Source organism: Triticum urartu, chromosome 3, assembly GCF_003073215.2.
Source record: "Triticum urartu cultivar G1812 chromosome 3, Tu2.1, whole genome shotgun sequence".
Lineage (NCBI taxonomy): Eukaryota > Viridiplantae > Streptophyta > Magnoliopsida > Poales > Poaceae > Triticum > Triticum urartu.
The window spans coordinates 524968140-525040013 of record NC_053024.1 but is presented as its reverse complement, the minus strand read 5'-3'; the positions used below and the strand labels follow the sequence as shown (position 1 = coordinate 525040013).

Sequence of the window (71874 nt, the reverse complement as noted above, 5' to 3'; positions counted from 1 at the left end):
CGAGTTGTTCCACTCGGTCACACCGACAGGGTCAGGATATATACAGTCACGGGCAAAAATTTGGAAATTTCTCCGAACCCCTTCGCCCGCGTGATAGCCTGCTCTGCCAACTTGGTCTCTGGATCATCTCCTCGCCGCCAGCCGCCTCCAGTCGCTGGTCTCCGTCGCCGTCAACGGAAATTCAACCCCGCCGTTGCCGCCGTAGCGAGTCTCCGCCAAACTATGGTATGGACTCGATCTTTGTGCTATTCCCCAATCCGATTCTTAGCACATTGTGATCATCATGATTCTTGCCACGTTTGTTAAATTTCTATCCAGATGGCAGGATTGTATGGATGTCAGAGGGTACGAGATACCAGTCTACAGTTGCTGAATGGGCTCAGCTGATTAATGCCCCAGAAGAGCATGACGATGACTTGGACATTTATGCCAAGAAGAAGATGGACCACAACTCAATGTCAAACATGTACAAGGATATTCCAAATGAAGCACTTGATACGTTCAAGTTTGGCTCAGTACACTATCTTCTGTCAGGGCTGCCAACCATCAACTGGATTCTTAGGCACACCCTATTGCCCAAGTCTGGAGATCACAAGATGATCAGGGGCCACGCGATCAACTTGCTTCATATCTTTGACGTGCCACAGAAATTCAAAGTCATGAGACTTATGATTGAAACAATCAAGAGGACAGCAGCAGACCAGAAGAGGAGCTGTGGATATGCCCCACAGATTCAGGAGCTCATCAACTCTAAGATGGGCACGGGGATATACTTATTGGACAAGGAACACCTGCCCATGCGTCCAGACTTTGAAGATAATCAAGTGGTCATGACTGAGAATGAGCCATCATCTGCCCAAGCACAAGCCAAGAAGGAGAAGGCGAGGAAGGAGAAAGCTGCCAAGATGCCTACTCAAGAGGAGGCATCTGAATATTTCCTGAAAACCAAACAAGAGCAGCTTGGTTACTTGATTGCATCCACCCTGCGGATTGAGCAAGGACTAGCCACCCTAACTCAGAACCAGGCAAGCTTAGAGAGGATCATGGAACAAAAGTTCTATGACTTGGATGTCAAAGTGACAGAGATTCAGACTGAAGTGGAGCAGCTCCAGGATGACATGCAGGAGAGGAGAGGCAAGACTACAACTGATGCCTTTGCCAGAGTGCCACGAGGTCCGAGGTCGTCTGCAGTGCCAGTTGCTGACCCCAGAGCCACCACGTCTGCACCAGCTACAGCCTCAGTTCCACCAGCTCCAGCGTCCACTTCAGCCTCGACTCCGACCACGTCTACAGAAGGCTTCGTCCTTGGAGTGCTCCGGACTCCACCACCACCTGAAGATCAAGCCTGAGTGTCGACTTAGCACTATGCATTTTCTAGGAACTTTTTGGTAACTTGTTGCCAAAGGGGGAGAAAATGTATAGATCATAGGCTTCGAGAGAGAGTGTTGCTTTTAGTGTTGCCTTTATTCTCTCTTGTTTTATTTGGTGGTTTTTCGAACCTTGTTAGCTTTTGTGTGAGATACTATGTCATTGCTCGTGAGACATTGATGATCATGTGTTTGATCATAAGCTACACTTAATGTTTGCTTAATATTATCATCTTATCTATCTTATGTGATCATTCACTATTCTTGGTGATGAGTGCATGTATTTCATTCTTATCATTTTAAGCGCTCCACCAAGATGTATGTGACATGGAAGAGTAACCCATGACTCTAACTCTTTGTGCATTTGCAGTCCAAAGCAAATTTTAAATATGCACAAAATTAGGGGGAGCTCTTACTTGTCACATACTTCTCAAAGCGACGATATATTTCATGCTTATTATCATTTGTCGAAGCTTTGATCTATATGTTGTCATCAATTTTCAAAAAGGGGGAGATTGAAAGTGCAACTATCCCTAGGTGGTTTTGGTAATTCATAACAACATATAGCTCATTGAACTAATGCTATTCCAAGATGACTATTTCAGGAAAGCTCAATGATTGGCATGGCATGGGTGTGAAAGTGGAACCCTCAAAATGCTAAGGACAAAGGATTGGCTCAAGCTCAAAAGCTCAAGACTCTTCATTTTATATTTTAGTGATCCAAGATCACATTGAGTCTTTAGGAAAAGCCAATACTATCAAGGAGGGATGAGGTGTTGCTTAATGAGCCTTTTGCTTCATGTGCTTAGTGATATGCTCCAAAATCCTCAGCTACTTTCCCACTTCCACAAATGACCTAAACCCTAAGCCAAACTCGGTCATACCGATTCTTTCTATCCGGCGCCACCGAGTTTCACTTGTCATAAGCCACTGCCAAACCCTAGCAATTCGGTTCTACCGATAGGGATCTCGGTCTCACCGAGATGGGATTGCAAACTCTCTGTTTCCCTTTTGTAACTTTTCGGTCTCACCGAAAGAGCGAATCGGTCCCACCGAGATTGCAATGTAAACTCTTTGTTTCCCTTTTGTAACTTTTCGGTCTCACCGAAAGAGCAAATCGGTCCTACCGAGTTTTCCTGACCAACTCTCTGGTTAGCTTATTACCAAACTCGGTCTCACCGAGTTTGTGTAATTGGTCTCACCGAGATTACGTTATGCCCAAACCCTAACCATATCGGTCCTACCGAGTTGCATGTCAGTCCCACCGAAAATCTCTAACGGTCACTAGGTTTACCTTTTCGGTCCGACCGAGTTTGTTGATTCGGTCCCATCGAGATTGGAAAACTGTGTGTAACGGTTGGATTTTGTGTGGAGGCTATATATACCCCTCCACCTCCTCTTCATTCGTGGAGAGAGCCATCAGAACACATACACAATTCCAACTCATATGTTCTGAGAGAGAGAACCACCTACTCATGTGTTGAGACCAAGATATTCCATTCCTACCATATGAATCTTGATCTCTAGCCTTCCCCAAGTTGCTTTCCACTCAAATCTTCTTTCCACAAAATCCAAATCCTATGAGAGAGAGTTGAGTGTTGGGGAGACTATCATTTGAAGCACAAGAGCAAGGAGTTCATCATCAACACACCATTTGTTACTTCTTGAAGAGTGGTGTCTCCTAGATTGGCTAGGTGTCACTTGGGAGCCTCCGACAAGATTGTGGAGTTGAACCAAGGAGTTTGTAAGGGTAAGGAGATCGCCTACTTCGTGAAGATCTACCGCTAGTGAGGCAAGTCCTTCGTGGGCGATGGCCATGGTGGGATAGACAAGGTTGCTACTTCGTGGACCCTTCGTGGGTGGAGCCCTCCGTGGACTCGCGCGACCGTTACCCTTCGTGGGTTGAAGTCTCCATCAACGTGGATGTAGGATAGCACCACCTATCCGAACCACGGGAAAAACATCCGTGTCTCCAATTGCGTTTGAATTCTCCAAACCCTTCCCTTTACATTCTTGCAAGTTGCATGCTTTACTTTCCGCTGCCAATATACTCTTTGCATGCTTGCTTGAATTGTGTGATGATTGCTTGACTTGTCCTACAATAGCTAAAATCTGCCAAGAACTAAAATTGGGAAAAGGTTAAGTTTTTATTTGGTCAAGTAGTCTAATCACCCCCCCTCTAGACATACTTTCGATCCTACAGCTTGCCCCCTTTGCACCAAAGGGGAAAGGAGGACACTGCGCGGGCAGGCGCCCGCCTGGCGCCCTTGGTCGTCATGGCTTGCGTCACGGGCACCTCGTGAGGTACCCCGCCTTGATATCTCTGCCTCCTCGTGAGCCAGCCTGGTGAGGCCGTGCCTGAGGAAGCTCCGTGTCATCCACCCCGCGAGGCTTGGCCCCTCGCGAGGGTCTTGGGTCCGTGTTGATGAAGATGGGTCGTGCTGGGCCCCCCTTTGAGCCACGCCGCAGGCCGCAGGCAGGCAAGTCTGGGGACCCCCGTTCCCAGAACGCTGACAGTATCCCCCGGGCCCAAGGCGCGCCCGGACTTGGCCGTGCAGGGAGGCGGAAGGGTAAGAGCGAAGCGCCGCGGGCCCTAACAGCCTGCGGTCTTGGGCGCTGTGTGGCGATTGATTGGACGTGGGCGTCTCCACTTCCCCATGGCGCCTCGGCAACTGCACGGATTGGACAAGCCCCTGCATGCAAAGCGGGTCATGATTACCTGCGATCATGGAGGTCGGCAGTTGGCCTTCGCCGGCCATAAGTACAGAACGGCGCGCGCCCTTCCAGTCCATCCCTTCTTGCTTCTCCTTCTTCCCGGTCCTTGCTCCATCTTGCTGCGATGGCTCCGATCCGCCGGTTCTCGACGGCAGAGAAGGGAAAGGCTCCCCGAGAGGAACCAGACCCGCTCCCGCCGAAGAAACGGCTCGCCCTCCGCGGCCCGGACGAGGGGGCCCATCAGGTGGTGTCGAGGCCCTGGTGCAAGCGGGCACCGCCGGGGTTCCCGCTTCCCTTGTACGCCCACATCGAGGGCCCTGAAGGAGTTGATGCTGATCGCCATGGGCGGCGCCGCCGTCGGTGCCGACGGGTCACGAAGGTGTGGGTCGTCCCCCCTGGGGTCCACACCGAGGGCTCCTCCCGAGAGTTCGTGCTCCACGCCGCCATGCTTCCTCGGTCTTGGATTCGCCTTCCTCCCTTCTTCGCCTCCATCATCCCGCGGGGAGAACTCCTGGAGCTTTGGCTGCAGCATGCCGGTTGCAGCACCCTCGCGACCGAGGCTGAGGTCGCGGTCGTCGCCCCGAGCGAGGTCTTCATGACTCGAGGCTGGAGCGAAGTCGCTCGGGTTTGCAGGACAAGCGGCGCCTTCACAATCCACTTGGAGTACGACGGTGCTTCGGTGATGTTCTTCAAGGCCTTCGATGCGAACGGGCGTCGGCTGGAGTGCTGCCCCGGGAGAGGTGGTCGGGACCCTGCTGCGGGGAGGACTGGGCCCGCCGACCACTCCCTTGGCGGCTCCTCAGGCGGCGGAGGCGGCGGAGGTTCCAGCGACTTCGGCGAGCTCTTCGCGACTCCGGAGACGAGCGACGACAACTACGAGCCCCCGAGCCGGTGCCGCTCCTGGAGCAGGGCGGGCTCGTCAGGCCGTCGCCGCCTCTGATCTGGATGGGGTTGGCGCCGGTGCTTGACGGCCCACTGTTGATGATGGCGTCTCTTGTAGGGGCGCGCGTAGTTAGCGTCCTTTTAGGATCTGTTCCCTGTGAGGAATCAAAGACACGTCCTATGGGGGCTTGTAAGGTGCATGTGATCCTGTTTTGTTAATATAACCCTTGTCGTAGAATTGTGCGAGTTGCTCATTCCGTCTTAGCTCAGTTCTCCCTTTTGAACCTCACGAGGGCTTGGTGCTCTGCACCGACTGGTCCCAGTCCCAAGGCAGCTTCAGTCGTCGCTGGTATGCCAGGTCGCGATGCCGTGGTCAAGGCCAGGAGGTGAGCGACCCGGAGTCCGGTAAGAGCCCCTGAGTCGCGATGCTCAGGAGGTCCCCTTTGGCGCTCAAGCAGCCGTCGTTCGGTGAGAAAGGAGAGCGGCGTCGCTAACACGGGATTGCATTAGGTGCGGGGATGGTGCCACAGTAGTTGGCGCTTCCGGGTGGTGACTTATCTCGAGAATCAGGGGTCGCTCTCTGGTGTGTCGCCGGGTCCGTGCATCGGCAGGCGTGAAGCTGCTCGGCGAGGTCCTCGCGTGTCCCTCCCCTCTCGCCTTTTCTCCCCTTTCTGCTCTACGTCCTCAGGTCCCGGCCCTCGAGCGAGTCTCAGCCGTCGCTGGTATGCCAGGTCGCATGCCGTGGACAAGGCCAGAGGGTGAGGGCTGGAGAGCCAGTAGGAGCCCTAAGTCGCGATGCTTAGGCACCCCCCCCCCTTTAACGTACAAGCGGTTCGCGCGGATGAGAGTGAAGGAGACACCGCAAGGGCCTCGCCTGACGCGGCTCCTTTAGGAGATCCTGTAAACCCATCATAGAAAGAACGAGGGGTTGCCATGACAATTGACAGTCAGCTGTTGGTTGCTTCCGAGGGGCGATGAGGCACTGAAGGCTTGACGAGGTGGCGCCATGCGGGGCTGCCGCGGCCAGAGCTCAGCCATTCAGGTTTGTCGGCGTTGCAGGGACGGACCCATGCGCAGGCGTCGTGCCGTTTGGGAGCAGTTCCGTCAGTTGGCGTCAGTTGAGCGGGCAACTAGGTCAAACACATTAGCCGCGAAGGAGTGGATTCGTTCAAATAGATGCTGGGAAGGCGGACATCACTGGGTCAGGCCCGAGCGACTTGGGGATGATGCAACCTGAGGGGCGCCCCCAACAAGGTAAGCTAACAACATGAAATAAAAGGGATACATGCCACAGGGACGGACCCACGCGGCCTGGGAATAATGCAGCCCTGGGGGGGCGCTCCCAGCTGGAAATGAAACTTGAAAGATGTCACCTAATGATGTTGAGGACGAAGGACTGTTGGTGTAGCAGACTCGGTGGGCTGCGGAAGCCGATCCTCACGAGCCCCCGGGCCTAGGGGCCTCGGGAGGCTCCGGAGGCGCTGGTGGCTCCTCGCGGACCATCTCCATCTCCGCCAGCGCTGTGGAACGCCTGGCCTCTTGTGCCTCCATGATGCCCCTCATGAGGCGCTGGTACGTGGCAGCCGCGTTCGGTAAGCCATAAGGCATGCGAACGTAGTTGTGGGGTGGACCTCCGCAGCGCCCCACTCGCGAGGGCCAGAGGCGTTCCAGAGAGGCGACTCGATTGAGCCCTGGTATGTCGATGCAGACGCGCAGCCCACCATCCTCGCCTGGATGGGGAGCCACTGCTGGTAGGCGGTGGCCGCCTTTCATGACTCTTGACTCCTGTAGCTCCTGAATGGCCTTGCTGACGAACTCCTGAGGGTCTGGCTCTCCTTGCCTTACTCCTTCTTGAGGGAAACGTGCTTCGAAACACGCCTCCATGTGGTGCCCAAGCACCTCCCTTGTGACCCTAGCCAGGTCGGTGGCCCTCCAGGGGAGAGCCCCCGAGCCCTGCCTGAGGAGGGCGCCGGGCACGCTTTCCTATGCGATGGAAGGAGGTTCCCCCTGGGCAGGCGCGGGCCCAGAGGGGCCTGCCTCCTGAGGGGCCGGGCCGGACGATGTCTTCTTCTTCTTGGGGGCGGTCTCGGGAAGCCTCCTGCTTCCGCGATCCGGGTCTTCCAGCGATGCGGCCTGAAAGGCTCGTTCCAGGGAACACACTGCGTCCTTCTCTTTACAGGGCACCGTGATGAATCCGCCACTTCCTGGCATCTTGAGGACGTTGTAGCCGTGGTGAGTTACGGCCATGAACTTGGCCAGTGTATGGCAGGCAAATGTGAGCGACGTCGAAGTCGATGAGCTCGGTGCGGTAGTTGTCGCGTGCCCCGAAGGTGACAGGGAGGTGGACCTGCCCAATCGGGACCGTGGAGCCGTCGGTGACTCCGGAGAAAGGCTTGGTTGGCTGAAGCTGGCTGTAGGGCACTTGGAGATTGTTGAATGTTTCCACGGACAGGATGTTGAGCCCTGCCCCGCCATCGATGAGGGTCCTGGTGACCACCACGTTGCTGATGATTGGGGAACAAAGCATCGGGAGGACTCCGGCTGTGGCCGCACACTTGAGCTGATCTGCTGAGCTAAACGTGATGGCGCATGCCGACCACCTGAGAGGGCGCGTGGCTTCGAGCTTGGGGAGGACTGCATTCACTTCACGGGCGAACTGCTTGAAGATGCGTTGAGAGGCTGGGGCTTGAGCCCTGCCCAGGATGCAGGCGATCGCGTGCGGCTCCTGGAAGCCCCCAGCCCCCTCGTCCTGGTGGCGGTCCTCATTCCTCCTTGGCTGTGGCGGCAGTGGAGGGAGGCCTGCGTTGCCTTGCGGGCGATCCTCGCGAGGCTGATCCCTCCAGTCTCCCTCGCGAGGCGGATCTTGCCAGCGATCCTCGCGAGGTTGATCGCGTCATCCTTGGCGCGGGCCACGGTCTTCCCAGCGTCATGCGTTCCTTCCTCCTCCTCGACCGTAGCCCCGGTCACCGCGGTCGGGGTGACAGCCGATCCTTCCTTCTCGCACGGCTCGGAGCTCTTGACATTCGTTGGTGTTGTGGGTGTGGAGGTCGTGGTACACGCAGTATCGACTGCCCTTGGGAGGTTCGGGCAGATCTCTGCCCCGCTTGGTGTCTGGTTCTGCCGCGAGCACGGCAGCCCCCTTGCGCTTCACATCCTTGGCCTTGGGCTTCTTCTCTTCTGGGTCTGCGGCAGGCAGCTCGAGGAGGGAGAGACGCCCTTCCTCGGCCCTGGCGCACTTGGTTGCCAAGTTGAACAGCTCCAAGGAAGTGCACAGGTCTTCATGCATCGCCAGCTCCTCCTTCATCTTGACATCGCGCACGCCATCGGAGAAGGCTGAGATGATGGCCTCCTCAGTCACCTTGGGAATCTTGAGGCGTGCGTTGTTGAAGCACTGGATGTACTTCTGCAGGGTCTCCCCGGGTTGTTGCTTGATGCGGCGCATGTCGCTCATGGCGGGTGGCCGGTCGCGAGTACCTTGGAAGTTGGCGATGAAGCGAGTGCGCATCTCGTCCCAGGAGGAGATCGTGCCTGGGGCCAGGTTCAGGAGCCAGGTGCGGGGCCCGTCCTTGAGCGCCATGGGAAACCAGTTCGCCATGACCTTCTCGTCTCCGTTGGCAGCTTCGATGCCCAGCTCATAGAGCTGGAGGAACTCCTCATGGTCGGCCGTGCCATCGTAACGAGGAGGCAGGTCTGGCTTGAACTTGCCGGGCCACGTGACGCTGCGTAGCTCGGTGGTGAAGGCACGGCAGCCTGCTGTGGCCATGGGAGGCCTTGGGTGACGGAGAGCTTGGTCTTGCATGTCCCCACGCGCTGCAGCTGGGAGCAGCGCGGGGTCTTGGCGTGCGGGAGCAGGAGCATGGTCGCGACGTGCTGGAGCAGGGAGCGCCCGGGTAGCTTCTTGCGGGCGAGGGACTTCTTGGCAGCTCTGCTCTTGCCGCGCTGGCACCTGACGGAGCGGGTTCCGCCCAGGGGCCACGCGCCTTGGAGCCATGGCGCCTTCTTGAGGAGGAGGCGGCCGGGGCGCCGCCGGAGCCTCGTCGCTCGCGTGGGGCGGGGTGCGGTGCAGCGGAACGGACGGCGCAGGAGAGCCCCCTGCGGCGCGGACAAGCTCGGCGACGCGATCAAGCCATTCTTCGTAGACGTCATCGACGGGACGGTACCGCAGGAGCTCGTTTGCCGCGATGAGCGCAGCTCGAGCCTCCATGGGTGCGCGGAGCGCGCGGGACGAAGAACCAGCTGGGGTGAGCGAGGGAGTAGCGGTGCGGCCGTCTTGCCGCACTGACGGATGCTGAGACGATGCTTGCTGCTCGTCCCCCGCCGGGCCGGTGGCGGCATTGACGGCAGGTGACGGGGAACGGCGAGGACGCCCGCCAACAGGAGCCGTCTGGGCGACGCGGGAAGCGAGAGCGGCCCGGCGCTCGGTGCGGGCCCGACGAGCGTCAGACATGGGCGTGATGGTCGGAGGAGAACGGGGTGGTGGAAGACGAATTCCGGCGCACCCCTACCTGGCGCGCCAAATGTCGGATTTCGGGTTCCGGCAGACCCTTGAGGTTCGAACACTGGGGTGTGCGCGGAGATTTCGCCTCCTACCTACCTGCACCCCTCCGCCTCGCTAAGATCTAAGCTATGGAAAGAACGACACAAGAGACGCAGGGTTTATACTGGTTCAGGCCACCGTTGTGGTGTAATACCCTACTCCAGTGTGTGGTGTGGTGGATTGCCTCTTGGGCTGATGATGATGAACAATACAAGGAAGAACAGCCTCGCGAGGGTCTGTTCTTTGCTGGGGGGGATGAACTGCTAGGAGGAGTTCAGTCACCCTTCTCTCTCTCTGATTTCGATCCGATCCTTGATCCTCGATCTCTGTCTCTAACCTTCCTTTTACCTCGAACCGAACCCTGATCCTTGTGGGTGGCTGGTCCTATTTATAGGCAATGGCCCTGGGCCTCTTCCCAAATATTGAGCGGGAAGGGCGCCAACAATTGGCCATTTTGAAGGGGAACATCTAGTACACTTATCCTGACTAAAGTTGGTCCTCGCCTGCACAAAGCTCTGGTGGTGACGCCGTCTTGGGCTCCACGATGACCTCCGTCTTGCGGTCCTCCTGGTCTTGGTCTTGTTGCACCGAAATGGCAACCTTTGCCTGATGCCTCGGTACTCCGCGGCTGCGCTTGCCCCCTTTGCACCAAAGGGGAAAGGAGGACACTGCACGGGCTGGCGCCCGCCTGGCGCCCTTGGTCGTCATGGCTTGCATCACGGGCACCTCGTGAGGTACCCCGCCTTGATCTCTCCGCCTCCTCGCGAGCCAGCCTGGTGAGGCCGTGCCTGAGGAAGCTCCGTGTCGTCCGCCCCGCGAGGCTTGGCCCCTCGCGAGGGTCTTGGGTCCGTGTTGATGAAGATGGGTCGTGCTGGGGCCCCCTTTGAGCCACGCCGCAGGCCGCAGGCAGGCAAGTCTGGGGACCCCCGTTCCCAGAATGCCGACAGGTTTTAGTCCATTAACTTTTAAAGGATCGGCTAGACTTATGCCTTGTTTATTTCAGTTCTTAATTCACAACGTGATGCTCTATATGTGTAACTATTTACCATGCAGTTCAGTTTCATCAGTAACATTTTCAACAATACCACTATGAATTACGATATTTGGTTGTTGTTAAGGATGTTGCAGTTAACTTGCCTTTATGTTTTTTAACAATAACTAGTGTACTTTAGACTTGCACAATACCAGATTGAATGACTATTTGCTTGTTTTTAAGTGTTATGCCTGATGCGGTTAACACACCTTTCCACTCCTTGTTTTGCATCACTAGCATGCTTAAACCTGCACACTGAAGCTATCATTTTAGATTATGTTGTCTACTATGGATATATTTGGTTTATGTTTAGCATGTTGTGCTTAACACGCCTTTATATGTACTCATAGAGGACAATACTGAGAACAGTGTTGTTTTCCATCGAGGTTAGTTTCATCGCATTGCTTATATGTACTCATTGTTCAGGATATCGTAGCTGGTACCATATAGCCTGGGGGCTGATAAGGGATTAATCGTGTAATCGGACATTTCACTGAATATATCTATAACCCATTTATCAGTAGGTTAACTAGGGCCATATTTAATATATCTAAGGCTACATAGCAACATGCATTGTACTGAATGACTAAATATGCAATCCCGGGCTACATAGCAACAAGGAAGATTGTTACCTTAATGTTCTGATGATGTCTAGATATACATGTAATAATCTTATATAATGGGATGGAGGGAGTGTTGTACTACATCATTTTGCAATTGTTGTTTAGCTTCTAATATTAGCTTGGTGCTTTTAGGCACATATGTCATTGCCAAAGATCCACACTTTGACCCTTTCTGCGTATGGGGCAATGAGATATTCATGAACCAACATCAAGTGAGGAAACTGATAAAGATTGTTATTAAAATGGGTCAAAAGATGTCAATCAAACCATTTGTTTACACTTTATGCAAGACAACAGTGAACTGCAGGGTGGTAAGTAAGAACTCTATAGCCTTCTTTTTACTGCCCGTAATGAGTTGTGTTAGATGACAATGTCTGAACCTTTTTTCCTTTGTAGTGGATCCTGAAGCGGTTTACTCAAAATTACCCCTGAAACTACATGATTGGCGGCCGACCATCACAAGGGGTTGGACTAGAGTCGTGCGTGCCTTCTGCATCCAGGAGAGCACAATAGGACCATTCCGCTTCACCTTGTTCAGCAACCAGAATGTTTGTCGCCTCTAACTTTACCATCTGTGATAGTACAAGTATAGAACCATGGTTCATCATTCTTTATTTGATGCTTATGTAATTCTTGAACATATGTACCTGTGAATCGAATAATGCATTGGTTGTTTGAACCTGATGGATATGAATAAAGCTTTAGCCTACTTTCAAATTCAAATTAGGTACAATTTTAAATAGCAGCAATTAAATTAGGGTGAAATTACGGTCTGGAGGTCATTATGGCGCACACGGTCTATAAAGCACAACGTGTGTGATATACATCATAATGTGACACGGTTCATGGAGAGGAAACATGTGTAACCATGCACACAGTTGCCGTTTTCAAAGCGTGTGTGATGTCAGACAATATCACAAACGGTGCAGGGAAACTAAATGTGTGTGATTGTCGACCTATCATACACGGTTCACAATCATGAACTGTTTGTGATGTGCGAGACATCGAACACGTAGAGCCAGTTTGGTACGTGCCTGGAAAACTACCATGCCTAGAATGTGTCTGGATTGCGCCTGGTTTTAGGTAACACCATAGAACTCTGACTGTGATGGCAATCCGAGTACAAACGAGTAGCAAGGATGAAGCGTTTGTGATATTCGAGATATCAGAAACAGTTTTATATGGACAATTGTATGCATCAAGGCTCCCTATCCCCGACGGTTTCTGGGTCATGTGGGAAGGACCCCCCCCTACCGCAGTCACTCACTTGGCGACGGTTCCAAATGCCGTCGCTGAAAGGGGTTAAAACCATTTGTATATATTAGCACCTCGCTGTACCAGTGACATGGTTAATACATGAACTCCTCGAATTACATTCATCCTCGGAGAGTATCCCAATTATTATCACCTTGGGGTCTACAGATCAAAACAATAACAAGTGCATAAAACTAGCAAATAGGATCAAGAACTCAAATATATTGATGATAACATAGAGGGTTCAGATCTGAAATCATGGCACTCGGGCCCTGGTGACAAGCTTTAAGCACAGCAACATCAATCTAAGAACATAGTGGATACTAAGGATCAAGCCCTAACAAATTGACTCGATTACAAGATAAATCTCATCCAACTCCCTCACCGTCTAGCAAGCCTACGAAGGAATTACTCACTCTGGTGGTGAGAATCATAGAACTGTTGATGAAGATGGGTTGATGATGACGATGCCGACGAATCCCCCCTCTCATGAGCCCCCAGCAGACTCCAGAACAGCCCTCCTAATGAAGAACATGAGGTGGCGGCGGTTTCGTATTGTAAAACGTGATGAAACTTCCTCTCTTATTTTTTTAGGGAAGATGGAATTTATAGGCTTGGAATTAGGTCAGACGGAGCCTCGTGGGCTCCACAAGGCATCTGGGTGTTCCCTGGGGGGTAGGCGCGCCCTGTTGCCTTGTGAGCAATTGGTGGCCCCTCTCTAGTGGATCTTCGTTCTAGTATTTTTTTTATTTATTAAATAAAAAATCTCCGCAAATTTTTGTTTGATTCCTAGAACTTTTATTTGTGTACAAAAACAACACCACGGTAGTTCTACTGAAAACAGCGTCCGCCCGGGTTAGTTTCATTCAAATCATGCAAATTAGAGTCCAAAACAAGAGCAAAAGTGTTTGAAAAAGTAGATACGATGGAGATGTATCACCCATCCTGAAAAAGCCAAGTAAAAACCACCCCATAAAATTGAGAAAACCTTCTAGAAAGTTTCCAAAACCGGTTGGGGGAACTAAAGTCAGTCGGTCCAATTACATGATGAAGGAAGAAGCATGCGGGCGCCAACTACCGATAACGTTGTAGCTGGCGCCTTGAGCGCTGCCAGCTACATAATGAAGGAAGAAGCGTGTGGACGCCAGCTACCGAGAACGTTGTAGCTGCCGCCTTGAGCGTAGAATAGGAATCTGGAAATCCCGAATAGACGCTCCCTAAATAGTTTGCCCCAACGTGGATTGAGTTTTCTTTCTATTTTTCTTTGAAATGACTAATTAAGGGCCCCCTTGCGAATGTTACTCCTACATTATTTTATGCTGACAAATAACGTACTGCATGTCATGACAATCTTTTCTCGAGATCTAACTTTCATACCACTTGTTGCAACCTTTGAGTTTTTCCTTTTTTCCCCTAGATTCATTTTATCAAAAATCTCTTGAATCATGCTCAAATCATGAACTATTTTCATCATTGGATTTATCGCGCCGAGATCTTCGAAACTAGATCTCATTTTAATAGGTTTCAATAAGCTTACATTTTTTTGAAAAGCCAAAAAACCAGGATAAAAACAAAAACAGAAAAAATGAAACCAGGAAAAAGAAGTCTGGAGACAAAAAACCAAAATGGAACCAGGAAGCATGCTTGTGTTTTTTGGAAGCACAACTATGATTTGCCATTTTCGGGGAGCACAATTGTGCTTCCGTGCTTTTTCCTTTTTGGGAAGCACAAGCTCTACTTTTCCCCATTTTGGGAAGCAACACTATAATTGTCCTTTATGCTTCTTGTGGAAGCACATACTATTTTTTTCTTTTTAAAACGCACATGTTGTGTTTCTTCTTCTTAGAAAGTATAGTTGTGCTTCTCATGGAAGCACAAACTGTATTTTTTTTCCCTTTTGAAAACACGGATATGCTTCTTGTGGAAAGCACTGCTTTCAAAAAATCGCAACAACACTTTGGCCAATTGGTGCACCAGTGCGTGACATGTGGAGTGGAAATCCATGTCGCTCTCGTGGAACCTAGGAAAAAACAAGAAAAACAACCCAAAAATAGGTGTGAAAAAAATGAGATCCCGCTAGTGTACCAATGTGCGACACATGGCAGCCGTTGGGCACACCATGCGACGCCTGGAGATGCTCCCAAGAGCGCCCGCTCAGGTTACCCTAAAGGGGTACCTGTCAGATTATTTTTTTGGGCGCTACTTAAAAGATCCGTCGGCTGGTGAGCCACCTGATGTGGCGACATCATGCGACAGAGCGGTGTCTTTCACCATTGCAAGAGAGCCGTTGTTGTAGAAGCTTTGCAACAGAGGTCTTGTTACAGAAAATCTTTGCAATAAAGGTATTGTTGTAGAAAACTTTTGCAATGAAGGTATTGTTGCAGAAAAACTCTACAGGCAGTGGTAATGTTGCAGAATTTTTTTGTCTTCACCTTCGTATGATATTACGGAAGAAAGTTTTGCAACATGACTGGTGTTACATAAAAATCTCTCTTACAACAGAGAGGAAGTGGCAAAAAAAAGCATCACTGTCGTTCACCGTGAGTTATCACTATGCAGGATGCTGCTAACGCGACACTACGATCAGAGACCCTTCGACGAAACTGTGTGCGATGCCATAATCGCAAACGGTGGTATAAAATAATCGTCAAAAAGGTGCAAAACGTTTGCGATGGAAGACACATCAAACACGGTTCAGATTTTAGTTGCGTGTGCGATGTAGGGCACACGGCTAACCCGTCCGAACTGTTTGCGATGAGGCAGAACAACAGAAACGGGCAGCCATATCAATGCGTGTGCAATATACGGCATACAGTTCGCTCCGATGAACCATTTGCTATTAGGGAGTGCAACATAAACGGTTAGCCAGATCAAGGTGTGTGTGATATAGGGCATATGGTTCACTCGGACGAACTATTTTCGATTAGCGAACACAACAGAAACGGTTCAACTTAACAAGATGTGTGTGATACGTGGCAAACAGCCGACTCGGATGAACTGTTTGCGATGAGAATTTACAATACAGACGGTTAAATACAGTTAGTTCGTGTGTGATTCTGTGTGTACAAAAAACTTTGAAAAATGCAAACTAGTTGCTTGCGGTGGCTAGGAGTATCGCACATGATGCATCTGCGAGTACTCGTGTGCGATGATTAGTAAGTTACACATGCATTTCCTTATATTAAAACTTGTGTGATAAATAACACGTGGCGCCGGATACGGTATTCGGGTTGTGTGTGTGCTCCACTTAGTCTTCCCGCGCTCAAGTGAATGCTTCTCGCGCTCCATATGGGTGAATTGTAAAATCCACGCATATTCCCTCACCGGTTTCCCGCCACCAGCTAACGACTTGCTGCATATAACCCAGGCGGCAATGCACCGCCGCGACACTCTGTGAAGATCTAGTCCTCACCCATCTACTATTAGTTATTCCAAGCATGCCAGGCAACGACCAAAGCTTCGAAGTCGACGCCTATATGCGTTACATCTTCGGCGAGGAGAACGAGCCGGAGCAGGTTGGGGAGCAAGAGCTTCATCGGCCGGTGCAGGAACCATGGCCCATCGGCAGCGATATCGGCGTCACAGTCCTTGGGAGCACAATCGACATATTGTAGAGGAGGTTGATGAGCAGTTTGCCATCCACCATGCAAAAGATCCAGAGCTGCTCGGCGGCATGATCGACGACCCAACCGAAGAACCACCGTCACCAATGCTCATCGAGAGCCTGATGCCCCGCAAGGAATGGACAGAGGACCTCTGCGATTCAGTCAAGACAAAGGCAGCCTGCGGCTTCATCATTGCCCGCGGCGGTCGTGTCAACCTCGATCCTGATGATGTGGTGGCCAGGCTCGAGTGCATCCTTGGTGGAGGTGACGTCCCCGACGAAGTAGAACATCACCAACGTGATATCTTGAGGATGCAGGTGATCGACGAAATTTGCTACCAGGCCAGAGGCATGGAAATGGAGCGGTTCTGCGGAGTTGTCATGCGCGTGATTGCACGTGCCAAGCTCTTCTGGAAGAGGCCCAGCAGCCCCAAGAGCCTCCCATCAGCGCCAGCAGCTCCGTAGGCGGAGGCGGGTTGGGACACTCGGAGTGAATGGCCGCAAGGGTGCTATGCCGATCATGGAGTCCGAGAAGACCATCATCGGAAGGCCGCCAGCTCAGAGCTTATATTTTATTATAATTGTATGCATATATAGGTCATGAGTGTTCTGGGCCTTGCCGCATTTGGCATTTTAAATTATCCTGAATATGTAAGACAATTATTAAGAATTATTAACCGTTGCCGTTGTAACTTTGCCTCAACGGCGAGCAGAGCGCGCGCAGGGACGCCAGAGCAGAGCGCGCCGCAGCCGCCTCAACGGCGAGCAACCACGTGGTCAACCTTCAGCCATCAATAAATTTTGACCTTGTTTCTCGTCACATTGCTAATTACAACGCAATAAGTAATTGCAAATCTGTTCACACCTATCAAACTAATATGTGTTCACACTTAGCACCGAGCTATAAAAAATACCCACTTGAAAATTACTTCACAGTCCCTCTCCTCATCACCCACAAAACTATTTTTTCTGTCAAGTCGTTCCGCCATGACCGGTAGGAGGAGTTTAGGGTGGACATATAACCAGGCAACAATGACCAAGGCCGCAGAAGCACTAGAGAGGTCTCGCTACGAAGCCGCAGCAGAGATGTCCCAGCGTGCCGCGGAGCCCTCAAACGAGCTCTCACGGGCACGCGAGGGCTCTCACAAGCGCATTCGCGGCGTCGGCCATCGCGGTAAGCTGGCGTTCCTGAAGTCCTTCACCGGCGACGACGACATTCTTGCTGACGTCACTATGCAGCAAGAGCTGATCGACAGCTTGATTAAGCTGCTCAAGATCAGCGATGCCTCGGTTGACAAGGCGACCGACCTCGTCGAGCAACTCATGGATGACAATGCGAAGCTCCTCCAGTTGGTCGCCTAGAAGGAGGAGGAAGCCGCCGGCTGAAAGATGCTGCATGAGCAGAGCAGTGCCTCGGAGATGATGCTGAAAGTGGTCGTCGAGGAACTGATGTGTGGCTTGAGGAAGCTCTGGATCGAACGCGGGCAGGAGGTGGAGGAATCTGTGGCTGTTTTCAAGCAAAGTCATGAGGAATTGAAAAAGGAGCTGGAGGATTTCGCCGGCCGGCGATCCATCGACGAGTAGAGACAGTAGCGACCCAGATCATTGTCTGCAATTTCCTTCTTCTCTTGCCCCCGTGTCCTCTGGGCTTTGCCGCATGTGGCATTTTAAATTATCCAGAATATGTAAGACAATTATTATCTGCGCCATTGTAAATTTGTTGTCGTATTATCCGTTGCCATTTTAGTTGTGGTCGTATTATCCGTTGCCCTATGTGGCAATTTAAATTAGGGCGGAATACGAGTTGAAAACACGAACAAAGCAAATGATGACATGGGATCACAAGCAAACACCCTCCGTTCGGGTGCTTTAATTAACCCATTAATGGAGAAGTTATGAGCGAGGTGGACGGCGGCTGGTGCATGGAGGTCAAGGAGCTCGCTTCCCGGTGAGCATGGGCAGCCTTGCTGCTCACATGTATCACATCGAGCCTGCGAGGTGGACAGGATGCACGCATCCCGTCGAGCCTGCGCGGCGGACTGCTCGCACGCGTCCCGTCGAGCCTGCACGGCGTACTTCTCGCGCTCGTCCCGTCTAATCAAACATCTGCACACACGGCATCGAGTATGGTTAAATTTTGACACGGTTAATATAATACAACCATTTGCGATATTAATATGTCAGCTTTTTGTTTCAAAAAGGACTTCGTTGGCTACTAATGTGTGCGCCTCTTCTCAAACTGGACAATTTTTTTACGACGGCATATATGTGCCATGTCATGAAACCATGCCAAGTTTCATGTTTTTTGGGTTACTTTTTTGATTTACTGGGATTTAAAAACTAAGATTCTCATTGTTTCAGGACGACAACAAGTTTGTAATTCATTCTCATTCCTTAAACGAGACCTAAACATGCACCCAATGACACATGTATGATTTCCCACCCATTTTGCTTCACTGGAGCATGTGGTTGTAGTTCAAATTTGAATTATGGACTAAATGCATAGAAAACTTAGTAATTAGTAATATATATACAATGGCCAAACGAACCGTGAACAGTTTCAAATTTCAGCTCGACACTCCTGTTATTCTATGTTGCCTGTAGAAAACAAAGTTCAAGGCGAGAAGAGGCGTCGATTATCGTTTCGCCCACAAGAGGGGCATGTTTCCCTACCGGAGCCACGAGGGTTGCGACATGCTCTGGTTTGTAAAAGGCTTGTAATATAGCTTCGCCCAAATTGGACAATTATATGTACCATGTAGTGACACCGTGCCAAGTTTCATGATTTCCTGGTGAGTTATGGATTTACAGACATTTAAAAACCGAGATTCGCAATGTTTGTGGCCTAGCCAGGATGGCGAGACGGTTGAATTCGTTCCTTGTTTGCTTTAACCCCTTCATCGTAAGGGGCCGAACCAGTATAATTCCTCGCATCCCTCGTCCGCTTTAACCCCTTCAGGCTAACCCGTCGTGATGGCTCCACGACTAAGTCCTTTCACGAGGACATCTGCCGTGACAAAACCACGATAGTTGGCGCCCATCGTGGGGCTATCGCACGATGGTTTTGAGTTCTTGAAGGGTAGCTTCGAAGGACTCAAGGGATACGCTGTGGGCTAGATGACCAAGAGTCGTCGCGGCAAGCTCTACACCGACGATGCAGGCTGGGGCCCCAAGGCCGGCTCGGTCGAGTACGGGTACCGGGTCCCCTTTGGCGGAATACACGTCTTCATTGGCAAGATCGGACAACTGGGCCCTGAGCCGGACATCTGCACCGACATCGTTGAGACGGCTCAGCGTGCAAGACCTGCCCGAGTTCAGCCTGCCGTAAAGCGTGCCTTCGTGGGAGTCATCCACAAAGTGGAATCTGAGGATAGATCGGTATCTGGTGGTGAAATCGTAGTTTTCTCTGATGATGAATCTTCAACAGGAGAGACCGAGTCACTGTATCAGCTGCATGATGGCCAGATTAGTGGCGGTTCCGATGGCGACAGTATTCCGGACCTCTCTGATCCGCCGAGCCAAGTTGCGATCTTCATGGCCGGTACACAATCGGTGCAGCATTCTTCTACCGCCACAGCAGTGATTTCCGGTTCAGCAGCTGCAACACCGGACGGGGTGGGGGGCTCTGCTCCACCGCCAGCTCAGGCTTTGTCCGATTTATTCGACACTTTGGCAACATTGCTAGCAACTGAGGTTGATGCGGCAAATCAGGATCAGCATAACGCAGAAATTGCAAAGGTGAAGGATCAGATTGCTCAAGCAAAGGTAGATCTGGCAGCAGAGAACACCAGGATGGCCGCTGAGCGGGACGGATTAGAGGCACGGACCTATCGGCTTATGTTGGATCAGAGTGCGTCAGATGATGTCATGAGGAGAAGGTACCGGTCTCACCTGCCGCTGATTTATGAGGGAAGGAACCTCTTTAACACGCCAGGAGCAGGCACCAGCAACCAGCCAGTGGTAAACCGGGTGGACGGATTGCCAAGTGGGCTATTGAGCTTGGACCTCACGGGTTAAAATATACACCTCGCACAGCAATCAAGTCCCAAGCACTTGCGGACTTCACCAATGACTGGACAGAGTTGCAGGCACCGGAGGAAAAGCCAGATAACACTTATTGGACTATTCATTTTGATGGGTCCAGACAGTTGGAGGGCTCAGGGGCTGGAGTCATATTAACTTCCCCACGAGGTGATAAGTTTTGTTATGTTCTCCGTTTAATGTTCCCTTGTACTAACAATGCAGCTGAATACGAGGCCTTGCTCCATGGTCTTCGGATGGCTAAGGAGATGAATTTAAGTCGGGTTAAGTGCTTTGGTGACTCGGACCTGGTAGCTCAACAGCTGTCTGGCACTTGGGATTCCAAGGATCCACTCATGGCGGCGTATCGGTGAGAGGTGGACATAGTGGCTGGTCATTTCAAGGTTTATCAGGTTGGCCATATAGATCAGTGAAAGAATGAAGCGGCGGACGCTTTAAGTCGCTTAGGCTCTCAACGTAAACCGGTGCCGCCCAATGTCTTTTTGGATGTGCTACATAATCCGTCGGTCAAGTTACGTACGGAGGAGGATTTGGCTGTTCCTGACCCGGAGGCTCAGTTGGTGGCAGCTCTTCATGTTATCCCGGATTGGACAGTCCCATACTTGGCGTATATGAACCGAGGCGAGTTACCGGAGGATGAAACTTTGGCCCGGCAGATAATCCGGCGATCCAAGTCAATGACCATTATCAATGGGGAGTTGCATCATTGCAGCGTAACAGGGGCGTTTCAGCGTTGTGTGTCTCCTCAAGAAGGCTGTGAGATTTTGCGTGAGATCCACGACGGAGATTGTGGTCACCACGCCGGTTCAAAATCCTTGGTAGCTAAGGTCTTTCGTCATGGTTTCTATTGGTTGATGGCTCATGCTGATGCTGAGGATTTGGTAAAGAGGTGTGACGGTTGTCAGAAGTTTGCACACCGTGCTCATATTCCGGCTCAAGAATTAAGGATGATTCCAATCACTTGGGTGTTTGTAACTTGGGGGCTGGATATGGTTGGGCCCTTTAAGAGGTCCAAGGATAATAAGACCCACTTACTGGTGGCGGTTGATAAATTCACCAAGTGGGTAGAAGCAGAGCCAGTCAGTAAGTGTGATGCGGCCACGGCGGTTCAATTCATCAAAAAGGTGATCTTCCGTTTTGGTTTTCCACACAGCATCATAACTGATAATGGTACTAATCTGTCCAAGGGTGATATGGAAGAATTTTGTCAACGTGAGCACATCCGGCTTGACGTGTCATTAGTGGCTCACCCCCAATCTAATGTTCAAGCAGAAAGAGCCAATCAAGAGATTTTGAGAGGCATCAAGCCCCGGCTTATGGTTCCTTTAAAGCGGACGCCGGGCTGTTGGGTGGAGGAGTTACCTTTTGTGTTATGGAGTATCAACACCACACCGAACATATCTACGGGTTACACGCCTTTCTTCATGGTTTACGGAGCAGAGGCGGTTCTCCCTAGTGACATCCGTCATGACTCGCCCCGTGTGGCGGCTTATGTTGAAGCTGATAATGAGAAAGCATGTCAGGACTCACTAGACCTGTTAGATGAGGAGCGTGATCTCGCAGTGCCGCGTTCGGCGATTTATCAACAAGATCTGCGACGTTATCACAGCCGTCGGGTTAAAACCAGAACTTTTCAAGAAGGCGATCTGGTGCTCCGGCTCATCCAAGATTAGACTGATATGCACAAGTTGTCCCCGCCTTGCGAAGGACCTTTTGTGGTCAGCAAAAATCTGCACAACGGATCATACTATCTTATCGATGTTCGAGAGCACAAAGACTCACGTAAATCGGAGGAGACCCAACAGCCGTGGAATATAGCTCATCTTCGGCCTTACTATACTTGAGCCACAGGCTCTTCTCATGTACATAATTATGACGATGTATATATTATGATCAATATAATAAACCGGAGCCTCAGCTAAAGCGAGGTCTCTATTGTTTTTATTACATCATGTGTGCTTACATGGGGGCTTCTGTTTATATAGCAGAGTTTTATTTATCTGGCTTATAAAGCCACGCATATCAAAGGAAATCACTAGGGGGCTTGGTCGTATCCGAACCATAGCTACACCTCTTGATCAGCTTAACGCCAAAAGGAAATCACTAGGGGGCTTGGTCGTATTCGAACCATAGCTACACCTCTTGATCGGCTTAAAGCCAAAAGGAAATCATGTGGGGCCAAAGAGAGTGTTGCAACAACACAACTCAAACATAGGCACCCACCGAGCACAGCTCAAATGTTTCTTGGGGGCTCTTCGCTTCTCAAAGAACAAAGAGCTTGCACCATTGCAATAGGCTATCAAACCAGGCTTGGAAACCAGGTGTATTCACCTAAAACCCTAGGTTATCCTGGCTTTTTAAGTAAGCCACTCCGTCCAAGTAAACCTGGTATGACCCGCCGAACGTTTGACAAGTCAATCTCATAGACCCTGAACTTGTCAAAGTTAAAACGACGATTGGTTAATGATTGAGGTCCATCATAAAAGGCTTCGAAAAATGGTTTAACTCAGTGGCCTGACAGCCCATGAAAAGCCTCGATTTAGGGCCTGGCGGTCCATGAAAAGCCTTGCATATTCTTTTTATGTTTTTTGCCAAGTTTTTCCCCTTTGATGAGATTTTTAATATCTTATGATAAACCGGCGTTTATTGACCCGGGTTGGCTTTCAACGATAAGTTGTAAGTACATGATCAGTTATAATCCGGCGTTTATTGACCTGGTCTGGTTTCGACTACAAGTTGCCAGCATTCTATATGGATACACCGGCATTTATTATAACCCGGCACGGTTTTATCATAAACCGGCAAAACATGGAAGGAGTTATCAATACTCAAGATTGGGGTTATAGCCCTAAATATACAAAAGTTGGTCAACCAACAGAGTGATTCATCTCTTTCATCTTTGATTATTTTCAAAGTACAACCTTGGTTATAAAACCGGCTATATATTTGGGCATCATGACCCGTCCAGCGGTAAACCGCTAGGATACTTCCAAATTTCTTGTATGTGGGAACAATTTGAATAACACCGCTACGGGTTATGAACATAATATATCCTAAAGCATGGTGGATTCACAGTATCAGGCAAAATAAGTATGCACGATGGCGTAGCAGACCGAGTGTTTGAACTAGCCTATTACAAGGCGCTTTAATGCCCAAAAGAATAATTGTTTTCAGCAAATGTGGCAGTACGTAGAAGGCTAAGCCAGCCTCCGGATCATGACTTGTCACCAGGCTGAGTTGAAGGCTGTGGATCGTCCTGTGCTGGTGCATCTTCCTCCTCTCTACCCAGTGGCTGGAAGTCAATGGTTGCCCAATCGATTCCGGTTAAGGCTTGGAACATAGCTTCATCACTTATAAGGTTTGAGGGGTCAACATCAGGGGCATAGGTGTGCTTACGAATTGGCGGAGTAAGGTCTTCTACATCATGTGTTGGCGCAAGATATCTTTTCTGATCAGAGTCATAAACCGGATGACAGTGAGAGAGATCCGTTTCCTCAGCCAATTTGCTCGATATGGGCGCATTTCCCTTGTCAACCTTTGAAGATTGTCATTGTTAAATTCTGAACCGTCCTCCTTTATGCCAGGGTAGCCTCTACCTATATCCGACGGTTCAAGATCTAGTATCCATGCCTTCGCCCGGATTAGCGCGGTCAGCGCACCGGACCTTGCAGCTGATCTTTTTAGTTCATCCAACCGGGCGGGCAGCATTGATAGCTTCTCGATGGTTTCCTTTATCAAGGTTGGAGGCGGTTTGTTATGCGCAGCGGTGCAAATGGCCCGTTGGGCTCCGGGATATAGCTGCTCTATCGGCATATAGGCGGCCTTCAGCTTCATGTGTATGTCAGAGCCCAGATGGGTAATGTGAGTTCCCGTGTCATTCCAAGCATCAATAAACCGGCAAGTGATGATATAATGTATATTGAAAAGCTTCAGATGAGGATACTTACCAAACACAGCAGAGGTCATGGCATTTATTTGCCGCTTTAAGCCGATCAATTCTTCAACCACCGGTTTAAGGGCTGCTTCTCGTCTTCAGCTCTCTTTTGTAATCCGGTTTTCTTTGTGCCCCAATCTGCCAGTTCCTTATTAAAAGCTTCTTTTAGCTTCTCCATGGCTACTAAGGTACTGGTCAATTCCTCTTTGGCTTTGGAGGTTTCCGCTTGCTGAGATTTGATGTTTTCATGAAGATCAGCGGTTTGGGCTTCCTTTTTGCTCAGCTCAGCCTATAAGAGAAGGACATATTATGAGGTGGCACTGAATATTTGAAGTACCAAGCACATAACAAGTTATACAGTTGGAACTTGGGGGCTAATGCCTATTTGCTTGATTATCAGAAAATTTTTACAAGTCCCAAGCACAATACAAGTATTATTCTTGACACTTGGGGGCTAATGTACGTTTTCTCAAAGTAACATTGGTTAAAGTCCCAGTTTAGCTTGGAAAGATAAACCGGCCTTTGGGGGCTACACAGGCGAAAGTTACAAGATTACAAAGTGAAAACACCGGATCATCTTTAAAGAATCAAAAGACCATTGGAGGATAAGCGTGCAAAGTTGAGATATTGTAAAGTCCCGGTTTAGATTGGCATCATAAATCGGCCCTTGGGGGCTACTGGAGTTGGTACTTGAACTTACACATAAGAGAGAAACAGTTATGAAGTTACCTCATATCGCACCTTCATCAGATTCACTAAACCGGCTTCATAGTCGCGGTTTGTGTACAGATGGTTTAAGAAACCAAAATGAAGTTCTTGGGCATTGAGGTGGGCGTTGCTTGACAAGTCTGTGCTCCACTTGCCTTTGCCCATAGCAGAGAGTTCCTCCTTGGCACTATGCTTTGATAACGCAATAGGATTGCCAGGGGTGGTGTGGCCAACGCGAGTAATTATAACATCATCTTCCTTGTCACCGGCAGCCTTTACTGAGTTGACGGTTTATCAGCAGCCTTAGCTGGACTACATGGTTTGTCATCGGTTGGGACCGGGCTTGCCGGTTTATCAGCATGGCTTGTTGCATCAACTTCTACTTGTTCAGCAACAAAGTCATGGTCTTGAGGCCGCGGATCATCAAACATGGCATCAGCATTTGTTCCTTCTGGTTCTGGAGTTCTCTCCGGTTCAATAACCACATTGTCATCAAACGGTTTATCTACCCGAGCTTTCTTGCTGGGTCTAGCCTTGGCTCTGAAAGAAAAAGATATAAAGGTCAGTATAACACGCAAATATAAAGCGTCAAAAGGAGTAAGTTTAAAGTGTTTACCCAGGAACAGTCTTAAGAGGAGGGAGCTGTGTGGTCGTTGACTCGCCAGATGATGAAAGAGGCGTTCCCTGATAATTTGAATCGGATGGATTAAGAGGTTGTCGGAAATAACCCGCCTTGGGATAAGAAGTATCAGAAGTGTTTGAGACCTCAGATCGACGTTTCCGAACCGGAGTGTTCGGTAAACTGGCTGAAGTGACTACTTGGCCACTATGCCGGGTCGTGCGGCGAGCTTCGTGTTGCTGTTTCTTCAAAAGAAAGCGTGGGTCCAAGTGAGCTAGGGGTGAGAAAATCTTACTTTCCGGACTGCTTGACGGATTTTTTGTGTTGGCAGAGGGTCTGAACCGGAGGAAAGGATAATTACCTATGTGTCATCGGATTGGCTGCCTTCAGCGTCATCCTGATAATAATCATTGTCAATGAGGTGTATGAAAAATGAACCAAGAGAGTCAAGTTCTACCTCTACGTCCGGATCATCAAGTTCTTCATCAAGGTTTAACCTGATGGGTTCAGCTGCCTTTTTCTTGGCAGGTCTTTTAACAACTTTTGTCTTTGGTCGAGGGCTCTTGGCCGATTTATCCTGTGGTTTCTTCTTCCAGAATGGGTCGTCACCCTATTAAAAGATGGACAAAGGATATCAAAGATAATACAGTTAAGAATATCAAGTACAAACAGGAGTGAGGCAAGTCTTACAGCTGGCGGTTTATTGGAAACGAAGAAGGGACTAAGCCCTGTTTTGCTGCAGACAGCCACCGATTCATCCAATATTTTCTTAACAGACTCAGTGACTTCAGCCTCTGTTAGCTGAATATCAATATGTCGTTGAGGATCTTTTAAGTCCCCTGTGTATTGACACATTAAACCGGGGTGACGGCTTAACGGTAAAATGCTCCAAGATATCCAGCAACGAGCGAAGTCAACTCCTGTCAAACCGTTAGCCATGAAAGCTTTGAGCTTCGTGAGTTGTGGTGCGTATGTGGATCGTTCCTTGGCAGTCAGTCATTGCAGAAATGGGTGTGTGTTGGTAAGCCGGTGAGCACGATAACCCGACAGAGGGTTCTCATCTTCAGGGGAAGTATCCTTACAGTAGAACCAAGTCTGGTTCCAATCTTTGGGATGACTATGAAGTTTGGCATGGGGAAAGCTGATGTCCTTCCTTTTTTGAATAGAGACGCCACCAAGTTCAGTGTTGGGCCCGTCTACAAATTTAGTAGGGCGGTTCAAGTAGAAAAAATCCCTGAACAATTCCACGGTTGGCTCTTCTTGCAGATAGGCCTCACAGAACACTTGAAAGTGGCAAATATTGGACACAGAGTTGGGTCCAATATCTTGAGGGTGGATCTGGAAGCTGGCAAGCACATCACGAAAGACCTTGGATCCGAGCGGTTTAAAACCACGGCTCATATGATCAACAAATACTACCACCTCGCCATCCTTGGGGGTAGGAGGATTCTCTGGACCGGGAACTCGCCAGTGGATTTCGCTTTGTTTTGGTAAAGCGCCAGTTCTGACGCATCCATCTAGTTGCTCTTCGGTAACCCGGGAAGGGACCCAGTTACAGGCATAAAATTGTTTGGCCATTTCAAATGTTGAACTGGAAAAAGATCAAATGTCGGTTTAAGGTTCATGACAGACAAGCGTAAAGCGTAGCAGATTAAGGGAAAAGTATTCAAGCATTCAATATGGTTAAACCGGAGGTTGATGTTATTATGAAAAATAAAGCGATTGGCAGTTTACAAGGGGACTAATGGCATATGGTAGATTATTTTCTAAAGGATAAACCGCCCACGCAGACAATGAAAGTACAGGTCTGAAGCAAAAATGACTAAGTGAGGAAAAGCAAGTTTCACATATTTACATTGGAATTTTGGATCTACCACATGTCACGAAAGGGAAAAAAGTCTAGACCTAAAAACTAGTACAGAGGAGTTCATCAAGGAGGCCTTTGTACAAGAAAAGGGGGTCTACTAGCATCTGAAATGGATACGAAACAGCTACCGCGTGAGTTTCATACTTCTTTTAGATCAAAAGAGGATGCAGTGGAGAAACTACGAAGAGTCCGTAAGGAACAGCGAAGAACACAGAAGAACTTGAAAACCCTATCGGATCTACAAAGGAAGGGAAGAACAACTTACTGAAGCTGTGAAACAGCAGAGAGGCATTGCGGGTTTCTGGTACGGTTAGGGTGATGCAGCGGCCGGAGTTGTGGCAAAAGCAAAGGTCGACGACGGCTGCGGCGCTCGAGTGTTGAGGCGACGCGAGATAGAAGAGAGACGAAGAGGCAACGGGAGGAAAGAAAAGGAACCCTCGGCCCTATTTATAAGACAAAGAGATAAGCGACAGGCGCGGAAATCGAGGAGCCAAAAAATGGATATGCAGCAAAGTTGTTGCCTCGATTGTTGGAGGATCATTAAGGAAGGGTATCTTCAGTTTTAATAAACAGGTGACGTCATGGTGGTTTATTACGAACCTGGAAGATGACGCCATAGTGGTTTACAAGATCTATGCGAAGGTGTAGAAGGAGGAATTTTTCTAAGTGTTGAAGATTGACATGAACGAGTTCAAACCAATCTGGGGCCTAATGTTGGGGATATTACTATTAAGTATAAACCGTCCATGAGGGGCCGGGTTATGTCCACAAGGAGTTAGTCATGTTTGAAGCCCATGAAGATAAGAGGTATGGCGCTTTACAGAGGAGATCTAACATGAAGGCCCAGGGCCCAAAGGCGGATTAGAGCCCGTAGACATAAACCGCAATATGATATGTAACTTACGTTGTAAGGCAAGGAAAGATAGAAACCGAGCTAGGCACGTGTATGAGCCGGCCTCAGGATTCTGTAAACCGCCGGGCATTAACCTGTGTATATAAAGGGATGACCCGATGGCGGTTTAGGGACAACAAACAATAACTCGAGAACCAGGCAAAGCGGATTCGCTCCCTGGCCATCGAAACCCTAGCAATTCCATCACAACTGGACGTAGACTTTTAGCTTCATCGTAAGGGGCCGAACCAGTATAATTCCTCACGTCCCTTGTCTGCTTTAACCCCTTCAATCTAACCCGTCGCGATGGCTCCAGGATTAAGTCCTTTCACGAGGACATCTGTCGTGACAAAACCACGACACATTCATTCCATGGGACCTAAACATGCACCCCAAGGAAACATGTATGTTTTTCTAGCCATTTTGGTGCACTGGAGCATGTATTTGTAGTTCGGATTTGAATGATGGACATTAAATGCCTAGAAAACTCAATTAATGAATAAAAAGGTCAAACGAACCCTGAATAATTTCAAAGTTTAGCGCGAATCTCCAGTTGTTCCGTGTCGCATGTAGAAGCAAATACGAGGCTAGAAGAGGGAGTGATTATCATTTGGCCCACAAGGGGACACGTTTCCCTATCGAAACCACGAGGGTTCTTGCGACAGGCTCCAGTTTGTAAGAGGTTTGTAATAAAGCTTGCCCCAAATTGGCAATGTTTTTACCACGGCATATGTGTGCCATGACGTGACACCATGCCACCTTTGATGACTTTCTGGTGAGTTTAGGATTTATGGGGACTTAAAAACCGAGATTCGAAATGTTTGCGGACGAGCTAGGACACCGGTACAATTGTAGTTCGTTCCCATTCCTGGCATAAGACCTAAACATGCACCCAAGGACACATGTATATTTTTTCTAGCCATTTTGGTGAAATGGAGCATGTATTTGTAGTTTAGATTTGAATTATGGACATTAAATGCCTAGGAAACTCAATTAGTGTATAAAAAGGCCAAACGAACCCTGAATAGGTTTAAATTTCAGCACGGATATCCTATCGTTCCATGTTGCCCTTGGAAGAAAATACAAGGCGAAAAGAGGTAGTGATTACATTTCGCCCAAAGGGGAACACATTTCCCTATCAAAACCATGAGGCTTCTTTGAGAGAAGCTCCAGTTTTTGTAAGAGGTTTGTAATAAAGCTTGGCCCAAATTGGAAAATATTTTTACCACGACATATATGTGCCATGACATGACACCATGCCACCTTTGATGACTTTCTAGTGAGTTTAGGATTTATGGGGACTTAAAAACCGAGATTCGAAATGATTGAGGACAAGCCATGACACCAGTACGGTTGTAATTCGTTCGCATTCCTGGCATGGGACCTAAACATGCACCCAAGGACACATGTATAATTTTTCTAGCCATTTTGGTGAACTGGAGCATGCATCTGTAGTTCAGATTTGAATTATGGACATTAAATGCCTAGGAAACTCAATTAGTGTATAAAAGGCCAAACGAACCCTGAATAAGTTTAAATTTTAGCACGGATATCCTATCGTTCCATGTTGCACGTAGAAGAAAATACAAGGTGAAAATAGGCAGTGATTATGTTTCTCCCATAAGGGGGACACTTTTCCCTATCGGAACCACGATCCGGTTTGTAAGAGGCTTGTAATAAAACTTGCGCCACAATGGACGAAAAAATTCCTCGACATATAAGTGCGATGTCGCGACACCATGGAAGGTTTCACGATTTTCAGCTTAATTTTGGATTTACGGGGATTTAAAAATCAAGATTCTTCTCATGAAATGTTTTTAAATAGCACATGGTTCACTCATGAAAGCCGATATTCAATGAAAACTTCGTGGAAACCATATTTTAAAGCTTCATAAAAATCTGAAAAAATGTGGGATGTTAAGAAGGTGATGTTTTATTGCGACACAAAATTTCAAGTTCAAAAAACATTACGAGATGTGAGCTAAGAAAAATAAAAATTCCGCCCTAAATAGTGACAAGTGACATTAGTATTCGGCACTATTCAATACTATTTTTGTCTTTTTCATAGCTCACATCTCGTAATGTGTTTCAACTTGAAATTTTGTGTGGCAATAAAACATCACCCTCTTAACATCCCGCATTTTTTGAATTTTTTTAAACTTCAAAACATCTTTTTCTCGTGGTTTTCACCGGTTTCCACCGAATGTTGGTTTCCGTATGATATCCCCTCCCCCCCGCTGCACACGCGATCTGAGTCTTGCATTCTGACTGGCCAGAACCCAAACCCCACGGATCGTACGTGTGCACCGTTGGATGCTTCCAGATCGAACGGCAACCCTGGTCCCTTTCGACAGCACATGTAGTACATGGGTAAGCACTGTGCACATGCGTCGTGTAGCTCACGCTTCCTTCTCTACTAGGTTTTCATTCAAAACAGGCTATCGTTTCTTGCCACTCCTCTCATCGGTTTCCCGCCTCTTCTCCCAGATATGCATGATGTAGATGTTCGTTTAATTCTTATAGTTCATCTCATCCAAAATCACTTAGTTTTATAAAAAACTATTTTAAGATTCATGGAATTGTGCATTGTAAAGGTAAAAACAAAAAGTGACAATTCATTTAGAAAAAAAGGTTTGGGCAATTAAGATATGGAAGATTCTAGAGAACAAAGGAGAAGTGCTTGTGTTTTGAGGTTTGTGCATTATACTTAAGTTCAACCATGGAGTCTTCTAGATTGTACATGTGGCAGAATTTGGTGGAATGTAGATGATATCCACGGCCAGTAGTGCTCGGATTTGCCATCTATCTACCGTCGGATTGGCTTCATCTAACGAGCAACTTTCATAGTTATTTGCACACTATATAGGTGTATAGATGTATAGATATATATAGATGTGTCCCATGCTAGACAAAATAAAGTTTGAGCGCATGCGTGGGACGACCCCCCCCCCCCCCCCCCCCCCCCCCCCCCCCACCCCACCGCCGCCACCTCGAAGTTGGGAAACTGACATCATAGGTATTGAACCAGGCTTGAGTCGGGTACGATGTTCGGTTTGTAATGTAGTTGGCGTGGCCCATCGAAGTTGTGCATTTGGGAGTTAAACACATCATACACCATCGTATCCACACATATTTTCGGGCCGCATGCAGTGTATACGGGGTCTTTGTTGGGGAACGTAGTAATTTCAAAAATTTCCTACGCACACGCAGAATCATGGTGATGCATAGCAATGAGAGGGAGAGTGTTGTCTACGTACCCTCGTAGACCGTTCGCGGAAGCGTTATATCAACGTGGTTGATGTAGTCATACGTCTTCACGATCCGGCCGATCCAAGTACCTAAAGCATGGCAACTACGAGTTCTGCACACGTTCGGCTCGGTGACGTCCTCGCCTTCTCGATCCTGCAAGAGGGGCGAAGTAGTAGATGAGTTCCAGCAGCACGGCGGCGTGGTGACGGTGTTGGTGAAGAACAATCTCCGCAGGGTTTCGCCTAAGCACTACGAAAACTAGGACGGAGGATAAACTAGAGGGGACGGGGTTGCCGGCACACGGCTTGGTGTTTCTTGATATGTCTTTGGTGCTAGCCCTGCCCCTCTATTTATATGTTGAGCCCTGGGGTCGAAACTTGGAGCAAGAGCCTCCTCAAAGTCGGTTTTGCCTGAAAGGCAAGAGTCCCACTCGGACTCCAGGACCAAACGCTACAATCCTTGGCGTCTGGCCCAGACGCCATGGGCCTCGGCGTTTGGCCCAGGGCCAGACGCCAGGGTCTCCGACGTGTGGCCCCATGGCCTCCGCAAAACTCCTTTTGCTCCGACTTATAGCCCCATGGGCCTGACCCCTTGGCCAAACCATATCATCCAATATATGAATCTTTACCTCTGGACCATTCCGGAGCTCCTCAACATGTCCATGATCTCATCCGGGACTCCGAACAACATTCGGTCACCAACATACATAACTCTTATAATACTATATCGTCAACAAACGTTAAGCGTGCGGACCCTACGGGTTCGAGAACTATATAGACATGGCCGAGACACCTCTCTGGTCAATAACCAATAGCGGGACCTGGATTCCCATATTGGCTCCTACATATTCTACGAAGATCTTTATCGGTCAGACCGCATAACAACATACGTTGTTCCCTTTGTCATCAGTGTGTTACTTGCCCGAGATTCGATCGTCGATATATCAATACCTAGTTCATTCTCGTTACCGGCAAGTCTATTTACTCATTCCGTAATACATCATCCCTCAACTAACTCATTAGTTGCAATGCTTGCAAGGCTTATAGTGATATGCATTACCGAGAGGGCCCATAGATACCTCTCCGACAATCGGAGTGACAAATCCTAATCTCGAAATACGCCAACCCAACAAGTACCTTCAGAGACACCTATAGAGCACCTTTATAATCACCCAGTTACGTTGTGACGTTTGGTAGCACACAAAGTGTTCCTACGATAAACGGGAGTTGCATAATCTCATAGTCATAGGAACATGTATAAGTTATGAAGAAAGCAATAGCAACAAACTAAACGATCAAGTGCTATGCTAACGGAATGGGTCAAGTCAATCACATCATTCTCTAATGATATGACCCCATTAATCAAATGACAACTCATGTCTATGGCTAGGAAACTTAACCATCTTTGATTCAACGAGCTAGTCAAGTAGAGGCATACTAGTGACACTCTGTTTGTCTATGTATTCACACATGTATTATGTTTCCGGTTAATACAATTCTAGCATGAATAATAAACATTTATCATGAAATAAGGAAATAAATAATAACTTTATTATTGCCTCTAGGGCATATTTCCTTCAGTCTCCCACTTGCACTAGAGTCAATAATCTAGTTCACATCGCCATGTGATTTAACATCAATAGTTCACATCACCATGTGATTAACACCCATAGTTCACATCGTCATGTGACCAACACCCAAAGGGTTTACTAGAGTCAATAATCTAGTTCACATCGCTATGTGATTAATACGCAAAGAGTACTAAGGTGTGATCATGTTTTGCTTGTGAGGGAAGTTTAGTCAACAGGTCTGCCACATTCAGATCCGTATGTATTTGCAAATTTCTATGTCAACAATGCTCTGCATGGAGCTACTCTAGCTAATTGCTCCCACTTTCAATATGTATCCAGATTGAGATTTTGAGTCATCTGGATCAGTGTCAAAACTTGCATCGATGTAACTCTTCACAACGAACCTTTTGTCACCTCCATAATCGAGAAACATATCATTTTCCACTAAGGATAATTTTGACCAATGTCCAGTGATCTACTGCTAGATCACTATTGTACTCCCTTGCCAAACTCAGGGCAGGGTATACAATAGGTCTGGTACAGAGCATGGCATACTTTATAGAACCTATGGCCAAGGCATAGGGAATGACTTTCATTCTCTTTCTATCTTCTGTCGTGGTCGGGCTTTGAGTCTTACTCAGTTTCACACCTTGTAACACAGGCAAGAACTCTTTCTTTGACTGTCCTATTTTAAACTACTTCAAAATCTTGGCAAGGTATGTACTCATTGAAAAAACTTATCAAGCGTCTTGATCTATCTCTATAGATCTTGATGCTCAATATGTAAGCAGCTTCACCGAGGTCTTTCTTTGAAAAACTCCTTTCAAACACTCCTTTATGCTTTGCAGAATAATTCTACATTATCTCCGATCAACAATATGTCATTCACATATACTTATCAGAAATGCTGTAGTGCTCCCACTCACTTTGTTGTAAATACAGGCTTCACCGCAAGTCTGTATAAAACTATATGCTTTGATAAACTTATCAAAGCGTATATTCCAACTCCGAGATGCTTGCACCAGTCCATAGATGGATCACTGGAGCTTGCATATTTTGTTAGCACCTTTAGGATTGACAAAACTTTCTTGTTGCATCATATACAACTCTTCTTTAATAAATCCATTAAGGAATGTAGTTTTGTTTATCCATTTGTCAGATTTCATAAAATGTGGCAATTGCTAACATGATTCGGACAGACTTAAGCATAGATACGAGTGAGAAACTCTCATCGTAGTCAACACCTTGAACTTGTCAAAAATCTTTTGCGACAATTCTAGCTTTGTAGATAGTAACACTACTATCAGCGCCCGTCTTCCTCTTGAAAATCCATTTAATCTCAATGGCTCACCAATCAACGGGCAAGTCAATCAAAGTCCATACTTTGTTCTCATACATGGATCTCATCTCAGATTTCATGGCCTCAAGCCATTTCGTGGAATCTGGGCTCATCATCGCTTCCTCATAGTTCGTAGGTTCGTCATGGTCAAGTAACATGACCTCCAGAACAGGATTACCGTACCACTCTGGTGTGGATCTCACTCTAGTTTACCTAAGAGGTTCGGTAGTAACTTGATCTGAAGTTTCATGATCATTATCATTAGCTTCCTCACTGATTGGTGTAGGTGTCATAGAAACCGATTTCTGTGATGAACTACTCTCCAATAAGGGAGCAGGTACAGTTACCTCATCAAGTTCTACTTTCCTTCCACTCACTTCTTTCGAGAGAAACTCCTGCTCTAGAAAGATTCCAAATTTAGCAATAAAAGTCTTGCCTTCGGATCTGTGATAGAAGGTGTACCCAACAGTCTCTTTTGGGTATCCTATGAAGACACATTTTTCTGATTTGGGTTTGAGCTTATCAGGTTGAAGCTTTTTCACATAAGCATCGCAGCCCCAAACTTTAAGAAACGACAACTTTGGTTTCTTGCCAAACCATAGTTCATAAGGTGTCGTCTCAACAGATTTAGATGGTGCCCTATTTAATATGAATGTAGATGTCTCTAATGCATAACCCCAAAACGATAGTGGTAAATCGGTAAGAGACATCATAGATCGCACCATATCTAATAAAGTACAGTTACGACATTCGGACACACCATTACACAGTGGTGTTCCAGGTGGCGTGAGTAGTGAAACTATTTCAGATTGTTTTAACTGAAGGCCAAACTCGTAACTCAAATATTTTACTTCTGCGATCATATCGTAGAAACTTTTATTTTTATTACGATGATTCTCCACTTCACTCTGAAATTCTTTAAACTTTTCAAATATTTCAGATTTGTGTTTCATCAAGTAGATATACTCATATCTGCTCAAATCATCTGTGAAGATCAGAAAATAATGATACCTGCCGCGAGCCTCAATATTCATCGGACCACATACATCAGTATGTATGATTTCCAACAAATCTGTTGCTCGCTCCATTGTTCCGGAGAACGGAGTCTTAGTCATCTTGCCCATGAGGCATGGTTCGCAAGCATCGACTGATTCATAATCAAGTGATTCCAAAAGCCCATCAGCATGGATTTTCTTCATGCGCTTTACACCAATATGACCTAAACGGCAGTGCCACAAATAAGTTGCACTATCATTATTAACTTTGCATCTTTTGGCTTCAATATTATGAAAATGTGTATCACCACGATCGAGATCCAACAAACCATTTTTATTGGGTGTATGACCATAGAAGGTTTTATTCATGTAAACAGAACACCAATTATTCTCTAACATACATGAATAACCGTATTGCAATAAACATGATCCAATCATATTCATGCTCAACGCAAACACTAAATAACATTTATTTTAAGTTTAACACTAATCCTGAAATTATAGGGAGTGTGCGATGATGATCATATCAATCTTGGAACCATTTTCAATACACATCGTCACTTCACCCTTAACTAGTCTCTGTTCATTCTGCAACTCCTGTTTCGAGTTACTACTCTTAGCAACTGAACCAGTATCAAATACCGAGGGGTTGCTATAAACACTAGTAAAGTACACATCAATAACATGTATATCAAATATAGCATTGTTCACTTTGCCATCCTTCTTATCCGCCAAATACTTGGGGCAGTTCCGCTTCCAGTGACCAGTCCCTTTGCAGTAGAAGCACTTAGTCTCAGGCTTAGGTCCAGACTTGGGCTTCTTCACTTGAGCAGCAACTTGCTTGACGTTCTTATTGAAGTTCCCTTTCTTTCCCTTTGCCCTTTTCTTGAAACTAGTGGTCTTGTTAATCATCAACACTTGATGCTCTTTCTTGATTTCTACCTTCATCGATTTCATCATCATGAAAAGCTCGGGAATTGTTTTCGTCATCCCTTGCATACTATAGTTCATCACGAAGTTGTACTAACTTGGTAATGGCGACTAGAGAATTCTGTCAATCACTATTTTATCTGGAAGATTAACTCCCACTTGATTCAAGCGATTGTAGTACCCAGACAATCTGAACACATGCTCACTGCTTGAGCTATTCTCCTCCATCTTGTAGGCAAAGTACTGTTAGAGGTCTCATACCTCTCGACACGGGCATGAGTATGAAATACCAATTTCAACTCTTGGAACATCTTATATGCTCCATGGCGTTCAAAACGTCTTTGAAGCCCCGATTCTAAGCCGTTAAGCATGGTGCACTAAACTATCAAGTAGTCATCATATTGAGCGAGCCAAATGTTCACAACGTCTACATCTGCTCCTATAATAGGTCTGTCACCTAGTGGTGCATCAAGGACATAATTCTTCTGTGCAGCAATGAGGATAAACCTCAGATCACGAATCCAATCCGCATCATTGCTACTAACATTTTTCAACTTAGTTTTCTCTAGGAACATATCAAAAATAAAACAGGGGAGCTAAACGCGAGCTATTGATCTACAACATAGATATGCTAATACTACGAGGACTAAGTTCATGATAAATTAAAGTTCATTTAATCATATTACTTAAGAACTCCCACTTAGATACATCCCTCTAATCTTCTAAGTGATCACGTGATCCATATCAACTAAACCATGTCCGATCATCACGTGAGATGGAGTAGTTTCAATGGTGAACATCGCTATGTTGATCATATCTACTATATGATTCACGCTCGACCTTTCGGTCAAAGTGTTCCGAGGCCATATCTGTTGTATGCTAGGCTCGCCAAGTTTAACCTGAGTATTCCGCGTGTGCAACTGTTTTGCACCCGTTGTATTTGAACGTAGAGCCTATCACACCCGATTATCACGTGGTGTCTCAGCACGAAGAACTTTTGCAACGGTGCATACTTAGGGAGAACACTTATACTTTGATAATTTAGTGAGGGATCATCTTATAATGCTATCGTTAATCAAAGCAAGATAAGATGCATAAAAGATAAACATCACATGCAATCAATATAAGTGATATGATATGGCCATCATCATCTTGTGCTTGTGATCTCCATCTCCGAAGCACCGTCATGATCACCATCGTCACCGGCGCGACACCTTGATCTCCATCGTATCATCGTTGTCGTCTCGCCAATCTTATGCTTCCACGACTATCGCTACCACTTAGTGATAAAGTAAAGCATTACAGGGCGATTGCATTGCATACAATAAAGCGACAACCATATGGCTCCTGCTAGTTGCCGATAACTCGGTTACAAAACATGATCATCTCATACAATAAAATATAGCATCATGCCTTGACCATATCACATCACAACATGCCCTGCAAAAACAAGTTAGACGTCCTCTACTTTGTTGTTGCAAGTTTTACGTGGCTGCTATGGGCTTAGCAAGAACCGTTCTTACCTACGCATCAAAACCACAACGATAGTTTGTCAAGTTGGTATTGTTTTAACCTTCGCAAGGACCGGGCGTATCCACACTTGGTTCAACTAAAGTTGGAGAAACTGACACCCGCCAGCCACCTATGTGCAAAGCACGTCGGTAGAACCAGTCTCGCGTAAGCGTACGCGTAATGTCGGTCCGGGCCACTTCATCCAACAATACCACTGAACCAAAGTATGTCATGCTGGTAAGCAGTATGACTTATATCGCCCACAACTCACTTGTGTTCTACTCGTGCATATGACATCTACGCATAAAACCTGGCTCGGATGCCACTGTTGGGGAACGTAGTAATTTCAAAAATTTCCTACGCACACGCAAGATCATGGTGATGCATAGCAACGAGAGGGAGAGTGTTGTCTACGTACCCTCGTAGACCGTTCGCGGAAGCGTTATATCAATGCGGTTGATGTAGTCGTACGTCTTCACGATCCGACCGATCCAAGTACCGAAAGCACGGCACCTCCGAGTTCTGCACATGTTCGGCTCGGTGACGTCCTCGCCTTCTCGATCCAGCAAGAGGGGCGAAGTAGTAGATGAGTTCCGGCAGCACGACGGCGTGGTGATGGTGTTGGTGAAGAACAATCTCCGCAGGGCTTCGCCTAAGCACTACGAAAACTAGGACGGAGGATAAACTAGAGGGGACGGGGTTGCCGGCACACGGCTTGGTGTTTCTTGATGTGTCTTTGGTGCTAGCCCTGCCCCTCTATTTATATGTTGAGCCCTGGGGTCAAAACTTGGAGCAAAAGCCTCCTCAAAGTCGGTTTTTCCCGAAAGGCAAGAGTCCCACTCGGACTCCAGGACTAAACGCTACAATCCTTGGCGTTTGGCCCCCTGGCCTCCGCAAAACTCCTTTTGCTCTGACTTATAGCCCCATGGGCCTGACCCCTTGGCCAAACCATATCATCCAATATATGAATCTTTACCTCCGGACCATTCCGGAGCTCCTCGTCATGTCCGTGATCTCATCCGGGACTCAGAACAACATTAGGTCACCAACATACATAACTCTTATAATATTATATCGTCAACAAACGTTAAGCGTGCGGACCCTACGGGTTCGAGAACTATGTAGACATGACTGAGACACCTCTCTGGTCAATAACCAATAGCGGGACCTGGATTCCCATATTGGCTCCTACATATTCTACGAAGATCTTTATCGGTCAGACCGCATAACAACATACGTTGTTCCCTTTGTCATCGGTATGTTACTTGCCCGAGATTCGATCGTCGGTATACCAATACCTAGTTTAATCTCATTACCGGTAAGTCTCTTTACTCGTTCCGTAATACATCATCCCGCAACTAACTCATTAGTTGCAATGCTTGCAAGGCTTATAGTGATGTGCATTACCGAGAGGGCCCAGAGATACCTCTCCGACAATCGGAGTGACAAATCCTAATCTCGAAATACGCCAACCCAACAAGTACCTTCGGAGACACCTGTAGAGCACCTTTATAATCACCCAGTTACGTTGTGACGTTTGGTAGCACACAAAGTGTTCCTCCGGTAAACGGGAGTTGCATAATCTCATAGTCATAGGAACATGTATAAGTCATGAAGAAAGCAATAACAACAAACTAAACGATCAAGTTCTATGCTAACGGAATGGGTCAAGTCAATCACATCATTCTCTAATGATGTGACCCCGTTAATCAAATGACAACTCATGTCTATGGCTAGGAAACTTAACCATCTTTGATTCAACGAGCTAGTCAAGTAGAGGCATACTAGTGACACTCTGTTTGTCTATGTATTCACACATGTATTATGTTTCCGGTTAATACAATTCTAGCATGAATAATAAACATTTATCATGAAATAAGGAAATAAATAATAACTTTATTATTGCCTCTGGGGCATATTTCCTTCAGTCTTTTGATCGACCACGTCACCCTTGTGCGGTTTTTTTGTGATGACACGGATATCTGTGGGTCCCTGAGTGTATATATATCATCCCTTTGACCGATAATGAGGGGTATATGTTGGCCATGAAATGATTCCTCCTAGTTTGTGTTAGGGCCGGTCACTGTCAAATGTCGGTCAACCAAAGCTCGAGCTCATGCGTTGTCAGGATTCCCCCCCCCCAGATGCACGGATTGCTGGGTTTGACCTACATCAAACCCTGCGTACGTATCTCGTCCTTAACTACCTTGCCTTCATGGTTGTTGTCTGTATCGAGAGGTAGGCATCACATCTAAATTGTACATTATTTTATATTGAAAACACACATCACCCCTTCCCAACGTACATCATTTTGGACCGCATGCAAGAGGTGCTGGTTTTGTGGTCCCTCTCGTGCGATTTTTATGATGGTTCAATCTATTGACCCAAGCGGTTTATCAACAACAATAACTGTCATTTGACCAAACGAAAGATTCATTAGTCAGTCTTATGGTAGGTCATGGCGACATGCATGTATGACCAAAGTATCGATCATTACGTGCATCCGCCCCGCTGACACAAAGTGGGAGGTGGTGGGCCAAGCATCCTAGCAAGGTACAACATTATGTCATTATATATATCCTAGCTAGGTGGTTGTTAGGGTGCTTTCAGGTTTGCGAGGCAGGTGCCACCAAAGTTATGCATGTATTTAAAGTTTTAAACATCCCCAAGATTCGTACATATATTTGGCCACTTCCAGGTGGTTCTTGACTTCTGGCCCCTCTCATCGATCTTCAATGACGCGCCCAACCATGGGCCCGCGGGGTCAAAGTTGTGCATTGGAATTTTGAACATCATAGACCACTCTTTTCACTCATATATATTTGGGCCACATGCTGGTGTGGCTGTCTTTTGACCCTCTCTAACGTTATTTTTTGCTGTAAAGACTCTGATGATCCTCAATGGACATGGGGTATAATATCTTAACCATATGAGATACAAGTGCGATGTGAATCACCACGACCGCGCAAGCGCGAGCAAATTAAGGTGGAGGTACTGGCTCAACCGTGTGCGATACAAGTGCGCTGAAATCACCACGACCGCGCAAGCGCGAGCACATTAAGGTGGAGGTACTGGCTCAACCGTGTGTGATGCAAGTGCGCTGAAATCACCACAACCACGCAAGCGCGAGCAAAGCGTGGAGGTACTGGCTAAACCGTGTGCGATGCAACTGCGCTGAAATCACCACGACCACACAAGCGCGAGCAAGGAGTGGGGGTACTGGCTTACCCGTATGCGATGCAAGTGCGCTATAAAACCACCACCTGTGCAAGCTAAAGGAGGGTAAGTTTATTTGGAAATTAGGACGAACCGTGTGCGATAGACTAGCTAGCTAGAAATATAAAAAACAAACTACCCGCCTTGAGCGTTGCAAAAATCGGCAGATCCGCGCCACTTTTCCTTATTACCATACACGCATATTGTTATTGGACCGTGCGCGATCTTGGGAACAACCGCCCCGCATCAATTCCTTTACCCAAATTTTATTAGTCGTCGTACTTCAACCGTTGCCCACACTCCTCCAGCACCGACCTTATAGTAAAATTGCAGTAGCCGAGGCATCTGAACCGTCGCCCTCCCTCGTCCACCACCATCTCCACCCACCATTACTTAAATTTTCAGTAGCCGCGGCGTATCCTCAAACACCACCCCCTCCACAGTCCCCCACCCGCCCCCTCCCCCCTCGAACCCTAGCTCGCGGCCGCCACCGGCGCCGCCGCCAACCCCTGTTGGTCTGCCCGTTCCTCCTAACTTAGATAATAAAGTTCAGGTTACCCAGCGATTCCCATACCATCGCCCCACTCCCCTGAGTTTTTAGATGAGGCCTGCGGTGTCCCTCCCCGCTAGATCCACATCCCCTACCCCAGAATGCCACAGCCTAAGCTCGACCACGTATCCGGGGAGCCAGACGAGTGTTCGGCCAAGAAGAGGTTTATCATGGCCTCTTCGGCGGACGTTGGCGAGGTGGTTGTCGTTCGCCCCGACTTGTCGATCCCGGAGCAACACATCGCCGTGGAAGCCAGCAAATACGTTGACTACGTTGCCATGCCGAAGGCTTCATCTCAGCGGGCTAGCGTATTACTGTATCTCGAGAAAGCTGGCTATGACATCAAGCTCATCCACACTGACGGCTTCACGCGAGCCATGTCACAGGTCAAGTGGTCCATCCCCAACCCCTCTGGTTCAACCGTCGTCGATCTCTTCGACGGCCCTGCCGCTGATCTCCTCCGCCAAGCGATCAAGGATTTGCGAGCTTTATACGCCATCGAGCCCATTTTGTCACTTCTGAAGGACGCGTTCTATGGCGGCGGCGTGGGATCCTCAATTGCCAAGTCAGATCTCATCGACCACGACCACGACCTCGAGGAGGGCACCCATGAAGGTTCTTCCAAGGTGAAACAACCCATCTGTGACATCAGAGAGCGCACCATGGGTCTGTGCTCTTCCAACTGGAAGGATCCCGTCCATGAAATGTGAGGCAACATTCTATCAGCAAATCTTACCTTTTCTAGCTTGCCAACCCGTACCCTTTGTTGTAGTAGCATTTGTCGTGCGGTGCTTTAACTGTGTCGTGTTTAATTATTTCAGTTATGCAAAAATGTATTGTTCAATATGTCTATGTGATGTTTAAGTATGAATTGTCCACTTTAGTTTCACGAATGGCTATATTTAGTTGTTTATAGTGAGTAGATGCCTTGTTTATCTGTATTTGGTTGTTAGGTTGGTTGGAGTGAGCATTTTTTCAGTTATCGAGCAGATGCCTTATTCATTTGTATTTGGTTCTTAGTTTGGTTGCAGTGAGTATTTGTCCAGTTATCAAGCAGATGCCTTGTTTATCTGTATTTGGTTGTTAGGTTGCTTTTTTTAGCATTTGTCCAGTTATCAAGCAGATGCCTTGTTTATCTATATTTGGTTGTTAGGTTGCTTTTTTTAGCATTTGTCCAGTTATCAAGCAGATGCCTTGTTTATCTTTATCTGCTTGTTAGGTTGGTTGATGTGAGCATTTGTCCAGTTTTCAAGCATATGCCCTGTTTTTCTGTATTTGCTTGTTAGGTTGGTTGCAATGAGACTGTCCAGTTTTCAGTGACTATATGTGGTTGTTATACTGGTCATTTATGCCTTCTTTATTTCAATCATTCACAATGTGGTGTTCATTATGTGCAAGTCGGAATTGTGCCGCTCGACTACATCAATACCAGTTTGAACGGCTATATTTGATTCCAGTTATTCCTGGTGTAGTTAACACATGCCCTTTATTTCGGTTTTACATATTTATCCAGTGTGATGTGTAAGCATTACCTATGTTCTATTCATTTTCAACAATACCAGCTCGAATTGCAAATATTTGATGGCTGTTAAGCCTGCCGTCGGTAACATTGCCTTCCATTTTATATCTGCTTTAACAACATGCTAAAACCAACACATTCAAGCTATCATTTGGAGATGATGTTGTTTACCTTTGCTATATTTGTTTAATGTTAAGATTGTTGTACTTATCATGCCTTTCCACTACTTATGTAGGACAACAACGGGAGTGGCCACCATTTTTCGCCGAGGTTAGCTTCATCCCTCGGCTTGTACTCCCCCCGTCGTTCCATAATGTAGTGCATATAGATCCAGGCCTGGACACTAGTTAGTTTCTAATATTGACTTGTTGCTTGTAGGTACATATGCCCTTGGCAAGGATCCACGCATCGACCCTTTTTGCGTATGGGGCAATGAGATATTGATGAACAAGCATCAAGTGAGAAAACTGATAAGGATTATTAGCAAAAAGATACGAATGGTGGTAAGCAAATTATTTGTTTATGCTCTATCCAACACAACAGTGAGTTGTAGGATGGTAACTACAAACTCTGCAGCCTTCTCTTTTTACTGCCCATAATGAGTTGTTAGACAATAATGTCTGAATCTTTTTCGTTCCCAGTGGTTCCCGAAGTAGTTCACTCAATATTACCTCGCAAAGTACATGATTGGTGGACACGCAATGAAGGTTAAAGTATTTCATCCAGACTACAATGAGCATCGAGAAGTCCTAATGAAGACAGTGAAGGATGGACGGGTATCCATCACAAGGGGTTGGCCTAGAGTCATGCGCGCCTTACGCATGGGGGCACAATATGGGCATTCCGCTTCACCTTCTCCAGCAACCAGAAATGTCTTTCGCCTCTCTCTTTACAGTCTTTAGTATAACTGTGGTTCATCATTCTTTACTTGGTGCTTCTGTAGTTCTTTAGTGTATGTACCTGTGCATCGAATTATGGATTCGTGGTTGAACCTATATATGTAATAAACATGGTTGGATATGAAATAAGTGATTGCCTACTTTCAAATTCAAAACATGTGATTTTTAAATTAGGGATTAATTGGATTAATTATGCATTAATTAGGGATTACACTGCACACGGTTTGCGAAAGCGAGACGTGTGCGATATACATGGAGATCAGGAACGTTTCTAGGATCCACTACGTGTGCGATCAATCTCCACTGCACACACGACTTTCTCTTGAAAACTATTTGCGTTAGGCCACCTTGCGCAAACGTTTACCATATAAAAAATGTGTGTGATGGACAGCATTTGCCACACAGTTTCTTCCACACACCATGTGTGATACATTCAATAACACAAACGGTTTAACGAGAAAAATTGTGTGTGATGTACCTATGAACATAAACGTTTTCCTTGGAGCGACTGTGTGGGATGTACATACGAACGAAAACGTTTAGCGGGGACTGACTGTGTGGGATGTACTTGCGACCGGAAACAATTTCGCCGTGTAATTGTATTTTTTTAGCTCTACCGTACGTATTTACGTATTTGAGCCCTCGCCGGTCGCACACGTTCTTATTTTGCCGAGCCTGTGTGCCAGGAAGGCATATCTCCGACAGTTTCTGGGTCATGTGGGAAGGACCCCCCTATCGCCCACACTCACTTGGCGACGGTTCCAAATGCCATCGTGGAAAGGGGTTAAAAACCATTTGTTTAGGACCGACGCGCACCAGTGTATACCGGATGGTGGTGAGGGAGGACTGGTGCCGCCCATCCACGCCTTCACGGCGCTGTCGGCGACCACTGGACCTCCGACCAGGTCGCCCTGCCTGCCCGTGCGCCATCCTCATCGGATCCGGCGAGATCTGCCTGCAATCCTTGCTGCCGTCTCCTTCCGAGCTGCATGAGTCTCCGGCCCCTGTTGCTCCCGGACGTCCCCGCCTCTTGCCCGTGCATCATCCTTGTTGAATCCGGCTAGAATTCTTGCTGTCGTCGCCCTCTCAGCCGCCCAAAGTCTTCACCGTTGCGGGATCTAGCTTTCTCGGTTCTGAAACAAAGGCCTAATTGCAAAAAAAAAAAAAACATGGACGCAGAGGGGTTGCTCTTGAGCGTCTGATCAAGAGCGAGGACGCTTGCACGCAATAGGTCGGCTGAAAGTAAGTTTCCTTTATACTAACTTTGTATACTAACTTAGTTACTCCCAATTTTTTTCTCAAAAGTTAAACGAACACAACATTCTGGCCCAGTTTCAGTTGTCCAGCGGGCCGTTTCTCACCGATCGAGTCGTATATAGCCCAAGTCCCACACGAACATCAATCTCGAGCCCGCAGTCGCACCCGCCCCTGCCCCCGCAGCCGCCATCGACCAAGAGCGGCGGCGACCGGTCGGCGGGCGACTCGGTTCCCCTGATCCCCTCCGGTATGGACGGCCAGGCTTCACACCCCGTCGCCGTCGCACCCGAATCCCTGCCGCAGCCACCTCCGCATCTGGAGACGGAGGCGGAGGATGACCCCGTCGTCGTCCCCGACGCCTCCGATGCCGCTTCTTCGGAGCCTTCCAAGGTCGGCGCCCTTTCGACGTCGCCTCTTATTAAGGCGGAGGACGACCCGGTCGTCGTCCCCGACTCCGTCGAACTCGCTTCTTCCGAGGCCTCCGTGGTTAGCGCAGGTGGTGTAGTGCCGCCGCCACCGCCGTCGCGGCCTCTTGATGCGGAGGAGGATCCCCTCATCGTCCCCGACACTTCCGAGGCCGTTCCTTCGGGGGCCACCAATGTTGGCACAGGTAGCGTGGTGCCCCTGTTACCATCTCCACCTCTTGAGGCGGAGGACGACCCCCTCATCGTCCCCGTTATTGATGCCTCTTCGGAGGCCTCCGACGTGGTTACCTCTGGTGTCGTGCTTACGGACGAGCTCCGTGACAAGATAGTTAAACAGGTATACCAATGGTAGCCCGGTCTTTGATACTTGGTTCGCGTGAGAATGCTGAGTATCGTGTTCTCTTTAGTTAGCACTTAGCACCCTTCATATAGATATATAAATGCATCCTCTTGTAGTTCGTGTCACAGGAATCTTATAATCCTGTATTCGTGCAAACAAATGATATTCTGAATGCTGTGCTTGTTAGAAGGTAACATGTTCCAAATTTGCAGGTGGAGTACTACTTCAGTGATGAGAATCTTCCCACAGATGAGTTTATGTTGAAATTTGTGATGAAGAACAAGGAGGGCCTTGGTAATGGTAAGTAGTGTGCCATTGCCTTAGGACATACATGTAATGAAAACACTCTGTACCACGGTGCTCAGGAGTTGACATATTCTAGTTCCTAGTTGTGTTAGGTTTGTTTATGAGACAATAGGCATGTAAAATGGATGGACTATTCTGGCTGTTTTCAACTGCTTACAACGAGTGTTTTTATTCTAACGTCACCATTATATTTGTCAACCACGTTATTTGAACTTGTATTAGAAACAAGCTTTTGTTGTTCATCTGTTTTTGTGGAACATTTTTGCCCTAGAAGGCTAGAATTTGCTGCATTTTCAGCAGTACATGTTCAATTTGAAGGCCTTTTTCGGCATCTGTTTTTGTGCAACATTTTTGCATGCCAACACATCATGGTGCATGGTCTAGCTCTGCAAACTCAGTCCTCAGGATTACTGCCTTTGTAAACATGATGTTTTGCTCTTGCCCTAGCTTTGTTATGTCTAGTGGAATGGTGATGAAAATGATGAAATGTGACAGGTACTTATGATGAGGCTTTTACATGGGTACTCATGGTGCAGCTTTGTTTAGTTGTGCCGAGAAGCTGGTCTAGACCTCTGTGAATATTGCATATACTTTGTTCTGATTCACTCCATTCTATTCAAACAAGTAGAGATCATGGGTGGTGTCCTGTGGAATAACTATTGGGCTTCATTGTTTATTTCTGTTTCTTTAAGATCTATGCATAGCATCTTGTCAGTTCCCTTTGATGGTTTCTGTTAATTTGCCTTGCTTTTGGTTTGATTTGGGAGTTTGGGACCATGAAGATAAATACATCTGATCCTGTGGTTGACAGATGTTGCCTGGTCTTCCACCACCGTAGCTCTGTCAAGATTATCTCCCCAGGAATATGATATGTACCTTACTCATCTGAGTTGTCCCTTAGCCTACAATGAAGCAGATTTTTGACCTAGGTCTGGCATGTCTGGACCCAGTGCACGCAGGAACAAAAAAATTTACTTACCGAAATTTAGCTCCATAATTTCGTTAAGATGGATTGGTTTTTTTCTTTCATTGGTATTGTTCTGTGTGTGATGGTGGCCGAGTCGCATTTTCAAATTTCACACGAAGCAACATAAGGTGAATGGTTAATGAATATCGTACTCCCTTAAACATAAATAAATAAATGAAGATCTTACAAAGTACAAGAAAATATGCAATTTGCATAGGCATAATTTGTGGAATATTATGATGCGAGGACTGAACCAAATAGTTCCTTTGAAATGAAATATGAAAACATATGTGATCTCTAGTTACAAAGTAACCAAACAGAATGGCAGAAATACTGCACTTTCTTTTGCCAGGCACGGAGTTGCTTTTGTTTTTAGACATATACATCATATATGTTTGATATTTGCTGGAACATGATTGATCTATGATATTTGCTGGAATTTTGTATGCACACACTATACTAAATAACACTTATGAAGTAACCTAAAGCCCTAAACAGCATTCCATTAAGCACCCATTTGGATGTAAACTATGTTTTATTTAGTTTTTCTTTTGGTTCTACGTTTGTGGATTTCTATTGTGCTGTGTTTTTTCAATATTTAGTGTTGCTCGGCAGTTATTGTACTTCAGCCCATATTTAATAGATGTGCATCATGGTTTGATTTGGATGAACATTTCATATAGTGTGTCATAGAAATGTAGAATGCTCTCTTCTAATGGTGTGTTATTCTTTACAATAGTTCCGCTTGGAGTTGTTGCATCATTCAGAAAAATGAAGAAACTTGTTCAGGACCACTCGACAATTGAAGCTGCCCTTAGGACATCATCCAAGCTGGTAATATTTTGCTCTTTTGTTCTCTTTGCTGGCACTTTGGAGATCATACAGATGGAAATATGTGTGGGCTACTTGATATGCACTTGTAATTGTCATCTTGTCTTATTAGGTTGTGAGCTCTAATGGGAAAAGGGTCAGAAGGTTACATCCCTTACCATGCAATGAATTGAAAGACGTGAAGGTGAATTTCTGATTCCTTCCATACTGGAATGTTTAACTTTATCCTCTTTAACAATGTTTTAACTTTTAACTTAAAACCATTTTTCAGAAAAGGACTGTTGTGGTGGAAAATCTACCTCTGGATTTCGCCCTGGAGAGTGTACAGGAGAAATTTGGATCAGTTGGCAAGTATGTTAGCTGGACACTTGTAGTAGTCTGTGCTTGTATTGCAGTTGGTAATTTTTGGTGTGACATTCTGAAAGCAGTTAATAACTAATGCTACATCATTCTGAAACTGAACTTTATCATTTTATGTACCAGAATTATGAAGATAACCATCCATGATCCACATGCAGTTGGTGAATCTGCAACATCGAAGAAGCCTGACTTCATGTTGAGTAATAAGGTATGCTCTTACTGATAATTTATGGCTGTTGTTGATTTTATACCTGTCAATACATAGCTCTTCACATTTTTTATTAACCTGTATTTACCAATTACCACTCTATTGTAACTAGTTATTCAATGGAAATATATATGCATTCTGTTTAATTAAGTAATAACTTCATTCGTCTCTACATATTAAGAAAATTATCTTTAGTGCTGAATCAAGTAACTTGAGGGTTGTGCAGGTACATGCCATTGTTGAGTATGAAGCAGTGGAGGCAGCTGAGAAGGCTGTAAGTTATTAATCTCATATTCAATGACCCATTCGGTGCTAATCGAAGAGCTATACATCTAGTATAATTACCTTCTTTTTAAGATGTTTTGAAAATTTTATTATATTAGGTGGCAACCTTAAACGATGAGAGGAACTGGAGAACTGGGATGAGAGTCATACTCCTGGCTAAACGAAGTGTAGTGGGATCAGGAAAGAATATCCAGTCTTCAAAAGAAAATCATGGCACATGTTTGAGAAAGAACAACGAGGGCCAGTTTTCAAAAGAAGTACAGCAGTCGGTATCAGAAAAAAATGGTGGTGCTGATTCAGGAGAGGTTGCTTCAGATAAGGAGAATGTGAACTCTGATGTTAACCATGAGGTCTGAATTTTTCGGTACTTATTCCTTTCCTGCTCTGTTGTATGATTGAAGGTTTAGTTTCCTGTATTTTAGTGCATCATTTGTTGCCTGCGTACTTCCATGCTGATAGTCTGGTCCTTTTTTCTTGTACTGTGCACATGCTGCAAACTAGAACTATATATGCATAGTTTCAGAAGAAAGCTGATACCCTGTTGTCCACATCTACAGGAAGTGCGCCAACACCAAAGGGCAAATGCTAGCGGTGGTCGAAAAGGCAGATACAGAAGCCAAGGAAAAGGCCTGAGTGGACAAGGTATTCTACTTAATTGTCACCTACTAAAATTTTGGATCTGACTATGGTTTGTACTTCTGTAGTTATAGAACAACATCCGTTTGTATGTCCATTTGAACACATAAGTTGAGTTTATTCCCAAATCAACACATAAGAGAAGCTCGATGGTAAACATGTTAATCTCCGCAAGGGAAGCTGGATTGATCTTTTTATGTCTGCTAAATGCGCACCTAGTCCATGTAACAATGTCGTGTCATCTGTTTCCCCAGCTAGGCCTTTCCATCTTGAGGATTAACGTGGGAATTTCTGTTGGGCTTAAATTTGTGGATACAACCATTGCTTTAGCATGCTTATCCTTTGCATGAGCCAAACTACCCTGATTATCCTTGCATGCACATTCTTGATAACCAAACAGACACGAGGAAGGCAAACCTCATAAGCCTTTGTGCTTTTACACCCTTGACTCTAATTTCCTCATTTATGTTACATAAATATCACTAGAGTCTACAGGACACACGCACTTCTAACATTTTCAATATCCATATCAGGGCATGGCTCATCCCCTACTATTCCTGGTTCTGACTCTGCAAACAAGCCTATTTCTGGGCCAAGAATGCCGGATGGAACAAGGGGCTTCACAATGGGGCGCGGGAGATCGCTTCCACTTCCGAAAGCTGAGAAGGCCCAGAAGACTGAGGAATAGAACTTCATACAAATGGGTAGTGCTTTTTCATGCCACTTTGTAAGGATGTAAGCATAACCATGCTTCTATGCTACATTTCCTTTATGACTTGTACACGGAAAAGCCCCCCGTTGCCTTTTTTGAAATAACTGTCACTTCAGTTGGAGATTTCACACGTGGCTGGTCCTTTACCACCTTACTAGTATAGTACTACTATGTATATTTGTGACAAGCTGACACCTGGTTTGATGACTGCCAAAGCTTTGCCGGTTGTCATATGCTTTGGCTTGGAAATGTCTGCTTAGGCTATTTATGTCGATCTGGTTGTGCATATTTGAATCGCAAAAAGGAGAGGAAGTTATTAAGGGGCTTTGCGCTCTGGTGTTGTATTGTTGCTGCTGAATGCTGACTGGATAAGTGTTGCCAACAATAATGAATGGAGATCGAGATCACATCCTGCAGCTTGGTCTTCCTTTGATTTGGGCCAATTCTGCTGCTTGGTCCTGCGCTAAGGGCCTACCACGTTGGGAACCTGCTGTGTTGCTCATCGTTGGGCCCTTGCCGCCTCAGCGTTCTTGTGCGTTGTGTCGATTCCAGTCTTGACTAGTCAAGAAAGGGCCAGTAGTTTTTTTTGCAAGTAGTCACACTACGGTTGATATTTGTACTTGCTGCTGTTCTACCTTTTTGTACGCCTTTTTTTTAAAAAAAATCGAGGCAAAAAGGCTTGCCTCATATATTAATTATAAGCAGAGAGCAGAGTTTGTTACAATAGACACCCCCCCCCCCCCCCCCCCCCTACACGGCATGAAGGATTACTCACGTAAAATAATAGACCCTAATTTTTTTCTCCGGCGGTGACCCAAAGATTTACCTCGTTGGTAATGATAGTGAGCAAAATTGGCGGTGGGGCGCTCTTATGCCGGAAGACCCGAGCATTTCTTTCATTCCAGATGATCGAAGTCACAAGCATGGTCAGGGAGGCCATCGCCTTTCTATCGGGGACTTCTGTGTCGGTCACACTTACCCACCAAGTTTTGACGGAAACATTCAAATGCCACAAGGAGGTGTCCATTTGCTCAACCCGTAACTTCTCAATGACCATCTTCCAAAGCCGAATGGTGTAGCGGCACTTGAAGAAAAGGTGGGGTCCGCTCTCTTGCTCCCTTTTGCAAAGAGGACAAAGACCACAATTTGGACATCCCTGCTTGGTAAGCCTGTCGGCTGTCCAGATTCTATCTTGGGTATCCAACCAAGCAAAGAACTTTGCCTTTGGCGACGTCCAGACCTTCCAAATCATGTGCTCCATGGGAGAGAGGACCAACCCAAGAAATTGTGCTTTATAGGCGGAGGCTGCAGTGTAGTGTCCATCGGCCTTGCGCTTCCATATAATAGTATCCTCGGCAAGCTCATCAAGATGGAAGTTACGTAGGAGCGTTCAAAGGGTGAAGAATTGCCGTATGTGCTCGATGGAGATGACCGTGGAGGGGTTGTTCTTGAGAATCCAAGCATAGTTTTTTAGGGCCTCCCGCACCTTCCAATTTTTTTCCTCATGGAAGCCTCAAAGATTAGGGGAGCAACATCCTTTGGTTTGGTTCCATGTAGCTAAGGGGAGTCCCAGAAAGGTGTTTTCGCCCCATTCCCGACGGTAATGGTGGTCGAGGCGTAGAAGAAGTATAGGCCCTCCTCGTCACATGGGTTGCCCAAACCGACCCACATTTTGTTTGGCTCCGTCCATTCGAACCATGGCCATCTCAATCGCATGGCGCGAGCAAACTTGTCGGTGTTGAGAACCCCAAGGCCACCATACTCCCGCGGGCGGCAAACGATCTTCCAATTTACTTTGCACTTTGCACCCGTGGTTCTATCTGTCCCAGGCCAAAGGAAAGCTCGTTCTATCTTGTTCACATTTTGCAAGGTGCTCTGTGGGACGACCAACGGAGTGATAAAGTAGACCGCGAGAGAGGAGATGACAGATTTTACTAGAGCTGTACGTCTAATGGTTGTTATGTTTTGCACTTCATAAGTAGCCAACTTGCTCGCAAACAAGAAATTGAAAGTCCGTCTTCTTTAGTTGCCAGACAGATAGGGGAAAACCCAAGTACGGCTTAAAAAAAGGGATCTTCCGATTTTCTATAGGTGGAAGATCCATTAGTCTCGCGTGAACTTTTTCCGACCAGTATGAAGTTGGCATTATTGTCTGGAGATGCCAGTTTGTTTAGATATTCAAGGCGGTCAGCTTACCGGAGCTCGTTTCGTGGACGAAGTAGAAGGCGGCATTTCAGCCATCCGTGGCTGGCACCATGTTGGATCTCGGGCGACCACACTCCGGGATGGTAAAAAAGCAGCAGCTGGTGCCACGACGCCGCAAAATGATTCGCCGTTGCGGTGGCACCCATCTCCCTCTCGCCCATGTCGCGCGCCGTGGCAGGGCATGCAAGGGGCCGGCACGGTGGCAGGACCGCTCCTTGCCGGCACGCCCGGCAGGAGCATGACCCAAACATGTAGGCACTGCTCCATAGTCATATCTAATTACATTGATCTAAGAGCATGGTTAATAATACAACCAATTGCTGGCTATAATGGCTATAAGATATTGCCATATTATTTGTAGCTAACACATAGTCACTCATACAACAAAGTTAGATAAGGTAGTTATAAGATTATTACTTCCTTCGTTTTTATTTGCTCCGCATGTTACATTTAACTGAGGTCAAACTTTGTAAAGTTTGATCAAGTTTATAGAAAACAATAAAAACATTTATTATAACAAATCTATATGATGTGAAAGTACATTCAATAATGAATCTATTTGTTATTGTATATGTTAATATTTTTGTATAGAAACTTTGTCAAAATTTATAAAGCTTGACTTTGATCAAAGCTAATACGTGAACTAAATAAAAACAAAGGGAATAGTACCTTTTCTCATCTTCTCTCTATCTCTTTCTTCATATTTATTGCATCTGTATAGAAGTACGCATATAGTCAGGCTCTTGCATGAAAACCCATCCCCTTAGGCAAAATTGCATGTCACCGTCCTTCACATAGGCAAAATTACCATACAAACGGGCTATAAGTCTGCTATTGTACTTGGTCTAACTATCCGACGGAATGCACGCTAGAGTGGGCGAATTTTGTTGCCAATTTTGGTTTCTGAAATAATCGTCCAAAGAAAAATGAACGAACGCATGTGCTTCACCAGCAAAATCAAGCCGGACCTAAAAGGTTTATCCACCCTCTCTGTAGATTTAGGCACCAGTCCCACGTGGTAGACGACATGTACGTACACCGGTAGGCTCGTGTCTACACTCCACGGTGCTATCTACTCTCGCGCTAGCCACTAGCCACTCTACCGTGGTACCAACAGAAACAGTACGGACCAACGGACCTTCACTATACTGGGATCTACCACGGCACGGCGGCTGCTGCTGGGTTGAGCAGTCCAGGAGCCGAGGACACGGGCTGTTTTCTCCACACTCCTTCCTCGTGTTTCACCTTTGCACCGGATCAACCATGGTCATTTTTCTTTTCGAAAAGGATCAATCATGGTCATGCTTTCTAGAATTCTAGTACAGCTGCAAACTGTGGAATCGATGTGGACCGAGCTCTCTTGCAGCGTCTCGGGCGGCTGAACCCGGCCGGCCAGCTAAAGCTGCCACACTGATCATCAATGGTGAACAGGCCGACCCTTGGAGCTAGTAGGCGACGTGGTCAGTCGGTCAGCCCCATGTCTGCACGGGAAGCACAACAACTTAGTCGATGGAGACTGCCGCAGACCATCTGCTTGAGCACAACATGTCACATATCCCACATATATCGGTATGGAGAAAAACAAACACCAATTACAACTTTTCTCGAGTATGTATGTCTGGGAAATGGATCTCAGATGTGTATGTATACGTGCTATGGATAGATGCTACGTGGATCATAAATTCCCAATTGAGGTTTAGCTATGCCATTTATAGATTCCATTTCAGATTTGCAATTGGGCAAGGAGGCACTACTAGAAAAAGGCTAATTAGTGGCACACCTATTTTTGCCATTAATGACGCACTATAAATGCGCCACTAGTAACAAATAGTAATGGCGGGTCACTATGGCTTAATCTCGGATCAATATGCTTAATCTCAAATCAAATCGCATCTGAGCACGCTTAACTTCGCAGTTCTATCCAATCCCAGCACCAACTCACTTAACAGGTACTTGTTAATATATCTATCATATCAATTATATTAACCTTGTTGATGTCTAGGACTTTGTTCATGTTCATAAGTGTGATGAAATTTTGAAAAAAATATTTCAAACTTCCTGGTCATATTATGTATCATATTTTGAAAAAAAATCAAAAATAAAATAAAATTTGGAACCAATTTTTTTCTGTTACTAGTGGTGCACCTAGCAAATGGTGCGCCACTACTAAGTTTGAATTTTTTTCATCCCCCCCTCTAGATCTTAAAAGCCACGTATCTTTCATTTTGTTAGGTTTTTGGGGATTCTGAAATTCAGATGTAACTTTTTGAGTAGATGATTTTTCATATAAAAAAACTTTTTAATCCAAGTTCGTATGCATAAGCTATGCCCATTTTACTAAATCCAGAGAGATTTTGCAAATAAAGTCGAAATTCATATTTGTAAATTTTCCCAACAACTAGACCACATATCACATGGGAAACTTATTTTCTTTTATTTTTTATATTTCCATCATTTTCTTTTATTTTTTCTAAAACTAAAAAGTCGGTGGGGGGTGCAAAGAATGTTAGTAATGACGCACCACCTAACAATACGCCATTAGTAACCCTGGTTAATAATGGTGCACCTGTTACGTGGTGCGCCATTACTAGTTTTGCAAAAAATAAAATAAATAATAATTGTTAGTAGTGGCGCACCGTGGTTGTGGTGCGCCATTACTAGTTTTGAAAAAAAAAATAAAAAAATGTTAGTAATGGCGCACAGAGTGTGTGGTGCGCCATTAGTAGTTAAAACTAGTAATGGCGCACTATGACCTGGTGCGCCATTACTAGTTTTGGAAAAAAATTATTAGTAGTGCCGCACCGTGAGTGTGGTGTGTCATTAGTGATATGGACATTAATGATGTACCTACACATGGTGCGTCATTGCTATATAGCAGTGGCGCATCACATATGTGGTGCGTCATTAATGTCCATATTAGCTATAGCCCTTTTCCTAGTAGTGGGGAGCTCATCTACCTATGCATTAATCTCCGAGAACTTCCGAAGGGGCAGCCTATCGTCCCTAGTAGGCTAGTGGCGATGAACATGAGTGGATTGGATGCACGGAGCGACACATTAAGACGGCGTGGGGTGGTATTGGACGAGAGGTAGGAGAAGCCATGATTTGGAGCAATGATTTGCTGAGAGTAGATTGAGAGTGAAATCATCTGGTTTGAATGTAGAGGAGATTCGTTCATAACTAGTAATTGCTAGCTCTAACGCAGATGATGGTATGGAGTGTCATATCACAAACAACATATGGTAAACCATCTGTTGCTATGTTGGGCGACATATCGAAAGGGGTGAAGCAATGTTGCATCTATCGGTTGGGACCAGGTGGGGTGAAGGGGAGGTGACATGAAGATCGCGAGCACTAACTAAACTTTAATGGTAAAGATAAAGACATCAGTAGATTTTTTGAAATCTTAAATTCCTACAATTTTCATCTATAATAACTCTAACTATTTTTAATTTTTTTTTGACAAATTCAATGCACGTGTCGAAGACTAGTAACGTGCACTTGCAAGTTGAATCTTTATGTGTTAGTAATGGCTAGTAACATGCGCCACCTACAAGCTGAATCTTTGTGCTTACTGCAAGAAATACACCACCGGTCGATTGTGAGTTAAGTATGAGATCTAGAGGCATTAAGTTGTGCACGTTTTTGTTTATTTTGAGTGGATTTGTGTACGTTGGTCCTATAAAAAATACCGAATCTCTCTATATAAAAACCAACCCGCGAATGGACTAACACACTCAAATCTTTAGTTGTCAACTAGAGAGTGGATAAGAGGATGTGGGAGTATAGCGTTGTCAGATACGGTCACTTTACTACGAATGGGATGCATCAGAAATTCGATTTGAACGACAGATGATGAGCGATCGAGTTTGCAAGTTTGAAATGTTACGATAAGTTATTTGGTTCCTCTGACAACATTTTGACCGTTCTTCTTCTTCATTTCCAGGAGGTCTTTCGTTCTAGACTTCTATTAGACTTATAGCCAGACAACATACTTTGTGTTGCGTTCTTTTAAGAGCGGAATTGTTTTCCCTTTTATTCTCCTTTTTCAATAGTACCATGTGCATCTAAGTGTAAGGCCACACCACAGTGGGATGTTGCAACACCACCACGTGTGCTCTGCCATAGTCATATGCTTTTTTGTGGTATTTAATTATAGAAATGTAAATCCACATTTTCACACCCATATCCTTTACCATTGATCCTGTACGTGTGGCACAAAACATGCACCTCTATATGTTTTTGATCAACCACGTAATTTGTAGATAACTCAACGACTCTTGTGCGACATAGCCCTGGACGATGACACACCACAAGTGTATGGGGTTTGATTATAGATTTTTTTTTGAAATTAAGAGTGTCAAATCCAACAAGGTGCGGATGATATTAGCTTGTGGAAAATAGTTAGCATCTATTGCGAACGTTGAATAAAGAGACGGTAGTATTTTTGATGGTTCAGATGATTACAAGAATGAAATCACAATAAGTAGACTCGAGGACGATGCCCCTTTATTGACGCATCGTAGTGCTTGAACCCTTCTCATTCAAGGTGGGCCCTTCTCCTGCGAAGGAACACTCCTAATATGGATGCCCCTCAACCATGCACCGCCGCCTCATGATACTTCTCCTGCCTGCCACCTCTCTCCTCCTTGTTGTATAATTATCCACTGATATGTCACTTGTGTTCTCCGACGTACTCAACTTCTTAAGGTATATTGTAACCCGATATTTTGCAAGTACACATGACTAGTTAACCTAAGATAAGTCAGAGAAAATACATATATTTTGTACAGATTGTTTTCAACTTTTTAGGGTTATAGGTTGCCCTGATTTCATTTCATTTAAACCATGCAGAGTTAGAGGAAAACAACACACATGGACGTAGCCAGGCCCCGGGCAATAAGGGACATGGTCTGGGGGCTGGGGCGTGGCTAGGAAGTCCTTTGTATACTGTAGACAAGTGTCACTGTAGCAGCCATAATTACTGTAGCTAAGAAGGTTGGCCCGGGGCGTGGCCCATACCTTGCTATTCCACTGACAACACACACAAGGACTATCTATTGTTCAGTTAACTTTCAAATAGTCATTTTTCAGTTGAGACCGTCTCGTCCTTTTTTCCTTGCACGTGATTGTCAGCGTTGATTTAGGAGGGAAAAAACTCAAAAGTCTAACAAACCGCAAAACAGGGGAAGTGTCTTACGACAACGTCTACTATCATATTTAAGTTTCATGCTCCGACATTCGAAACTTTCTATAGATGTATGCTTTGATGGTCATTAGAACTAATTGAGGGTGTGTTTGGTTGAAGGCCAGGTATGGATGGGTTCTCATCCTCCAATCTTTTTGGGTTGAGAACAGTCAAGCCATGTATTTGACTGTATGCAAGAGATGATTCATTTGAGATGAGACCACGGGCTAGAACCACAGCCTCTTCACATGGCCATCCATGCAAAGGGTGGCAGCTTCATCTGACGGATTTTAGCGGGTCCGGAATCTTTGAGGTATATTCTATATAGTTGACCGAGACAACACGTTAGCTTTGTAACCGAACACCAGAAAATGGACGATCCCAACCCGTCCCTCTCTCTCGTTTCAACTGAACACACCCCAAGGCCATGTCCAGCGCAGGTGCCTGTGCACCGGTGCTAGATGCGCCGCATCTCAAAAATTTTGTTACCTCCCAACGCAGAGTGCTTTTTACGGGGGTGCTAGCTGGGCTTTTTTTCTTCTTCTTTTGTCAATGAAGGCACTGGGTTGAAGCGTTCGTGGCTTGCAGGGAGCAGTTATTTCTCCAGGCACCGGCTAGCACCGGAAGCAAATCTTTGCTTCTGCCTGCCTTCCTAATCACGTGTGCAATCCAATCTTAGAAAAAACCCGGGGTTTTTTTTCCTCAGGCACCTCCTAAGCACTCGTGCAAGGGAGCACCTATAGGCCGCTCGCTGCGGCAAAGTGCTGGCACTTCGCACAGGAGCGGCTAGCGTGGGGCGGCCCATTTACAGTGGCACGCGGCGGCACGTTCCCGACATGAACAATCGCAAAAAAAAAAAAAAAATCACGCTAGCGCTGTAGCTCGAACACGAGGCTTCGCACAAATTCACTTACCGTGTAAACCACTGCGACACAGACCATCTCATGTCCAATTCGCAGTGCGACAGTTAAAGACGTAGACAACAGAGACTAAACTTAAACATTAATTCGCAAAAAATCCTACAGTCCATTTATTGGGTCGAATCAACGACCTCCTACAACTGAATTTTTCGAAATTATGAATATTTTCTTCAAAATAAAAACATTTTTCGAATTTTCGTACAATTTTTGTAAAACAGGAACATTTTAATGATGTGAACAAATTTGAAAAAAGGGAACATTTCTTGAATTTGTGAACATTATTTGAAGCTTCCAGAACATTTTTTGAATTTGTGAACAAAATTGAAAAACATGAACTATTATTGAATTTGTGAACAAATTAGGAAAGCTGGAACATTTTTTTCAATTCCCAAACATTTTTTGAATCTTGAGAACAAATTTGAAACACAGAACAATTTTGAAAAATCCTGAACAAATTTGGAAGCACAAACAATTTTTGAAAGTACGAACATTTTTTGAATTTTGAGAACATATTTTGAAACGAAGAACAATTTTGAAAAATTCGGAACAAATTTGGAAGCACGAACATTTTTTGAATGTGTGAACAAAACTTGAAATCCGGTCTGAATTTTGAAAGATTTGTCCCTTTTTGTGTAACGAGAACAGATTTTGAATTTTTAGAACATTTTTTGGAAACACAGACATAATTTAAATTTTTTGATTTAAAAAAAGATAAGAAAAGAAAAAGAAATAAAAAAGAAAATCGTAATTTTTTTGTAAAACCACGAACAAATTCTGAGAAAGAAAAATAAACTTGAAAAAGAAAATGAAACAAAAAACAAAAACAAAAAATATGAAAAAGAAATAGGAACGAAGAAAGAGAAATGAAAAAACAATAGAAAGCCGAAAAAGAACCAAAAGAAACGATACTGGCAAAAAACAGGTTCAGGGAACCTTCTAGAAAGTTCCCAAAACTGGTTGGACGCAATATGTATTAGTGGGCGGCCCAGGTTTGTCGCTCGCTGCGCTGCCCTGTGCGGTAGCCCGACATTTTGCCGCAGCGAGCGGCGAATAGGGATTTCCCTCGTGCAATCCAGTCTATAGAAAAAACTTGGTTTTTTTCTCAAGCACCTGCCGTTGTACAGGGCCTAAGGCCTTGTACAATGCTAGGTGTTTAAAAAAATAAATCAGGTTTTTTCTGAAGCACCGATGACTATTTCTACAGAAGAGACGCCTAAATAAGCATTTGCTTTGTATAAATAAGCACCGGTGTTTAAAAAAAATCTAATTTATTTTTCCAAACACCTGTCTTAAGCACCTTGCATTGTACAAGGCCTAAGAAAGCCTTCTGGCGCTCTCAAGCTGGAGTGACAATACGTGCAAATGCAACATGGCCAAGCCGCATGCATGCACGGAATAATTAGGTCGCTCCCATTAGAAGCAAATCGACCCTTGATCACGGCAAGCAGCACTAGCCATGCATCAATGCCGTCAAGTGGTGCGCGGTCCACATGCATGCCATCCTGCCGATCAATTCGGCACCCACACAGCTGGCACGTCCCACCCCACCCCGCGCTATAAAACGCTTCCCACTGAAATCATCACACCACACCGCACCACCCTGCCATGATCAACACACCACACACACCTGAACAACATTCTCCTCTCCTCTGCACACAAAGGAACGAGCAATATTCAGTATGGAGTGCATCGTGGAGCTGCAGCAGGAGCGGGAGCACTGCGTCACGGAGGTACCGGAGGTCGATGGCGCCGAGCTGCTCCTCGAGCTCCTGGACGCGTCGCTCGCCGCCGAGGAGGAGGAGGAGGCGGCGGCACTCGGCGGCAAGCACCACCAGCTCGGCTTCCCGGCCGAGGACGTCGGCGAAGGCTGGGTCGACGACGGCCTACAGGAGCTGAACTCGATCCACCCGCACCAGGAAGCGGGCTGCGAGGACTGCGGCCTCGACGGCATCGTAGTGTCCGGCTTCGACGGCTGCGGGTGCTCGCCGGGGCCGTACGTCCTGGACGACGTCGGCAACGCCGTGGGGTACTGGGCGGAGGAGATGGAGGGCGCCGGCTTTGGCTTCTTCAACGGCGACTGCGTGGGGGAGTGGTACTCGGACGGCATGGCCGTGGAGTGGGACGAAGGGAGAAGCTACTGCTCCTTCTACCCATCCTACGGCGCCGAGGCGTCCGCGGAGCAACCGTACATCAGTCCATTGTGGGAGTGAACGTAGTCTCTATCGTGACAAAAAAAAATCTAGTAGTCTGGCTAGAAGTGTGTGAGAGACTTTTTTTTTAGCTAGAAGTGTGTGAGAGACTTTTTTTTAGCTAGAAGTGCGTGTGAGCCCTTTTTTTTAGCTAGAAGAGTAGGAGTGTGTGTGAGCCTTTGTTTTTTGAGCCAAAAGTGTGTGAGCCTTTTTTATTGAGCCAAAAGTGTGTGTGAGCCGTGAACAGTGTCTCTATCTAGTAGATACCCGTGGGCCATGGTAGATTGGCCCGTGGGCTTTGCATGTCATGTCTGCATTTTGCGAATTTAGCACGACCTGAATTTGCTGAAGAGAGCATGAGGCCCTCAGGTTATCTGGGAAACAATGGCGTGCAGAGGGGCGCCGAGGATCTCCACATCCAACAGTTCGTGGTGGCATCAGATGCTAAACAGATCATCAGAGACATCGAGCAAGGCAACTATGGAAAACATGCAGTCATCATTAGAGAGATTAATGATCATAGTACTTCTTTTTCTTGTAAATTTATTTTTGAAGGTCGAGGTAGCAATGTAGAAGCTCATGGTTTAGCTAGATATGCTTTGAATTTAGTTTCTAGGCATCATGTGTGGTTTGGCCAACCACATGACGATAACGTTATCCCACATTTTGTGGACTTTGATTAATAAAATTAGGCCTTACCCCTAGGAAAAAGGTGGACTAATTTAGTTCTGCTTGCGACCGTGTCAGAGTTATTTAATACTCCCTTTATAAGAAATATAAGAGCGTTTAGACAAATAAAGTACAGAGGGAGTAGATTGCTTATATCTGAAATGAGTATGAAACTGTTGATTGGTTGCTTATTTGTTTGCAGTTGGCAGTTCTGTTATTTTCTTGGGCATGATTTTTTTCGAAACGGAGGCAAAAGATTTGCCCTATCCATTAAATAAGGAAAGAATAGAGTTTAGAGTGTTTTACAAACACCCATAAAAGGCATGACAATTACTCACCTGGCAACAAATTCCCTAGTTTCTTAGCACCCATGGTAACCCAAAGCTTGGCCTCCTCCAAGATGATGTTAAGGAGAATAGGCGGTGGCATGCTTTTGTGACGAAACACTAGCATTTCTTTCATTTCAAATGGTCAAAGAGACAAGCATGGTAAGGGAGGCCATGGCAATGCCAAATAGGATTGCTATTGTCGGTTCTCTTGTCCCACTACTCGTTGACGGTTTCGTCAAGGTGCCACGTAGAGATATCCATGTGATATAAGCCACCCTTCTCGATGATGGCCCTCCAAAAGCCTAATCGTGTAGCAGCACTTGAAAAAAAGGTGAGCACCTGTTTCTCGCTCCCTCTTGCAAAGAGGGCAAAGGTCACAATTTGGCCACCCGTGCCTCTCCAAGCGATCGGCGATTCAAATCCTATCTTGCAATGCCAACCCAAGCAAAGAATTTAACCTTGGGAGGAGCCCAAACCTTCCAAACATGCAGTCAATGGGAGAGAGGGTCAAGCCAAGGAATTGATCCTTGAATGCGGTGGCTGCCGTGTAAATTCCATCATTCGCATGTTTCCAAACAATTTCATCTTCGACTTGTTCATCAAGGTGGAAGTTATGCACAAGCATCCAAAGAGTGAAAAATTCCCGAATGTGGTCACCAGAGATAGCGGTGTTGTGGGAGATTTTGAGGATCCATTCATTCCCTCTAAAAGCCTCGTGCACCTTTCAATTCTTCCGTCTCGATGCCTCGTAGATTAGCTGCGCAATACCCTTGGGCTTGCGCCCAAGAAGCCAAGGGGCGTCCCAAAACGGCGTTCTTGCGCCATCACCCACGGTGATAGTGGTAGAGGCATAGAAAAACTCTAGGTCATCCTCGGTGCACGGGTTGCCAAAACACACCCAAAGTTTGTGGGGCTCCGTCCATTCATACCAAAGGCAACGTAGGCGCAAAGCACGTGCAAACTTGTCTGTATTGAGCACTCCTAAACCACTGTACTCCTTTGGTCTGCACACCACTTTCTAATTAACCTTGCAATTGGCTCCTGTTGTTTTATCCGTGTCGGACCAAAGGAAAGCCCTTTCAATTTTGTTTAGGTTATGAAGTGAGCTAGGCGGCACGATGAGAGGCACAATGAGAGGTGTGATAGAGTACACCGCTTGAGAGGAGATAACTGTCTTGACGAGGGCCACTACAAAGATAGGGCTGTGCACCAAATCATCGAATGGAAACTGTGAAGGTTGGAACCGCGGGGGGGGGGGGGGGGGGGGGGGACTGTAAGTTTCATCGGCCCTCCAACCACATGGAACAAGTAAAAAGTTACAAAGTTAAGTGAAGCATCGTGACAAAAGGATAAAGCTAGTACAAAAAGAAGCATAAGCCCACATATACATTTACTGAGAAACAAAGGATTCAGAAGAATACATACAACAGTTCTGCTAAATCAGTACGAGGATACAAAGCAAGAGTTGTGCTTAGGTGGTTTCCCAAAAAACTTTCCTAAAAGATGATGGCTCCAAAACTAAACTGAAAACGGATCTACGTACACAAGATGCAATGCTACACACGGAATTTACAACGGAGGCACACTTCAGTTTTTTCTTCACAGTAAAAAACCCAAAACTGAAATCGATATGCAAAGAATGATACACAGGTCAATGGACAAGAAAAAAGAAGAACAAGAGAAAAAAAAAAGGCATGGACGGTTTCATTCATGCATTTCATGATGCCATGTTTCCCTTCCAGGTCAATGATGCAGCGGCGGGCTGCGCGGAAGGGACATGCGATGATCGCTCAGCTCATGAGCTCCTTCTCCGCGCGCACCGGGGGCGGCCCGCCGTGGTCGGAGGCCGCGCCCGCACCGGACGACATCCTGAGGTTCTGCTGCTGGTACACCTGCCGCAGCCTCTCGATCTCCTCCTTCAGCGCCTCTTGATGAGCTGCAGATCAAGACGATTTTGGTTATTCCTGACGAGTCATGCAGGATGGAATTGTGAGTTTTCTGACGGAGTAGGAAGGAGTACTGACCGTCCTTGAAAAGCTTGTCCTGCGCCAGAGCTGCGATCCGCTGCTTGAGGTGGCTGTTGCCGACGGTGAGGATCGTCCGCTGCTGATCCAGAAACGCCACCCGGGGAGACAGCACGGACACCTCGTTCTGCAGATCAAACCATCGAAACGTCACGTGAGATTACTTCAGATGACGCTAGTAGCTAGAGTAGTTAATTAGTTTTGACTGAAGACTTGTCAGATTAACTCCTGGGTTTGCCCCAAACATCCTCTCTTCTCTTTTTGTGATGTCTCCATGTGCACACCCAGCTTGTGATAGAATACACACACATACACAGCATATGCCCTTAACGTGCGGCGCATGCAAGTGGGTACAGTAGGGTTGTTAAATGATACCAGTGCACTAGCGCTCACATCATTGCTTAAGACAATAATCAGATGTGGCACCACTCACTACTGGGTGGGGCCGGGAGGCGCCTGCGCCTGCATGTGCCGTACCACTCACTGGCCGTGTAATTGGAGCGGGAGAGGAGAGGGACCGCCACTCCGTGAGATGCGAGCACGCAGCGCCATGTGCATTTGGATCACGCGAGCCACCTTGGTTGGTAGGTACCGTACATCGCTGTGCGTACGCACGAGAGGGGAGCCTACTGATGATCGATCTCATTCATGATCCCACCCCACCCCACATGGGTTCTCCCCAACATCATTTTGCTACCTTGCGTGCCAGCCAGCCTGCACCTTCGATCTAACCCTCTAGTGCACGCGGCGATTGATACGTTTTGTGTCATTGTGTGTGCACGAGCGAAAACATCTGTATATGGGTACGTCGTGGCATGTCGTGCGTACACGCCAAATTAATGGGTACGCACGTATACATCGCCCTGCCCTGCGAGCGCGAGCGACGTGCACATTTTGTGACACAAAACCACACAAGGTCGAGTGTGCGCTAGCTCTTGCGCATGCATGCACGCATGACAAGAGCGTACATGAGCTGCATGCATGCCGAAATTGTGCTTATGCCTTATGGCCGTGTCTACGGAATTTCCTTAGCATCACGTAGCTAGCGTACATAATCTATGATCTACTGCTACTCAGTTTTCTACTCTGCTTTCTTGCAAAGGGGTGTTGGGCGACAAAATTAAAGGTCGGAGGCATGCATGAAGTAGAGTGAGTGGCGTACGTGTTGTCAGCTTTTTAAGTATAGCTCCTAGAACTGAGATCCATATATTTCGACTAGCCAACTCTTTTTTTGAGACATTTTGGACTAGCTAACTAGAATTGAGTAGCACTAGCTCGCCCTTTATTAAGCTCAGAAGTTATGAGTTTTGCACGTACTAGCTCATTAGACTGTTCTTAGCGAAGCAATTACTACTAAGCTAGCAGCAGGTGAGAGTATATGTACCTGCAGCGTTGTGACGCACCGCTCGAGCTCGGAGATGTACTGCAGCTTCCTCACCCGAGATCTCTGAGCCGACTGACGATTAGCCAGTATCCTGGAAACACATAATTCGGTCGGTCCATGGAGATCGAGCTTGACAATCAACACATTAATCAAGGAATCGCATCCATGCATGCATGCATTGGCATTGCGTGCGCACCTCTTGACCCTCTTGGGGTCGCGGATCGTCTCCGTGGACGAGGTCGGCGTGGCATGCCCCGGCCCCGGCTCCTCCGGGTTAGCATCGTCGTTGTGCCCGTCGTCGTACCGGTCCTTGCCATGCTTGTCGCCGTCGCTGTCGCTGGTGCCGTTCTCGGACCCCGGGGCCGTGGACCCGCCCTCGTCGGGGAACATGGACATGAGCTGGTCGTCGTCGAGCCTGTCGAAGTCGCCGGCCCCGCCGCAGCCCCCCGGCGCCATCTCCACGAAGGCCACCGAGTCGCTGAGCGACCTGCGGTGCGCGCCCCGGCGCGCCGCCGCGAACTCGGCGAACTCGTCCGCCCACACCGCGGCGGGCGCGTGGCCGTGGTGCTCCACGCCGGCGCCGGGCCAGTGGTGCGCCCCGGTCGGGATCTTGGGCGGGAGCTGCGCCATTATGCCCGAGAGGAACCCGGCAATGCGCAACAGCTAGCTAGCCGCTACCTCTCCTAGCCACGCCAAAGCTAGCTAGAGTTGCGTAATGCGGTGTGCCGGCGCGCGTAGAGCTTTGTTTTATACTGGCCGAGGCTGGCATAGAGAGTAGCCTTGGCTGCTACACTTGCTGCGCCTTGTTGAGATGGGGGATGGAGATTGATGGGAATTGGAATCGGGGAGTCACATGGGACGAGACTTTTGGAACATGAGGACAGCCTGAGCCAGCTAGCTCGGCCGGAGGGGGTGGTGGTGGTGCGCGCGGGAAGGAAGGAAGGGAGGATGGATGGATGGATCGTCGAAGATGGTGGGGATGGACGGTTTTAAGCGGGGCGGTTTTTAGTAGGTGGGCAGGAATCCCCATCCACGTGCCGCTGTCGGTCTATCCACCCGTCCGTCCGTCCATGGATCTCATTCTCCCATCATTGCCTCTTGCTAGCTCGCTGCCTGTGCATATATGGCGAGAGCTGCAAGTAGCCGTCGCTGTCGCCTAAAACGGGCCGGATGTCAGCAGCGGCTAGATCTGATCTGCTGCGTGCGTGCTTTGAATTAATGGCCATGCAGCTGCTGATCATTACGATTACGAGCGGGAGAAATTGACCATTCTTCTCATTCGTTCGTTCGTCCATGGCTAGTACGTACGTGGTTTCAGACTCCATTGGCATGGCTCGACCGTGTCAGACATGGGAATGGATGGAAAGGAAGAGGCAGGAAAGCGTGTCAGCCTGCTGTCAGGTTGGTTTGCACCGGAAAGCTGCGTGCGCGCGTATCATTTGGTCAGAAAACGGGCATGTTCGCAAATCCTCGGGATCAGAGATCTCACCCCGTCTAATTCTAGTTCCATGTTACGCGGGAATCTTCTGTCCTCTCTTTATCACGACACCTTCTACCACCCTTCCTCTTTGTTGATAATATACTACTACTCCAAAGAAGTCCAGTGACTTCTTTACGCAAGTAACCTGCTCTGTCTGTAAGGATGTTGCGCTGCATATCTCTGGTCTTGCAAACGAAAGGCAGGATCGATCGACCTCCGTGCTGATGAAATGTTTAAACAGCAGGAAGAACAAGTAGGCACGCATTTGAGATGTGCTAATCAAGTGATCTCCATTCTTCACTGACCTCGATGCACTTGTTTCTAATTGAGTACCAACCGTTGTGCTATGACAGGAAAGGTCTCGGGTAGACCGGCTGGGGTGGAAGCGGTGTTGGAGGCTGTTGGCTAGGCCGAACCATTCTGAGGGTTCGGTGGAACGGTCGTCCTCAAACGTCGTTTATTTTTTTGAAGGCATTTCGGAAGATGTTGCCTTCGATCTTCCCAGAAAGAGGACATGTTAGGTGCCAGTTTGTGGTTCTCGGCATAGTTTTTCTCATAAACCGGGAACCTCTGTCTTTGCATTTTCTCTGTTAAAGTAATTGGCAGAGCTCCTGCCATGCACGTCAGTATAATAATAATATATTGGTGTCTGGTTTGTGTCCAATTCTTCTATACGATGTTTTTTTACTATGTGTAGGAATTTGGTAATTGTTTGGACGTTTGTCAAATTTTTTGATATGCATGTTTCCAATATAATACTCTGTACCAAAATATAAGACTTTTTAAGGCTAAACTAGCATACACAAACATCTTGGATTTTGATACTAAGGGAGTATATTTCTTGTGACTATTACCAAAAATATAAATAACTGAAATATTGTCGCACAATAACTACAAACTTGTAAAGTTCACCCAAATTTGAAATTTGTGAGAAGATGTAAGGTTGGTTTGGGCACAAACAAATGCAACACAAACATGACGACATGCCCAACCCAATGGTCCCTTTTTTGTTTTTCCTTTTGTTTATTTCTCATTCACCTTTGTTTTTGTTATTTTAGTTTTCTTTTCAAGAAATGCAAAAAAAGTGAAGTTCAAAAACCAATCACATTTAAAAAAACATTTAATTATCCAAATTTATTAAGAAATATCCACAAATTTCAAAAATGGTCGTGCCTTTCGCAAAACTGTGTAAGCTTTTAAACAAATGCAGATTTTTTACTTTTAAAAAAATAAATGTTTTACATGTTTTTTATGGAAAACGGAAAAATCATAAGAATTTTTTGGTATATAAGTTTAGAAATATTTCAACATGTAAAAAATAGTAAAACTAAAACAAAAAATAAAAAACAATGAAGGAAACAATCAATTGAATATTACGGACGAACTAACAATTACTGTGCCTGACCACTACAGACCTTTGTTTAAGGTGAGACTTTCACCTGCCTCAGAGTAAGCGCGGCGCGGCTGAAGGGAGTTCCTATTTGGCGCGTGACGCGCTGGCGAACATGCCAGCGCACAGCCCCCCTCTTCCGCTCCCAGCGTCCTTATTGGCTCGCCCATGAGCGGGGATGGCTGCCTCAGTTTTTAATTTTGTTTTCTTTTAGTTTTTTCTGTTTCTATTTTTTTTCTTTAATGTAATTCAGAATTTTAAAAAGTCCAAAATTTCATAAAAAATAATTTGAAAAAACAAATGTTCCAGAAAATCATAAAATGTTCGTCGCTTAAAAAAATGTTTGTGTATTGAAAAAATGTTCGTAAATTCAAAATCTATTCATGAATTTGAAAAAACGTTCAACGATTCAAAAAATGTTCACTGAATCAAAAAATATTTGTGATTTCAAAAATAAATGTTTGCTTATTCAAAAGTTGCTCCCAAATTAAAAAAATATTCACCCATGCAAAGAACTTGTTCACGAGTTCCAAACAAATGTACACAATTTCAAAAAAATGTTCAAGAATTCAAAATGTTCACAATTTAGAAAAATATTCACAAATATTAAAAAAATGTTTGCATATTCAGAAATTTGATGCTTTTTTTTGAATTTGATGAAAAAAATTGAATCGAATATTGCCTTCAATCTTCTCGGGGAGAGGGCATGTTTGGCGCCAGTGGTCTGCTTGTGGTTTTTGGCAAGGTTTTTCATAAACAGGGAAATTCTGTATTTGTTTTTCCTCTCTTAAAGAAATTGGCAGAGCTCCTGCCATGCACGTCAGAATAATAATAATACACTGGTGTTTAGTTTGTGCCCAATTCTTCTATACAATGTTTTTTTACTGTTTGTTGGAATTTGGTAATTATTTGGACATTTATCATTTTTTTTGATATGCCTATTTCCAATATAATACTCTGTACCAAAATATAAGATCTTTTGAAGCTAAACAAGCATGCAAAAACGTGTTAGATTTTGATACGCAGGGGGTATAATTTTTTGTTAATGTTACAAAAATTATAAATAACTAAAATATTGTTGCTAAAAAACTACAAACTTGTAAAATTCATGAAAATATGAAATTTCGCCTGTATTTTTTCTAAGTTTTTTTTAGAAGATGTAAGGTTGGTTTGGGCACATACAAATGCAACACAGACATGACCATGGGCCCGAAGTAAAAATAAACATGGCGACATGCCCAACCCAATGATCCTTTTTTTTTGGTTTTCCTTTTGTCTACTTCTCATTTACCTTCCTTTCTGTTCTTTTAGTTTTTCTTTCCAACAAATTGCAAATAAGTTGAAGTTCAAAAACCATTCACATTTTAAAAAACATTGAATATCCTAATTTATTAAGAAATATCCATAAATTTCAAAAAATAGTTGTCTTTTGCAAAAAATGTGTAAGTTTTCAACAAATGCAGTTTTTTACTTTAAAAAATAGATATTTACATGTTTTTAATGGAAACGGGAAAATCAGAAGAAATTTTTTGTATTTCAATTTAGAAAAATTTCAATATATAAATAAGTGCTGGAAAATAAAAATAAAAAACAACAAACAAAACGAGCAATATAATGTTACGGACGAACTAACAGCTACTGTACCCGCACACTACAGAAATTCGTTTAAGGCGAGGCTTTCATCTGTCTCGCAGTAAGCGGGGTGGGGCTGAAGGGAGCTCCTATTTGGTGTGTGGCGTGCCGGTTAACGAGCGTTTTTTTGGGAGCATCGCAACGATCAATGTCACTTGGCACACTTTTAGTCATTTGCCACGTTTCGCACTTTGGGTACTCCTTTTGGATTTTATTTTTTATTTTTCCACACGTGTTTTCGGCTATTTAAATGTTTTTTTGGGGTTTTTTCCGACATTTTGGTTTTTCACCGGTCTTCCTTAGTTTTTTCACAATTTTTTTTTTCAAAATTTCTTTCTCTGCGAAAAAATGTGTTTTCTTTTTTTTCCCTTTCACGAGAGTCACAATTTTGTTTTCGCGAGAGGCACGGTTTTGCTTTCGCGAGAGTCACGGCCATGCCTCTCGGAAACGAAAAAAAACGAGTTTTCTGGTTTTTTCTTTCACGAGAGTTACGGTTTTGCTTCTGCGAGAGGCACGGTTGTGCTTTCGCAAGATTCATGGCCATGCCTCTCGAAAACGAAAAAAACACGTTTTTGTTTTTTTTTCTTTCGCGAGAGTCACGGTCTTGTTTCCGCGAGAGGCACAGTTGTGCTTTTGCGAGAGTCACGGCCGTGCCTCTCGGAAACGGAAAAAACGCATTTTCTATTTTTTTCCTTCGCGAGAGTCACCTTTTTGCTTTCGCGAAAGGCATGGGTGTGCTTTCGCGAGAGTCACGGCCGTGCCTCCTCGGAAACGAAAAAAAACACGTTTTCCCTTTTTTTTTCTTCCGCGAGAGTCATGGTTTTCCTTCCATGAGAGGTACGGTTTGTGATTTCGTGAGAGGCACGGGCGTGCCACTTTCAGAAAGGGAAAAAACCTGTGCTCCCGGTTTGGTTTTTTCGTCTGGTTTTTTTCGGCCGGTTTTTCCATGAAAAAAAGTTCGTCAAAACCTATCAACATGAGATCTAGTTTTGAAGATCTCGACGCGAGGAATCCAACGGTGAAAACGTTTGAGATTTGGACGCACGGTTTGAGAGATAAAACATTTTGAATAAACGGATCTACGAAAAAAATAGAAAACTCCCAGATTGCGACAAGTGACGCGTTGCATGTGCGCCACTTGTCGCAACCTGGAGAGTTGAAGTGATCTTTGCAACGAGTACTCCTCAACTAATGATTTCGACATGTTAGCGCACAACCCCCTCCTCCCCTCCCGCGCGCCCCTATTTGGCTTGGCCCATGAGCGGGGATGGACGCCGCAGTTTTAAATTTTGCTTTGTTTTGTTTTTTTGTTGTTTTTGTTGTTTTGTTTTTATTTTATCTTATTTAAAGTAATTTCGAATTTTAAATAGTCCCATATGTCATAAAAAATAATTTTGGAAAACAAATGTTCCAGAAAATTATCAAATGTTTGTGGTTTAAAAAAATGTTCGTAAATTAATAATCTATTCATGAATTTGAAAAATATTTCGTCAATTCAAAGTTGTTCTCTGATTCAAAAAATGTTTGTGTATTCAAAATTGCTCCCAAATTTCAAAAAATGCTTGCCCATGCAAAGAACTTGTTCACGCGTTCCAAAAAATGTACACAATTTTTAAAAATGTTCACGAATTCAAAAAATGTTCATGATTGAGAAATAATGTTCATGAATATTTACAAAAAAAATTATATTCAGAAATATGATGATTGTTCTTTTGAATTTGATGAAAAAAAATTGAATCGAATATTGCCTTTGATCTTCCCGGGAAGAGGAATATTAGGTGCTAGCGGTCTGCTCATGGTTTTCGGCCCAGTTTTTCATAAATAGGGCAATTCTGTATTTGCTTTTCCTCTCTTAAAGAAATTGGCAAAGCTCCTGCCATGCATGTCAGAAAAATAATAACACAATGGTGTTTGGTTTGTGCCCAATTCTTCTATACAATGTTTTTTTGACTGTTTGTAAGAATTCTTTAATTGTTTGGACGCTTGTCAATTTTTTGATATACCTATTTCCAATATAATTACTCTGTACCAAAATATAAAATCTTTTTAGGCTAAACAAGCATACAAAAACGTGTAAGATTTTGATACCAAAAATATAAATAACTAAAATATTGTTGCTCAAAAACTACAAACTTGTAAAATTCATCAAAATTTGAAATTTTGCCTGGAGTTTTTCTAAGTTTTTTTAGAAGATGTAAGGTTGGTTTGGGCACACACAAATGCAACACAGACGTGACGATGGGCCCGAAGTAAAAAATAAACATGACGACATGCCAAACCCA

The 71874-nt window shown here is 45.9% G+C and overlaps 3 protein-coding genes across 3 annotated transcripts; 2 read left to right on the top strand and 1 right to left on the bottom strand.

The window, feature by feature from the left end:
• The first annotated feature begins 45260 nt into the window (after positions 1-45260).
• On the top strand, positions 45261-50454 carry LOC125544777 (la-related protein 6A-like). Its single transcript, XM_048708529.1, has 10 exons — positions 45261-45874; positions 46090-46177; positions 47890-47984; positions 48094-48165; positions 48253-48332; positions 48465-48549; positions 48776-48823; positions 48933-49184; positions 49392-49476; positions 50004-50454. Exons 1-10 carry the CDS (start codon positions 45362-45364, stop codon positions 50156-50158), a joined length of 1473 nt encoding a protein of 490 aa, XP_048564486.1. The 5' UTR covers positions 45261-45361; the 3' UTR covers positions 50159-50454.
• Positions 50455-60073: 9619 nt separating this feature from the next.
• On the top strand, positions 60074-60928 carry LOC125548622. The gene has a single exon (XM_048712189.1). The coding sequence runs from the start codon at positions 60175-60177 to the stop codon at positions 60703-60705; it is 531 nt and encodes a 176-aa protein (XP_048568146.1). The 5' UTR covers positions 60074-60174; the 3' UTR covers positions 60706-60928.
• Positions 60929-63041: 2113 nt separating this feature from the next.
• On the bottom strand, positions 63042-66040 carry LOC125544776 (basic leucine zipper 6-like). Its single transcript, XM_048708528.1, has 4 exons — positions 65287-66040; positions 65091-65181; positions 63707-63833; positions 63042-63618 (listed from the first exon to the last, which is right to left on the bottom strand). The coding sequence occupies exons 1-4, from the start codon at positions 65718-65720 to the stop codon at positions 63473-63475; spliced, it is 798 nt and encodes a 265-aa protein (XP_048564485.1). The 5' UTR covers positions 65721-66040; the 3' UTR covers positions 63042-63472.
• Between the last annotated feature and the right edge of the window lie 5834 nt (positions 66041-71874).

Coding starts and splice junctions, on each gene's coding strand:
- LOC125544777 (XM_048708529.1), top strand. CDS start 45,362: ATGGACGGCCAGGCTTCACACCCCGTCGCCGTCGCACCCGAATCCCTG. Junction 46,178..47,889: donor CAAGGAGGGCCTTGGTAATG/GTAAGTAGTGTG, acceptor TCTTTACAATAG/TTCCGCTTGGAGTTGTTGCA. Junction 48,333..48,464: donor AAATTTGGATCAGTTGGCAA/GTATGTTAGCTG, acceptor TTTATGTACCAG/AATTATGAAGATAACCATCC.
- LOC125548622 (XM_048712189.1), top strand. CDS start 60,175: ATGGAGTGCATCGTGGAGCTGCAGCAGGAGCGGGAGCACTGCGTCACG.
- LOC125544776 (XM_048708528.1), bottom strand. CDS start 65,720: ATGGCGCAGCTCCCGCCCAAGATCCCGACCGGGGCGCACCACTGGCCC. Junction 65,182..65,286: donor GACCCCAAGAGGGTCAAGAG/GTGCGCACGCAA, acceptor ATGTGTTTCCAG/GATACTGGCTAATCGTCAGT. Junction 63,834..65,090: donor GGTGCGTCACAACGCTGCAG/GTACATATACTC, acceptor TTTGATCTGCAG/AACGAGGTGTCCGTGCTGTC.